This window comes from Phaseolus vulgaris, unplaced genomic scaffold (assembly GCF_000499845.2).
Source record: "Phaseolus vulgaris cultivar G19833 unplaced genomic scaffold, P. vulgaris v2.0 scaffold_15, whole genome shotgun sequence".
Lineage (NCBI taxonomy): Eukaryota > Viridiplantae > Streptophyta > Magnoliopsida > Fabales > Fabaceae > Phaseolus > Phaseolus vulgaris.
The window spans coordinates 156,938-225,730 of record NW_027174084.1 but is presented as its reverse complement, the minus strand read 5'-3'; the positions used below and the strand labels follow the sequence as shown (position 1 = coordinate 225,730).

Below are 68,793 nucleotides of genomic sequence, written 5' to 3'. Positions count from 1 at the left end.
AAAAAACGAACTTCTTCCTTGTCTCGCGCGGGAAAGATTGCGTCAGAAATCATAAACTTAAAATTCTATTGACGAATTTGGAGAAGTTTCGATGCTACATTTGTGATGAGAAGAATAATAGGTGATCTGTGAAGAAATATGTAATTGGAGTGAAGAAAAATAAGTTGTTTTACTCCTTGTTCACATCTTCATCTAGATCACCACGCGAGACATTAAAAAATGGTCATTCGCCAGATGTTTGAGGTCACATTCACATATTAAGTCATCGGTGAAGAAACTTTTGTTGTCATTCATTCATATTTTTTTTTGTAAAGAAAGAATAAGAAATCAAATGAAAAAAAAGGGATAACAAGTATGATTTTTAAGAGTGGTGAAGATATGGAAAAATAAAAACTTCTCTGGTACAAAACATTTAATAAACTCCTCCACATTTAAAATTTAAAATTGATTTGTACATTTAATAAACTCCTCCACATTTAAAATTTAAAATTGGTAACTGTTTTTTATAAAATGATAGAATACTAGTTTTAAAAATAAAAAATAAAAGCAATTTCCAATTAATTATAAGAATAAAATAACTAAAATATCCAAGATAAAATAATAAAATAAATATTAATATAAAAATAAAATTAATAAACACCAAAACAGTTAAAAAGAGTAAAATTCTCTGTATATATATTGGTATAGATTACTTAAACATGAAATAATTTTTTAATTTATTTACTGAAAATTCAGTAACTTGCATAATTTATATTTTTTATCGAAAGAATTTTCATTTTATTTAACTTTATTACTATTCATATTGGTATCCCATAATGTAAAACACTATATTAGATTATTTTTTTTCAAACAATTCCTCCTCTTGTTTCTTTTTACTCCACCAATTGAGTCAAAGTCATGATAATGATCCAATTTTTGGAAGCAAATTAAGAAAACTTTATTTTCAGGTAGAACAATCATTAGAGAGAACATATATGAAACTCTTGTATCACTGGCTGTAGGAATATTATCTTTTTATCCATTCTATTGTAATTTTATTAGTTCACATATATTATCATTTATTTATTTATGATTATTTTACTTACTATTTTCTTTTTCTAGTAGGATTTTATTTTTTTGTTGAGTGTTATTAAATATTTATATTCTGGAGAAAAGAGCACTAAATCAAATAAAGATATATAATTTGGGATTCTCATGATGTCAAGGTACGTCTCTATTATTTTTATTTACACTTCACAATGTGATAATGTATGTATTATTACAACTTTCACAATGATAATGCTTTAAGCTTGTAACTTATTTTAATGTGTTTAAAATATTATGAATTAGTTGTGAAAAAATTAGAAATTCATCGAACATCTTTGTAATGATTTTACAATGACTTGATTTGACTTATGTAGTGACTATAATTTTTTATAGAACATGATGATATAGGCATTGAAAAGGGAGAATATATCTCATTGCTATCATTTGCAATACAAAAATTCAAAGTTATTTCTTTTCCTTTGTTATTTCTTAGTTGTATTTACTCATATGTTTTATTAATAAAATTATTTTACAATAGTAGTTATAGCAATAAAAAAAATACCTAAACTTATTATTTTAATAGAATTTTGTATTTTTTTTCCATTTTTATCAAATCTTTCTAACTTTTTTTATTCACCCTTCATGATATATGGTTTTTTTTTTTATAGTAATATTGAGAAAATCAGAAATAATTCTCCCTTTGTTATAATTATAAAATGAACACTTGAAAAAGTAATAAACAAATAATAGAAAATAGAGCAAAATAATGATATCGAGAATTTTTAACGTTAGAATTTAGGATTTAGGGTGTAGTCTATGAGTAGGATTTCTAATCTTCGAGAATAACACTCAATCTCACCCAACAAAGATGTTATAGAATGTCTCTCTAGTCTAAGATTTCTAATCTTACACTATGACGAATATTTATTCTCTCTATGTGTATTTTTTCTCCTCACAAGTTCCTTTTATATAAAGAGTTAGAGAAAAAAATTCTTCATAAATAGATAGTGAATAATTAATGTTTCTCACATTTTCAAAATATCTTGAAAATACAATCTTCAACTTTCAAGGTTAAACTTCATAATCTTCAAAGTTAAACTTCATAGTCTTTAAGAAAGATATAATTCTAAGACTTTGGAATAATCATCATTAAATATATTCAATGGATCAATTATCAAAATTCATTAGTCATGTTACCATCAAGACTAATTAACCTTACATTCTAATTAAAAATTATTATTATGGATATGGTTTATATATAACGTAATTGTTTATAATTTTTGGTTTGAGGTTTGAGAATTAGAAACTCAAACCAATCCATAATTCTCCATTTTCAACAGGTATATTCTACATTTTACATTAAGTGAAAGATGATAAAAAATTAAGGCACTCTTTTTCCATGCTGGCACAGTTTCTTCCTCTATAGGAAGAAGAGATGTTTAAATTATTTCTGGATAGATAATATTTTTAATTGTATAATTTGAAAATGTATTTTAAATTATATAATCTAAATATATTATAGATTGTAAATTTTAAAATTAAAAAATATTTTGAATTGTATAATTTATAAACATATTTTAAATTATATAATTTAAAACATTTTTTAATTTGGAAATATATTGTAAATTACAAAATTTATAAACATATTTTTTATTATATAAAACATATTTTAGATTATACAATTTAAAATAGATTATATTTGTGTATTATACAATTATACGTTATTGGTACAGTGAAGGGCAGAAAACTATACACTGCAGGAACACAAGCCAAGAAATGGTGCTGATAATGAGGCCCAATAGCCCATGTCAACTCCCTTTAAAACTTCAATTGCAAAAAAAAAAAAGTCTGTGAAGGTCTTTCCATTCCTAAACCACCATTCTTGGGGTTCATTGACTTTCCCTGACCAAGGAAGATTTGTTTCATAACCATGGATGCCCTCAATGCAATTCTATCTCAGGTTAAGTTTTGCAACTTATTTCATTATATAAAGTTACCGCTTCAATTTATTCCTATAAATTTAGTGCACTATGTTCCACTGGAGTTTGATCATTGTTTGGGGGAAGTGCTGGTTTTCTATTCCAATGGTTTTGCTCCCAATTTGAAATTCCTGATATTGTTTGAATTGCATAAGATATTGACATCATTATTATCTTGCGGGTACAACAGAATGATTTGCCTTACTCTTGATTCTTGAACACCTATAGATAGGAAGAAGTTGTTGGTAGTAGTATTCTCTCTTTGATCACTGTATTTACTCTTTGGAAGATGGTGTACCTGTTGTACATACTGTATTCGGACCAAATAGAAGTGAAACATTTCTGCTTCACATTCACTTTGCATGTGTTGGATTTCCTTAGCATAAGTTGATATAAACAACTATTTTGTGTTTAAATATTTGCTGCTGTCTTGAAATGTTTTTAATTGCTTACTGGTGGTTATTATTATTCAAGTTGTTATTTAGTTACTTCGAAATATTATTTTCGTGATACATATAGAAGACATTTTCTTTTCATATTGATTCTTGTATTTTAAAAAATTAATTTGTTGTACCAGATGAACTTGGCTGCCATCTTTACATAGGAGACCCTGTGGGTTATTCTGACCGAGAAAGATCCATAGACTTGGCAGTATCATGACTGAGGATAAAGCATACAAAAATCCGCTAATTGAATTTCATCCTAAAAGTTTCGTTAAGAGAAACCATGAATATCTCATTTTGCTGCTCCGTGGCTGCTTTGGAAGCAGTGTTGTGGGTCGTACCACATTTTTTTTAGTTAAAGTTGCTGCTTTAGAGATCATAAGGAGGTTCTCCAAGAACAGATGTCCATTTATATGGCGAGGCCTTCAGTCTCTACAAATCCTGTGTTATCCACCTTTTAAATGGATTCAGAGGTGGGCACCCTTCAAGGGTTTGGTTGACAGCATGCAGGTTCGTTATATAAATTTGTGAACTTTTTATCAAAAGTATATCTGAATAACATTTTATTAGAGATAGCACAATATTTGTTAAAAGTCATTTTCAGTTACAGTCAGTTAGGTATCACCATTAAAAGATTTAGGAACGTTAATTTCATATCGATCTAATCTAATATACCAAATTTTCTCCGCTATATCTCAGGATGCATGTACTATACTGACCTGAAAAATGTGTTAGTAGGGAAAATCTTTGTGATGTTTAAGAAATTGGTGAGAGTGAAAAGGGAAAGGCCAATATGTCTCTCCATTTTACCTATTTAATGAAGATGCGAAGGAAGATATTGATGTTTGAATAATATTGATGAAAATACTACTATACTTCCCCTGCTTCCTTTTATCATCTTGGTTGAGGATTAAATTGATTGAAATTTTCTCCCGTTGATGTTTTTTCTATGTCCTGTATATTTTCTAAATGTACCAAGTTTAGCTATATTCATGAAAGCAGATAGCTAATAAATCTCTCTTCTGTCAGGTCCTATCAAGACCTTTGCTAGCCCTTTCAATTGCAACATTGTTTTCTGATAAGTCAATTGCAATGTTGACTTCTGATAAATCAAAATGTAGTGATAGAAAGTCAGATTGTAGTTCAGAAGATGCAGCTGTATACTCTGAATTATCTCCTTTACAGGTTGATTTGAATATAAGGTATATGAACACCATCTACTGAATATAGTGCTACTGGATTTTCCTTCAGGAGAAACTTAAGATTAATTGTGGGGTTTTTACTATCTTGATCATTTTGCTCTACGTGCAAGCTTCTTCACTTTCTTGCATTTTGCAGCCAGTGTTTGACAAATCCTAAAATTTTAGAATCTGAGAAGTGGCTGACTCAACTCAATCAGGAGCTTGAAAATCAAGGACTTAGTTTACCAGAAAGGTATTTTATGGTTCCCGTGCATTCACGATATAGAATCCTAAACATGATGTGATTGTGCCATTCTAGAAGAATATCATGATGTGATGATACTAAATTTTCTGTTTCAAACTAGGCTACTAGGTGATGATTCTGTGATTTAAGATGATGGTGTAGACTTACCATTTTTTCTGTTAGCAGAAATGAGAAACGCTGACATTAATAATTTATTCACAATTGCCTTTGTCTCATCATGGAGTTGGATTAGCTGAAATTTTGAGTAAAATTTGAATTTATCACACCACCTACTCAATTTTGAACTCATTTTCATATTAAAAATATTTTTGAAACGCTAAGCAGGTACAAAATTCAGGGTCAGGTACTTCCTTCTCAGATAACAATAGCATATTCACTACCACATTTGTTTGTTCTGCTGTTGCAGCAGACCATGATTTAGTGGGTGTTTATGCAGAATCAATGATGACGAGCTTAGGAGATTTTATGCAGCTTCTAATAATGATTTTTCATGCTTCCTTGCCTCAATAAAGAAGACCATACGATGGCGAGAGACTTACAGAATTCTCTCTGAGGAAGAACAGAAAAGGTGGACAAAAGTGGTTTTTTGGCATGGGTGTGACGTGGAGCACAGACCTTGCCTAATAGTAAGGCTCGGATCAGCCTGCAATACTTTGTCACCGGAAGATAGACCTCGATTTGCTCAGGCAGTCAGTAAGTTATTCTTGCTTAAAAGTAGTATTTATTTTTCTTGTCGATTTCCCCACATGTTGTTTGCTTTTTAAGACTCGAGACAGTTATTTTTTCGCTCTCCATTTCTTACTACCTCTCTCTACGGAGCATCAGTCAGTCATTTTTCTTGACGTATTACTTTTTGTGTTCTGTAGTTTTATGGCATTTGATAATAGTTATTTCAGTATCACAGGTGGAATATGGAGTCTTGCACTTGGTTGATGCAGACAACCCTCATATTACAGTGTTGGTGGACTGTGATGGGTTATCTCCAGTGAGAATTCCCATGCAAATAATGAGATCTTGTTCTTCCCTTCTGCTAGACCACTTTCCCAATCGTCTTGGTTGCATGTTTGTCATACAACTTTCAGCCAGTGTTCATGCTATTGCCCGGTCTTTTATTCAGGTAAAGTTCTCCTTTCGGTTTATTCAGCCTAAAATGATTAAGAAAGTGGCAACAAAAGGTGAATCGAATTGGTGATCATGAAACATGTCGGGGTATCAAACAAATTGTTGGATTAAACACAATTTCATTTATCAGTGGAACACACCACCCTAGATAATAGTGAGTAATAACCAAAGCAGTAGATCGATCTATAACATAAAATGCAATTTTCTGAACAAACTAATCCATGCATCTGAGTCAGGATCTGAAGCCTGCTACTAGAAACAAGTTGAAAATAGAAGGCGAAATGTATCAGAAAGTTCTTTCTGACTCTCTATCGACACTGCCTTCATATCTTGGAGGCTGCTGCACTTGCATGAAATGCTCCACCATTGGCCAACAGGATATGCAACCTTATGCAACTGGGACCAGCAGGAGAGACAGGGTGGAGGACACCAGTGACAATGACAGTGAGGAGCCTCCAATGTTGCATCCTTCCAATGAATTAGAAGGCCGCTTTTATGGTCAATATGACCATTTGTTGAGAGCTGCTATCGTAGGTATGCTTATATTTTGGGCTTTTGTGGCCCTTGGTTCTGTAGTATTTGATTCCAGTGATCTTCACCTGCCCTGATAATTAAAGGCATGCAAAATTTAGTTTGTATCCCTTGAAGAATAAATCTTTCTATAGGGCGGCATAATAATCCAATTCCAAACAGGAACAGCATACTCTTGCACATTCAGCAGACACAAAAAATCTACTTATCGCTTGCACTATAGTTTATCTTTTTTGATTCTATTAATTGTCGTGTAACAAACAAAATCACGCCATTCCACTTTACTCCCGAAAATTGCTTTTGATTATTATAATGCTTAACGCTCTAAAATACTGTTTAGAAATCTTGGTTGAAGTGTTAATGTAATTAATATTTGGGCTTATAAAAATGGCCTTTATAAATATGTTTTTGCTTTTGTAGTAAGCTTTATGGAAGAACTAAGCAAAACAATTTTTTTAAGCATAGTATTAAGGCATAGGCAAATTCTTATTTGAACCTGCACACCTTATCTCCTTTCAAAATCTTCAAAATTATCCTCCATTTTGGATTTTGAAAATCTAGAATTTAAAACATACCATTCAAAAATTAAATTCTTATTATGAAAAGGTAAATTTGGAATGCAGAAAATACAATGAGAAAAAAAAATCCAGAACACAATCACAAATGTATTTTGGAAAAGTATTTGTTTTTGGAAAAGTATTTCTAGAATTCAGAAATGTATTTTGAAAATTCAAATCGAAAAATATATTATGGAAAAGGACTTGAGTTATTTTTTTATTCGTAATTTAAGATTACTTTTATCAATTCGTACAATCTTTTGCATTTTTGTTATTTCAATTGGGTGCAAATTCAAATTAATATGGTGTATGGAAAATTTTCCAAAGGCTTAATAGTTAAATTTCTAAACAAGTTGTTATTTACTAAGAGTTTCTTACTAAGAATTTAATTAAGTTATATACAGATAGCCTAAATGTTTCCGTTTAATTTCGTGGAGTTGTTCTTGTGAATTCATTTTTTTTGGCTGGATAAATTTTAGGGCAGGGGATGGTGCACCCTTACCATTCATTCAATAGTGGTTATTTTTATTATATTCTTTCTATTCTCTAGTATAGGATACTTTTAACTTAATCATATAAAAAAAACAATTAATCTGGTTGATTTTTTAAAAATATTACTAATATATCAAATTAATTTTCATTCTTAATAATTTTCTAAGTTTCCTTTTCATTATTTATTAATACAAAACATAAATATTCGTTATATTCAATAAGGTAGATTACGAAAATAAATATAAAATTATAAATCGCCGGTGTACCTACATTTTCTTTTTTATTCAATTTTCAAATTTCAAAGTGTAAGTTATTTTATTTTATATGTGAGATTTGGAGTAGAAATATATGAGAATATGCTCTCTTTGTTGTTTTAAAATAAGAAACTAAAAGCATTGAAGAGTCATATAAAAACTGTATATTAATATTAATTTAAAATTTTTTAAAAAAAATTAAGTAATTTTTTTGAAATAAAAAAATACTCTATTATATTAATAAAATGAGATACATTAAATAAGGGTAGAATCCAAAAAAAATTATTCTAAAAAACGATTATAAAGAGATAGTTAATAAAAAAAAACCTACTAATTATTACTATAGTAGTATTAGAAAGACATATATGTAGCAAATAAGGTTATCAGATGACAGTATGAATGATATCTCTGATAAAGAATCTGGAAAACACTTGTAAAATTTTACAAATGATGAGCATAGATTTTATCCACCACTTGTGTTGACTGGAACAATGGGCTTCATATACCACTAGGCTTTATTCAAGTGTTTTTCAGCTCCATCTCAGATATCAAATCTAAACTCAATTCAGTATACAAGAAAGAAAAGTGGAAGTGTGAAAAGCTCTTGATATTGTTTTCACAAAGACCCAGATGAAATAATTAAATATAAAGTTTAGTCCCATTTTGTTGCTTAATCTCAGTGTTTATCTGATTTCAGATTCTCAGGAACCACACCAGCAGCTGCAGCAGAAAGCCTGAAGACCAGGAACTAATTAAAAAGGCAATACATTGTAAATTAAATTAGGAATGAAGACTCTGAAAAGTACTACGTACGCCAGTACTGAAGTTGGAGAGAAACTCTTGTATGTATTTTATAACGTATATTATACAAGGGTGCACTACTTTCTTACACAAGATTCCACTAACACATTCTCGGCATATCCTAGTTTTCAAGAAATTAAACCTTTATTGACCAAACAAATTTTAGCAGCGTCATCCACCCCAACAAAGTATGGTGCGTGGGTCCTCCACACTTTTTCTTCAGCTGCACTGTTTAGACTTTAGTAGAAACAAGAAATGATACAGAGATTGATATTCATGTCTCTTTCTCTCTCGAGCTGAAGGGTGTGCAAAATATGTGAATAATCTCTTTTTGTTATATTGTATCATGCATGTTTTGGTTGCATTTGCAAGTACATAGACAGAAATGTGTTAGTATTTTATTTCCCTTTGCTTTGTGGTTACATATCAGAGTAGTGTGGCATGCACTGAAAATGTGGATGATGTGAATATATCTATTAAGCATATCAATCTTCATGGAATGCATGATACTCTTTACTACATATATGTCTGCACTTAGTGTGGTCCATTAGATACCTTTTTTCTCAAATTAATTCTTCATTTTGTAACCCATCTCTTTACTATCCAGATATAAAAGTAATGCATATCAATTCACATGTAGTAAGGTAGAATCACCATTTTTGTAACGTAGAATAAAAGGTAGGATCATCAATTGTGGTTATATCAGTAAAACTGTTTTTTATGTATATTATGGAATCTAGTATTTTTTTTGGATGATTTAATAATTTCATAGTATTTGAAGAGTTGAGAGATTGAGATGGTATTCTGAGATACATTTGCACCAAACTGTAATAAAATTCACCTTATAATAATACATATAAGTTATAACTAATATTTCAATCACTAAATTTACAGTGTACAAAATTATGCAGAACAGAATTATGCAGCAAGCCTTGCATAATATTGGCTTTGCTGTATGAGGTTATTCCAAAGAAAAGCTTACTTAAAAACCAGCTTCAAAAAACCTCTTAGAGGAATAACATTCAGATTGATACAGCAAATAAAGCAAATTTGACAGACTTGCTCCTTCTGGGCATTTACGTGATTGAAATTTTGGTCACTATTACTTTTAAAATGTTAATTTTAATCAAGCGTTTGAATTCTGCTGCTTTGATTAAAAAGAAACATTATTCTTATTTCATAATCACTGGGTTGAAGGATGAAAAACGTGCATTCTCTTTCCATTTACTTTATTTTAAGGGATAATATATACTTATTTGATCATGTCTGCGTTGGCTGCAGCATGGATATGTTTCACTCATGAATTTTATTTTAATCAAAACTCACGACTACATTTCATTGTCATGTACATTTCATTGTCATGCACTATGTCGGAAATATGTGGATGATGTTTATCTATATATTTGGCTCTCAAGTAAGTGACGTTAAGTGAGAAAGTTAAACATTATTATATATTAAAAAATGATATTTTGAGTTGGAGATAATGTGATTATATGAGTAGTTGATTAATTATATGAACAGTTGATGGTTCATTAATGTTAAATTTTTCTAGTATATTGTGGGATCAATGTTACAACTTTTCTATTAAAATGATAACACCTATACATACTGTACATTAGTGACATTGTATAATCACATACATTTTAAGTGTGCTATACAAAATATACAATTCTTCAACATCAACATTACTATTCTCAAATATAATATTATTCTTATGATTTGAAATCATTCAGACTATAATTATTCACATCCCTCTCCTTATTTTGTTTGGTATTTAGTTCAAATAAATGAAATTGTTGAAAATGTTACATTAAATCAATGTTACGGTTTCATCTTCAGATCGACAAAACACACATATAATATTAATACAATCTTGTACGAATTAGTTGTACCTTAATAGATATTCTCATCTTCGTTAACCGTCAAACAATATGTTGAGTAACAGGAGACACTTAAACATTCCATAAAATAGAAAAACAAAACCCACTAAATAAATCACTATCATCATGCTAACAATTATAAGCTGAATTTACATTATACTTCCCATTTTCTATGTTTCCTACTTCCACAAGTCTTCTTCTTCTTTTAAATTTTTACCCCCTAAATTTGCATAAGATATATCCAAATATATATTTAACCATAATATATATATATATATATATATATATATCCAAATGCAAGTGGGAAGTGTTCCATGGTGTGTAAGTGAAGCAGAAAATGTAACTCCAGCTAACAAAAGCGGATTTGGTTCTGACTTTATATTGTTAGAGAAATGAGTTAATATATAGCAATTAAGGGGCAGCATGTCTGGTTTGAGGAAGTTGTTGGAGTATTTATTTGATGATTTGATAATCAAGTGCCCTATCGTTCCACACTTGACCCTTCCTTGCCCTAAAGGGAAACCTTTCATAATGAACAGTAAGTGGAGATCTACCAAAATCCAACTTTTACTTGCATAGTGCATGCACGGTTTATTCCTTTGCTCCTTTGCTGCGCACAACATGTTTATGCTTCTCAGTTTCGCTAGCGTTAAACCCGATCCCACTAATAACCACACAACTTCTTTTTATTTATAGGGGCCATCAATATGACTAATTACAATGTTTCTTCAGCCTCATTCATTTTTTTTCGAATGTTCTATTCTATAATATTCATTATTATCAATGCAAAATTAACCCAATGTCCGAAAGAAATGTTTTTTTTATTAGAAAAAATGAATAAATAAATAAGAGATATTTTAGGAATACAAACGTTAATACAAAAGACTTACCTAAAGCTCTTAACCTCTAACCTAAATGTAGCCACCTATTACTCATGATATATATCTCCTAGAAAAATTGACAGACATTATGCAAATTAATAGCTCGAGACACCAATTTGAATACGAAAAACTTACGTCACGCACTTTAGACATTACCCATTACCAAGTCTTCATCTGTGGCAGAGTAAAGATTTCAATGTGATCTATCATGTCACCTCTAAAAGTCCTCTTGTTTCTATGTTTCACAATTCTCCTACAAATGTTATCCACACACATTTCCAGATTTGATTAACGCTTTCCTTGACATTGTTCATCATGATGCTTACAAAATGTTTTTTGGCTCCCTATGATCCGCCGATGTCAACTCCATCCACTCATAGCACTTAGACCACACGAGCCAGATGACTCCGCACGTACAAAAAAGATGAGACGTAGTTTTCTCTTCCTCCTCACACAAACAACACATATTGATAGTCATACATATCCCCTTCTAATCAAGTTTGCTTTAAACGTTATTTTATCTTATAGAATCTTCTATGAGATGTGAAGATGGTTGTGCCTTTAACCTCCAAAAATCTCCAAACAAATTAGTCCCAAAGCAATGTGATTTGCAGAGATTATAGTGCGAATTTAATTTGTCAATAATTTTAGTGCCAAAAAGTTTACAATACAATTTGAAAGTGTATATTAATTAATTAACATAAAAATATTGAATGAACAAGAAATATTAGTTACATAGTTTCTATGAACTATGCATACTATATTTTTCGTATAAATATATTACTTTTTATGAAAATATATAGACTTCGTATTTGTAAAGTATTTGTTGGCAAAACAAAAACAACAATCAAATTGTCATTTATTATCAAGTTTATATGATTAAACTTATTAATAATCGATAAAGTTAAACTCTCATAATAAACACGTGTTTAAGATATTAAAATGTTATTTTTAATACAAAATATATGTATAAAGCGTGGAGAACTTTAACTTATTTGCAATGAAAAATTGCAACTTTGTGGATTACCTCAACTTTAAAGAAGAGAAAGGAAAATGGTCGTTCGGGTACACCCGAGAAATAATAAAATTTCTAAGGATAAAGTTTATGTATTATTTAAATAGGTGTTGTATTTGTATTATTTTAAATTTCCCCATCTTTTGTGAATCCATATACAGTTAAGTTAATGACTCTATAAATCATATAAAAATCCGATCACTTCACATGTTTCACTTTGCACAAAGTGGTCACAGTGTGCTTATTTCCCTTCTTTAGCTAACAAAGAATAATAGCATACAAACTCATTTTATAAGCTAAAATATGCTGCCAAATTTTTTTTATACGGGTTGTGATATCTCTTAATTATTCTATTTCAATTTATTTTTTATTTATTTTTTATAAAAAAATCTTGGAAAACTAAAAAAAAAAAGAGAACTAATAATATATGTGATAACAAGAAGAAAGAAATAGAATTTCTAAAAATGAGTATTTATACTATTGGGGCATCTACATATATGAGTAATGTAATCTAAAAAATGGAAAAGGGAAAGAACTTATCCTTAGTTGAACACACGTAGAAGGTACTTGTTTTTATATAATTTAAGGTACATGAAGATTTTAGTTAACAAATTTATCTATTGAATGTGAAGATGAGGATAATTGGAATTTGTGCTTATCTAGGAAAAATGACCCCATCAAGATCTGTAATGTAATATACATGGAGAAATCTACCATCAATACATGCATCATACTTGTTCCTTAGTTCAACCACCAATTTTTTCACTTCTCAGTTAAAGGATAAGAATTTTAATGATTCAAATATATGTGTCAGAATAATTTTAGTGACATATATTATAAATATACACAAATACGTACACATTCAAATTTCATGTTGATTGACATGATCCTTCGTAATAAATTTGAATGTTTATAGAAAGGTGTGACTCTTGTTAAAGAGAAATTATTATATGGTTCTGAAATTGCATGTTTTATGATCCGATTAACTTTTAAATAAAGAATATGTAAATTTAAAATAAGTTTTTATTCCCTCTCCCAACAAAGTGATTTATTGTGGTTTTGATTATCTATAATAACTTCGGATAAAATTATTACCAACAAAAAAATTAAATTAAAATAAAGTACAAAAATACTTAAATCCATTAAAAAAATATAAATATTCTATAATTACAAAAAAAATTGATTGTTAAAGACATCTCACATCAACTATATAGAAATATTTTATAATACATTAATAAATATAAACCTTATCTAATAAATTAAATTTGTAAGAATTAATTAAAGTTAAGTGGGGTCAAAGTATATTATTCTTTAAAATTATCAAATAAAATTTTCTTTAAAATCACCAAATAAAATTTCCATGTTAGGCTTGATTAATGGTCCATTAAGAGGTGAAATCATGGAGAAGGGAATAATTTTGCAGCCCTCTTGAATAATATGCCCAAACCCCCCTAATCCTATGATTTTTCACATTACTTTTTTTTTATACTTTCTTTGTACCTATTAAAAAATTTATTTTCTCTTTTTGTCAAATTATTTTATTTTTGGGGTTCTTTCCACTTTATATTTTTTTACCCGTTTCGGCTGATACTAATATATAGTGCTTTTTTTGCTTTATATATTTATTTGTATCTAGTTATAAGCCTTTTGTTCTTTTGTCTGTATGTGAAAAAAAAAATACTTTAGCCGAAAAAGGGAATATGAAAACTAAGTATACTGCAATATGGTCCATACACATACATCTGGGTAATTACTTTATCAAGATCATTATTAGAATAATTACTACAATATGGTCCATGGCTAAATCTTACTTTCTTAGATAGTTATTTAAAGTGAAACCTTTCTTCGTTTTGAATAAGAAAACCACCACAATATGATCATGCGTATGGAACTGCATGCTCAGTTGTCGGAATTAATTTTCTTAACTCTTTTTTATGTTTTTATCCAACTCCTCTCATTAAACAATTACACAGGCATTTAAAACAACTTTTTCTGAATAATTTTTTTTCTAATGAAGAGATGAGATGGAACCAGACAATTCTGTTGTATTTGCATACTCCTCCATTCTTGTCTAGGTCATCGGAAATAAAATATGTGTAACTTGCACCAAACTTTTGCCTAGTTTTTTCCGTGAATAATTTTCAAAACCGATTTAGAACAAGTATAAAAAAATTTCAAAACCAGTTTACAATCATCAATGAGAGTGTAATCATACATGTATTAGAGATAAAGATATTTAAAAATTAAAAATCTTAAAAATTACTAAGATTTACTGAATCCGTAGATAAATTTAACATTATTTAAAAATATTACTCACAAATCTGAATCGGTATATAAATTTAACATTATCTATAAATATTATTCACGTATCTGAATCCTAAGATAAATTCAATTTTACTTATTATTTATAGATCTCTATCAGTATATTAACTTTACATTATCTATAAATTTTACCCATAAATTTATATTTAAATATAAATTTAATATTATTATTAATATAAATATTTTTATTAAAAATATAAATAATCTTAATAATTTAAAAAAATTTAATAATATAAATTATAATAACTATATACGTAATATTAAAAATATTATTATAATGTAAATAATTATAAAATTATAACTAATATTCATAAATAATAATATAACTAAGTAGGCATACTATTAACATTATAAAATTAATAATATTAATATTATAAAATTAATAATATTAATAATTAATAAATATTTAATAACATTTAATAATATTAATAATTATTATAATATTGCATATAGTAACTGTCAATAATAAATGTCAATAATAAAGATTGGTAATTATAAAAAAGATTTTAAAAAATGATAATAAAATATGTTAAATTATTTAGGAAATTTATTTATGAACTGAGAGTTGGTAAGTAACACGAACACATTTTATAGCGAATGATTATAAGGTTGAATTATAGTTAAAGTATATTTATTAATATGTTTGTAGTATTTGTTGTGGTTATAAAAGCGAAGCATGTTCATCGATGATGAAGTGAGAAGAAGGAGAAATGAAGAAAGTGTTGGCAGTGAAAAGAATGAGAGGGTTGTGGCGAGAGGGGCTCTCTTCGGCGTTCCGCACAGCCCTAGCGTGCGCCATTGTGGGGTGTCTCAGCCTCTACACTCCACCCTCCGTCTCCGCCGTCATCTCCTTCCCGGCATTCTCATACGTCGCAGCCATTCTCATCATCGCCAACCACGCCACTCTCGGAGACGCCTTGCGCGGATGCTGCCTCGCGCTTTACGCCACCGTTCAAACCATGGGCCCCGCCATCTTCAGCCTGTGGCTTATCGGACCAGGGCGGCTCTCCAGGTTGGGAACCGCCGGGGCGGTGGCGGTGGCCGCATTTGTGGTGGTCCTGCCCTGGCCTTACTCCGGCGATTTGATGGTTAAACGGTTAGCGTTGGGTCAGATAGTGTTGGTGTACGTGGTGGCGTATGATAATGGCGTTCACACTGATCCTGTGATGCACCCTTTACGGTTGGGAGCTAGCACTGCCTTGGGTGTTCTTGCTTGCGTTCTGGCCTTGCTTCTTCCATACCCGCGTCTTGCATGCTCCCAGGTAACCAAATCCTTCATCGTATGCATTAGTTCAACATTTTTTTTAAGTTTCCATATATCACAATATTTGTTATTAATAATAGTTCACTACAATTATTAAATAATAATTAAATATAAACTAATTTTAGAAAGAAAAAAATAATTAATTTTCATAATAACTAAATTATATACTATTTTAGAGACTAAAAAGATTATTAATTTTTAAATTAGTTGATAAATAATTTTTAAATTGGTATCTAATTAATTATTAAGGTTTAACTACCAATTTTAGATTTAGTAGCAAAAACATTGGTAGCTAATTAGATATAACTATTTATCAATAATAGAAACTGGTTTAGAAATTCAATAAATTTTTTTAGTTTCTAAAATATAGTATATAATTTAGTTACTATAACAATTAATTATTTTTTGTCTTTAAAATTAGTTTTTATTTAATAATTTTTTTATTGTAGTAGTTAATTATCGTAAAAATGATAGTTACGTGTAATTATGATACATTTACAATATTATGTTTATGATACATGTTTTCAATGTAGTCTTATTATGAAGACATGTTTAAGGTTTAAAGGTTGAATTTGCGAAATTTGGATGTAATTAGTTTCAATGAAACATCATTATTTTTAATATTTTAATATAATATATGAAATAGTATTATTAGAAAAATAAGATGATACACTTAAATTTAGAAAAATAAAATTTAAGCTTAAAAAGTGTCATAAGTTATTAAATATAACAAAAAATAAATTATATATAAATGCAAACAAAATAATACATCATATTTAAGTTTAACACTGACATAATTAGTAATTTCTTTTAATTTAAAAAGTAGGACATTTTGGAGGGAAATAATTGTTTAAAAAGATGGACGGAAAAGTTACCCATCACACTATTTTTTTTTTCATGAAACAACACCAAAAATTCGTATAGAAATGGAATCTATTGAATATAAAAAAACCTTAAAAACTCCTTACGATCGAAACCTTTATTTGGCATTTAAGTGAAATGTTCATTAAAATAGAAAAATCTGTCAGAATTCTTTCCCACAAAGCATTTGCCATTTAAGTGGAATCTTCTCTTCACATCAGTGCTGTTTCTTTTCTATTACTTTTATCCCATACCACCTCCATTTTAGCAATAAATATAGTAAGTTGAAGAGTGACAATTAATTTGAGATCTATAATAAATTATAAACCAAGCAATAAACATAGTAAGTGGAGATAATTCTACAATCTAAATTTTGTTTGGTAATTACTACAGATGAAGGAAAGCTACAAGCTATTAACAAAGAACATGTTGACGAGATTGAAGATTTTCAAAAAATTAATAAGCGAGGAGGACAAAGCTAATGCAATTAGATTAATCTCTGAAGTGAAGTTTTTGAGAACGAAGCGAACCAAACTCTTTTCTCTCATCGCACTCTATCAAGTAAGTTCAAAAACTCATTTTCGATAAAATATTTTATAGTATATACAAGTGGGTACAAATCTCACCTTATGAACAAAAACTTTATTATAACTTTATTACAGGAAGGCATGAAGTGGGAGATAGTTCCATTTAAAAATTTGAAATCCCATTGGTTGAGCCTAATAGAGAGAGTTGAAGAGGTGGATACCAATTTGAGAGGAATGGAGTTGGCTTTAACATGCACCAATTCATTCACAAACAACATTATCAACCAAGACCTTAAACATGGTCTTAATTGCCTTGAGGAACATGTTAGCCTAACTATAAAACAACCTAAACAGGGCTTACGTGGCGCTTCACTAACTGTTCCCGAATCCAATGCAAAAGACATAACACTTTTTCTCCAATCCTTTCAAACCATTCCAACTACTCACAAAGAATTACCCATTTTCTTCTTCTTATTTTGTGCCCAACTCCTCCATAAAAAACCCTTCACCCAAGCTCCAACTTCTTCTCACCACAGTAACAGGAATGAAAATTCTCACAAAGGTAAACAAAAGTGGGCTAATTTGATAGCAACATTGAGAAATACAAATTTTATTCCACCAATTAAAAGCTCTCTCTCTCTGGGCCTCGCGGTATTCTTGGGCTTAGTATACAGCAAAGAAAACGGGCTCTGGGCTGGGCTCCCAGTGGCCGTGAGCTATGTTTCGGGCAGGGAAGCCACATTTAGGGCAGCGAATCTGAAAGCCCAAGGGACCGTGTTGGGCACTGTGTACGGCGTTTTGGGCTGCTTCCTATTTGAGAGATTCTTGCCCGTAAGACTCTTGTCTCTTCTTCCTTGGTTCATTTTCACAAGCTTCCTTCAACGAAGCAAAACGTATGGGCCTGCCGGAGCCATTTCCGCAGTTATTGGGGCCGTTCTAATTCTTGGTAGGGAAAACTTCGGCCCACCGAGTGAGTTTGCTATCGCCAGAATCGTTGAAACCTTTATTGGGCTTTCATGTTCTATTTTCGTGGATCTTATTTTTGGGCCCAAAAGAGCCTCCACTTGTGCCAAAAGGAAACTCTCTCAATGCCTGGGCCCACTCGGTGAGTCCATTGGGTCGTTGAGTCTACTTGCTGGTGAAACCGATTTGGGAGAAAACCTAAAGAGGTTGAAAACGCAAGTTAACGAGCTTAAGAAACTTGTTGTGGAAGCAGAAGTTGAACCTAATTTTTGGTTTCTACCCTTTAATAGTGTTTCTTATAATAAGCTTTTGGGGTCATTGTCGAGAGTGGTGGAGCTCTTGTGGTTTGGAGAACATGCTTTGAAGTTTCTCCAACAAGAATTCAAACGATGTGGGGCTTATGAGAAGGAGGATGTGAACATGCTAAATGGTAAACTTGAACATGCTAAGGAGTTGATTTGCTCATCAATGAAAAATCTTGAGGAGATTTCTAGAATGAAATTTGTGGAGAAGAAGAACAACCCTTGTGATCTTGAAGCAGGAAAATCAAGTGAATGTAACACGTGCATGGTTTCATCAGGTTTAGGAGAAGATGGAATAGAAGAAACAATTGGATGTTTTCTCCAAGTATGTAGAATTGTTGTTGATAACTTGCATGGTGATGAAAGTGAGAAGGAAGTGAAGAGCCAAGTTGTTCTGAGTTTGAGTGCTTTAGGGTTCTGCTTGTTTTCATGCATAAGGGAGACAATAGAAATTGAAGAAGCAATTACTGAAATTGTTCAATGGGAGAATCCCTCTAGTTGAGAGAGAGAGAGATAAATATGTAAGTATTAGTAGTGTTTAGAGTGAAAATGTGTGCACATATCATCACTCTCAATTTAGTATGACATATGATATGATGTAAGAAAATCACTTTTAACAAATGTAATTGGAAGCTGAATTTATATTAATTGGAAACTGAATTTAGAAAGTATAAAGTTTGAACTAAAAATAAAAATTAATTTTAATTATATTACATGAATAAAAAAATATTTAACCCAACAATAAAACTACTATGCAAACCAAATAAAGCAAAGCATAAACTATAAAATCATACATGAAAAGTTGTGGATTCAAATATTTACTTGATGAAACATGCTTTTGAGTACGATGGCTGATTTGAGAGGAATAAAGAAGAAAAAAAAAAAGTAATAGAGAGAAATCTATGATAAAGGAAATGAAGAGAAAAATAAAAGAAAAAGTGAATTGCAAGAAAAGGTAGAAGTACTATGAATAAAATAATAATGAAGACAATCATATATCTTCCTTCAGAAGCATTGCAGTGTCAATGCTGAATTTTGTTTGATTCCGTTTTACAAGTGAGTAATTTTCAATATTAGAATACAAATTAATTTTGTTACTTTTGAATTAATCTGTTTTAATATTTTTAATAAAAATAAATATAAAGAAAAACATTACCATAGAGAAATAAAATTTATAAATAAATTCTTCAAGTTAAGAATAAAAAATTATATTTCCTTGTACATTATATTTCAAGTAGGGAAGGAATTTTATCAATACACTATTTATATATTTCGGGATAAAAACGAGAAAATAAATAAATTTTATGAATAATTGAATAAAGAAAAAGGAGAAAGGTGGGGAAATATAATGTGGTCATATAAAGATAGTTTCATAAAATACTTTATTTTTTTCCTTATTAGGTTGTGAAATGTTTATTGGTTTTGATGATAATGTTTTCCTATTGATTACTTTTTAATAAAATAGTATCTTTATTATATATTTGTCATCTACAAATTTTTAACTCAATATTTTATTTAGAAGATTTGAATCAAATCCATTAATGTTATATTAATAAGATTGAATCGTTTTGATGTATTCATGTTCATTTTTTGATGAAACAATTTTTTTATTAGACTTTATTTACCTCATAATCTAAATCGGAATGTTGAGACGTTGATGGAACATATCTATTTAAAAATAATATTATTATTTTTATTTCAACAATTTAATTAATTGACTAAAAGGTTAAAGGTTAACTTTGAATTGAACTATATTAATTAATAGTTAAAAGGAAATTAAGATCATTTATTGAAACCAAAGTATTTGACAAATTCTCAAAGTAACTATCTATAAATACAAAATTACACAGTAATTACGCGCTTATATTTTTTTTAGAAAATACATAATTGATTAATTGTATTTTATGTTTTAACAAATGTTGTTGTTTTTTTAAATCATAGATCTATACTTTAGGGTTGTTAATTCCTTTAGATTAATATGATATAACCAAAATAATTAAATTAGCTGGAACTTTTATAGGTGTATTCTTATTTTTACTATATTAAATCTGTTATAAAAATATATATAATTTTTCAAAAAAATACATTAAAAAAATATATAATTTAATAGTTGTAAATAAAATTTTCATTGTTTATTATTTAAACAATAGATTATCGTATCTGAGAGACCCTCAAGTTGGACGAAACGTGGAAGCTAACCTAGTACCAAATCTCAGTAGCAGCTGACGTGGCACTGCGCATTTTCGTAAGTAACCTTAAACCTAGAATTGCTGACAGAGTATTCCATTCCCATGCACTTCACCAAATTCAATTTCGTTTGGCAGAAAGAGATATATGATATGATGATATTCCTCAAAATGAATTGAATTGCACTTAAATTTCAAAGTATTATTATTTCTATCATTCGATCCATCTTCAGTTAGGTAGTGAATTATAGTCATAGACGCAAAATTCAATGTGGGGTTGGGTTTGGTTTTTCTTTTCTGAATCTTTACTGCAGAATAATAGTTTGGTGTGATTTCCATTATTACTATTGTCGTTGTCCCGGAGCTTTCACTATGTCCTTCAACTTTCCGTGACTTTCAAGCTTTCCATATTGAATTATGTTTCTCTGGGGGTACTTTTATCTATCATGTGCTTTTAAAGTTTTCATTTTTTTATCAAACTTCCAAATTGAATTTAGAAGTTTGGTGGAATAATTTTTCATATCTTGGTCGTGATTTATTTATATAAATGGGTCTATGATCTTGGAGTAGTAGTAACTTGGTAAGACGAGAGTGGTTAGGGTTGTGTGTGGATTGGTGTTTTTCTGAAGCTTGAGATCAGGTGCTTGACTTGCTCTGTTGCTTTCTTGTTCTGATTACCAGAAAACCCTATTTGTTGCTCCAATTGACCCTTTTTAAATAGATACGAGTTCACATTATTTGGTTTGGGAAATTTATATCCTGTTTAGTTTATCTGTTCTGTGCTAGACATTGATCGACCCAAAATTTTTGTAGGAATTATTTTCTGAGGTCCAAACAATGGCAACGGATTCTTCTAATGGTAATGGACATCACGAGACGACAACAACAAAGAAACCTCCTTCACCATCTCCCCTGCGCTTTTCCAAATTTTTTCAGGTGAGCATTGATCCTTTTAGCTTGATTACCATTTTACATGCAAGATAATTTACATTGCTTGCTTGATCCAACTTCATGTTTTTTTAGTAAAAGTACACGAATGATCATGGCGAATGAGTACACGAATGATCTTGGCGAATGAGTAGATTTAGAAAATGGTGACTTTGAGGATGGGCATTTTGTCTGCATTATTTATTTTACACAATGGAAAAGCTAAACATCTTGGTTTTAAGATTTGAATGTCTGTGTTAAACGTGATCAAAAGAATATTGTGAAGATCTTTTTGTTGATTACAAATTTCTTCTTAAATTGCATTGCACAACTCAGTACGCTTTACTGCTGCCTGGAACACAAACACCAGAAGAAACTTTGAAGAATTGAAAATGATGACAAATGTGGAGTGATTTGTGTACTTTGTCATATATTATAATTTAACCACATGCACTTATCAAAATGTTTGACCACAAACCCAATGTTGTATGCTGTGAATCTTCTAATATGATACAAGTGGAGAGATGATCAACATAAGGTTGAAATTTATTGTTTAAAATTTAGCTGTGTACTCATTATACTGATCTTTTGAACTGTGAAAGGTTTTTTCAGTTTTCCTATTCTTTTGCATAGTGCTAGCTTTGGGTTCTGAATTATGAGAAAGAGAACCACCATGTATGTTCTTAGATCCACTGGTCAAAGTTTGTTAGGTGTTTGTAAATATGGCTTTTGTCAGAATCACCGATTTTGCATAAACCTCTTTTTTCTTGTCTTGATGCCATGTTTACATGAATTTCTTTCATTCTTGATGATAGTCCAACATGAGAATCTTGGTTACTGGAGGAGCTGGATTCATTGGGTCTCACTTAGTTGACAGATTGATGGAAAATGAAAAAAATGAGGTCAGCTGGTTAATGTTTTGCTCATAATGGTATACTTGTGATGTTCATTCATGATGTAACTGATTTTGTACAAATGTCATATATCGTCCTATATTTGATAAATACAGCACCTATAACTGAGTTTGATTTGATAAAGTTCTTTCCCAATATATTTGTGTGTAATCAGGTCATCGTTGCTGACAACTACTTCACTGGATCCAAAGATAACCTCCAAAAATGGATTGGCCATCCAAGATTTGAGCTTATCCGTCATGGTACAGTATCATCTTTGTTTACTATCAACTATCAATGCCAATGATATTGTCACATGAAAGAGAAAGTGAAGATTTTTATTGATTTATCTTTTGCTCAGTAAGCTGATATATTTGAGCTTTTAGATCTAGTTTGTGAACTGTTTTCTGTTAACTTAAGGCGTCTGCATTCAGCTTCACAGTTGTTAGATTAACCATCTCATGCTGTTGTAAGGGAACAATAATGAACTAATAATGCATTACTATGTTCAGCATTACTAAATCCTTTTTGTAAACCAATGATGTTGATGCTAATTACTAATTTGATACCTTGGTAGATGTCACGGAGCCTTTGTTGATTGAGGTTGATCAGATCTACCATCTTGCATGCCCTGCCTCTCCTATTTTCTACAAATACAATCCAGTGAAGGTATAGTTTTGAGAGTCTACTTGCCTTTCTAACCACTTGCCTTGTACTTCACATGCATACTAAATTTAAGGGAGTGATTACTTTACAGACTATAAAGACAAATGTGATAGGCACCATGAATATGCTTGGGCTTGCAAAGCGAGTAGGAGCAAGGTTGGGATTTTTTTTAAATGATAATCTCAAACCGCCGCCATTAGTTGGTCTTAATTAGTTTGAATTTTACTGACAGGATTTTGCTTACATCAACTTCAGAGGTATATGGAGATCCTCTTGTGCATCCCCAACCTGAAAGCTATTGGGGCAATGTTAACCCTATTGGTAGGTTCCTTTATTTCATTCTCAACTTGCCCAGAAGAGCTTCTTAAATGAAACTATTTCTGTTGATGAATATGAACACTAAATAAGTGGAGATATATGTATCCTTTTATACATATTCATAAGGCTGTAGTCTGAGGACTTTAATATATGATAATATCAGGAGTCCGTAGTTGTTATGATGAGGGGAAACGGGTGGCTGAGACTTTGATGTTTGATTACCATAGGCAGCATGGACTTGGTAATATTCCTCTCTCCTTTTCCTCATAATTGCTTCTCATTTTGTTAGTACTTTTTCCTTTGTTTTTTGACTCCTCGAGGTGTTTTTTTATCTTTTCAACATAGAAATACGCATTGCAAGAATCTTTAACACATATGGACCACGCATGAATATTGATGATGGCCGTGTTGTTAGCAACTTCATTGCTCAAGCACTTCGGTAACTACTTGACTGTTTTCTGGTTTAAATTCATGCTATAATGTTGCTACTCTAGATCATGTTTGGTTGCAACTCCAGATCAATCATTGATTTACTTGTTTTAAATTTTACTACTTTAATTTGGTGACTATCTATAATTTCTATTTCTTTCTTAACACTATTTCGATTTTGATTCAATTCTGACATAATTAATGTTTCATTATAGGGGGGAACCCTTGACAGTCCAATGTCCAGGAACACAAACTCGAAGTTTCTGTTATGTCACTGACCTGGTATATATCCTGTAATCTTTGTATCTTTGAATTACTACCTGAATGTGATTATGATTCTTACGAGATGTCCCAGGTTGATGGCCTTATCCGCCTCATGGAAGGGACGAACACTGGGCCAATCAACCTCGGAAACCCAGGTTAGTTTCTACTGCAAGACCTGTATTTGAGTGCTGTTACTTCCTTTGCTGGGAAAGTATATTTACTTTCTCTACACTCAGTTACTTATCTGAGTATATTTACATTCCAGGTGAATTTACAATGACTGAACTTGCTGAGACTGTGAAAGAGGTCAGTTTTAAGCCTCTTTTTCTTTATCAGTAGCATTTACTTATTTTTTTAATTTACACGCTTACTTTCATCGAGCTCAAACTGTGAGTGGTAAAATGTCACTTGGAATTCTTGGTAGAACAGCATGTCCATCGTACCAAATCAATACATCATCATCTATATTTAGGTGCAGTGTTTGAATGAAAATATTTGCTAGAAGTTTTCATCTAATGCTTTGTGGGTGGTTTGCAGCTTATCAATCCAGATGTTGAGATCAAGATGGTGGAGAACACTCCTGATGATCCGAGACAAAGAAAACCAGACATAACAAAAGCAAAAGAATTGTTGGGGTGGGAGCCAAAGGTGAAGTTGAGGGATGGTCTTCCTCTTATGGAAGAGAATTTCCGTCTGAGGCTTGGAGTTGGCAAAAAGAATTAACTCAATTTCGCTCTTTTGGTGGCATATCAAAAGTAGAAATAATAAGTGAGCTGAGTCTGGATGTTTTTAAAACTTTCATCATTATAGGTATTATGATACCGAGAATGTTGGGGTGCCTAAAATTTGGAGTCTATAGCTATCACACTGCTATATTTTGTTTTTATTTAGAAAATTACTACAGCATGTCACTTCAAATTTTGCGGATTAAAAGAGAAGTGAATTGAGCTTTTTTTTTCCTGCATTCTGGTTATATTTTCAACTTTAGGGTGTTATTTGCATTGTGTAGAGTCATGCCATTTACTCTGATGCAAGGTCTACACACAAGTGTATGATGTTAAAGTGAAACTGATTCACAATTTCTCAGTCGAAGTTCATTTTATATTGCATAATTCAGAACAATTATTTTGTAATAAAGTTGTAATAGAACTTCATCATATCATCTTGTCTGGTGTTGGAAGGAACTAATCTGAGTTAGTTTTAGATAATATCATGTAGCTGCTGCAGTCATATTCTTCTCCATAACTTGTCAAAAACCAATTTATAAGCAGATTAATATTGTTCAATTAAATAAAATATACTGATACTATAAATATGTTCTATATTATTATTCAATTATATTTTTACGTTTTTACACAATTTTTTTATTTTATTATCAAGTCACATATTGTTATGTATTTTAAAATTATTTAATTTTATAATAATTACTTTTAAAATCATATATAAGAAGATTTTGTATTAATAAATGGTATAAGAAATTGTGTAGTATATGATAATTAAACTTATGCAAAACTGAGATGCATTTTTACAAGTTTTGTAGTTCTCCAATCAGAAAGACAGTCCTATTATTGGATAATTTTGTATTGACTTTTATTAAAAAAATAGTTGCATAGACTACTCAAGTTAACTCAAAAAATTCATTGAAAAAATAGTAAAAAGTGAAAACATATATGTTCTTGTAAGGGTGATAGAGAGTAACTCCTTTTGGTCATAATAACTCCTCTTCCAATTCAGAATTTATACATTCGATCTTTGGTTCTTGATTTTCAGGTAATAGAGAGTAACTCCTTTTTTATATTTAAATAAATATTTAATATACATGTAATAAATGTTGTAATAATGATGTATTTATATTTTTTTTTCATACATATTTATAAAGTCTTGTGGAATTTTTTATTCTTGAATTGAGATTAAAATATATGTCATTATAAATATACACAAGTAGGACCACTTCACCCTTAGGTAGAATATACAAAACTATATCTAAACAGAATTTTATCTATTTAACTCTTCGTACATAACTAAAAGGACAATTACCAAAAAAAGAACTAATTAATTTATTACTCTAACATTTTCTTACCTAAATCTGGAAAACAAGCCCCTCATTGGGTGCAGTTGTATCAAAATCCACACCATGGATTTTATATTTTATCATTGAAAAATAATAAATCAGTCGCAGTGATCTTACATGTTCTTTTTAAAAACAATTTTCTTGCCATTTACAGAATATCCTGGTCTCTGCTAGAATTTACTTGTGTTTCTTTTTGGTTTCATGAGCATAACGTGATAAGCACATTGAAGCAGAGATGGAAGAAGATTAGATGAAGTTACACGAAATCATAGCCTCAGAAAACAAAAAAGTTAACCACAGTAACCACCTCAACTGCAGTGTTTTCGCGATTGCACGTGTGCTTCTTCGATCACCACCACCTGCAACTTGCAACCATAATAACCATCACGCTACAAAACAATACTTCCTAATCTCATCATACATACATAGATTCCTGTCTTCGATTTGGCATACCCCATGATAATAATATTACCAAAACCTTAACTTTAACCTTAACCAACAACCATCGTTTCGTTTGTGGCTCCTATGATGGGTGTGTCGGGCGCCGATGACGACGTCGTTCAAATCCAGCATCCCAACAACCCCGGCGACCCTTTCATCCTCACCATCAATTGCCCCGACAAGACCGGCCTCGCTTGCGATATCTGCAGTATCATTCTCGATTTCGGTCTCTGCATTTTCAAAGGAGGTTTCAATCTCAAGCACTTTCTTTTCTTAATCCCATTCAGTTCTTCAGTCTATTTCTAATGCCTTTAATACACCCTTTTGAATGTTTCCTTTAGATGTTTCAACCGATGGCGTGTGGTGTTACATTGTGTTATGGGTTATTCCACACTCCCTGTTGCTTCCCATGAATTCATCTTATCTGATCCTCAAAGAACGACTTCAGGGGATTTGTCCGCCTTGTTTGGCCTCCTTTTATATCTTCCAGCAGCCTTCCAGATCTTCACCTGTCTATCTGTTGAAGTTCTGTTGCCTTGATCGAAAGGGATTGTTGCACGGTAATGGAAATACTGTCTCTTGAAATCATGTTTCGTGTGGTGTGTATGTTTGTGATCATTGTCTTTCTTTGTTGTTGGTTATGTATGGTCGTAGATGTAACAAAAGTGCTCTCGGAGCTTGAACTTACCATTCAAAAGGTGAAAGTGACCACAACCCCGGATGGTAGAGTGTTGGACCTCTTTTTCGTGACAGATAACAAGTGAGTGAGTGATGAATTGGATTAGTAAAATCAAGAATATGAAGTTTTTGTAATGTCTTGGTGGAATATGTTGATAATCCTATTTGAATCTCTAGTTCTTTTGATATCAGTTTTGCTGTTCTTCAAGACTGTTATGCTTATCAGATATTATCTAAGAATTTGTTTGGGTGAACATCTCTGGTATTTCAAGTAAAAGAAAATTAAATTACATAGATGAAACAAGCTTTTTTATATAAGTTCAAATTCTAATTTTGCAAAAGTTCATACAAGGAAGTTTATTTCATTTTTTCTAAAAATACTTATAAAGAAGTTTATATAAGACTAAACTCTAAAAAATTGTACTCCATTAAGGTTTTTCTTAAATGGCTGATCAAGTTATTACCAATATTTTGGTTATAACATCTTAATGCTGCTTATCAACTGCTAATTATATTTCAAGTGTCTTTTAGGGAACTGTTACACACGAGAAAGCGACAAGATGAGACATGTGAAAGACTGAATGATATTCTTCGAGGCTCGTGTATCAGCTGTGAGCTTCAATTGGCGGGTCCAGAGTATGAACATAATCAGGGTATCTCTTCTCTGTCTCCTGCGTTAGCTGAGGAGTTATTTCGATGTGAGTTATCAGAAAATGAAGTTCGTTCTCAAGCTCTTAGCCCTGATATGGCAAAGTTGAAGAAAAGCAACGTAACACTAGACAATTCCTTAAGCCCAGCTCACACGCTAGTTCAAATACGATGTGCTGATCACAAGGGTCTTCTTTATGACATTATGAGAACATTGAAGGACATGAATATAAAGGTATAGTTTTCTCAACCGAGATTATTCATGGCAAGGCACCTAGTTTCATCCAAGTACCGTGCTCTTGTCTTTGAAGGACATAATGTCTCCATTTGTTGTAGTTTTGATAGGTTGCACCTGTCAGCATGAGTCATTTATGTTGGTAATTTTATTGGAGTAGAACACTTGCATGCTGCTTATTCAATCAACCAATCAATATCATTTTCGTTCTTTGCGAAATACCCACAAAAAAGAAAGACATAATGATGGCTTCTGGAAGAAAAAAGTGACTGACTCAACAAAACTGACAGATTTTATCACAAGGGCTCTCCATTCTCAATTTTGTTTGTCAGTCAGCTCTAAAGCTAGAAGAACCACAATCATGCATCTGATTTTGAAAATCTGTGGGTTGATTTCCATACTTTTTTGTGTTTTGTGAACGTACTAGTTACTTTTAGGAGACACCATTTTGATTGAGGTAATTAGATGGTGCAAACTTCTGAAGTAACTTTCATATATCACTAATCATTCATCTGATCGTGGATAAAAATTCTTTGTATGAAAATTGAAAATGTCTTGAATTTCTGATTTTGCTGTCAACTAAAGCATTTTAGCAGTTTGCTGACACTCGTAAATTTTTCTTCTTAGATTTCATACGGCCGATTTTCACCCAATTCCATGGGATATCGTGAGTTAGATATATTTATTCAGCAGAAAGAAGGAAAAAAGATTTTGGATGTGGAGAAGCAGAGTGCACTATGCTCTCGTTTGAAACTGGAAATGCTTCATCCATTGCGAGTAATCATTGCCAACCGAGGACCGGATACTGAACTGTTGGTCGCTAATCCTGTTGAGCTATCTGGAAAAGGAAGACCTCGAGTTTTCTATGATGTCACGTTTGCTCTCAAAACACTTGGAATTTGTGTTTTCTCGGTAAGAAAATTCAGAAATCTGATACCAAATCTGTAATATCTTTGTTGCTATAAAATATAACTGCATTTCAAAATAAGCATTGATATATACTGTTGCATTTAGTTCTGTGTTTGTAGCTTAGCTCCTTTTGTGTATATACTATCTGTTTGTTTTGACATTGAGAGAACAATTCTCACACTTTAGAAAAAATGCAAACTTCACTGTAAATCTTTAACTGAGATTAATTTGGATACACATCCCAGTTTAGTGACTTACATCCACAGTTTATAATAAACTCTATCAAAATCAATTCTATCCAAATTTAAAACAAATGGGTCCATAGTTCCTTCCCCTTATTAAAAAAAAGTGAGGGTCATTTGGCAGTTCCAATGTAAGCATACTTTGACTTTGAGTAAATAACTCATTCACTGTCAATGTAAAAGGCTTTTATATAATCATCCAATAAAAAATCATCATATATGATATGTTGTTTTCTTCACAATAACCATATTAGCAATTATAGCTACTATGACATTTTATTGGTTAACAGTGAAATAAATTTATATAAAAAAAGACTTTAAGTCTAATTTAACTTTAGAAGTTTTCCTTCACTTATATATTATATATACCATGAAATGTATAATGTATGTTTTTATCTAGTCAATGTAATCTCTAACACATCTCCAACTGTGCAAACCTCACCCATATTCAATTGTTTTGCATGCTTGGGTCTTGGAGAACTATCAGTAATCTTATCTGCTTTTAGTAAAATATTAAGCTTATGAAAAATAAAAATCTAATCACTTGGTCCCGTTTTGTGATAGGCTGAAGTGGGAAGGCATTCAACATTAGAGCGTGAATGGGAGGTATACAGATTTCTCTTGGATGAGAATTGTGAGTTTCAATTAACAGGTGTTGCTGCAAGAAATAAGATTGTAAATAAGGTTAGAAGAACCTTAATGGGTTGGTAAGTAGTATTTTCATCACAATACATATACGAATTATATGGGTGTTGCAATGTGCGCCATGTACCATAGACTGTTCTCTGATTATTAGTTATATGTTCATCATTGCTTGTTCGCTTTGTAGTTCCACTCTCCCATATTTGATATTCTTAGCTTAAGGGTTTAAAGGAAATAAGATGCACGAGATGTTTCAGATTCTGTTGCTTCGTGTCTACTATGATGCACGATAGAGTTCACAGCCAAATTTATCGCAATAAAAATAAAAACCAATCTCGCAAAAATATGCGAAACCCATTAGACACAATTTACACACAATGCATCTGTTTGAAACAGATTCCAAAGCATATATGAATCATTGGTCCTTCAGAGCAATACAGTTATTTGAAATAGTTAAAAACTTAAACCGACAATGACTCGAGTCAAATCAAAAACAGAGCCAACAAGAATCAGATTAACCCATTAAATGCGCAATGGAAATTGGCACACACCATTGTGCAACCTTCAGTTATTTACCAACTTAGAATCCTAGGAATTTTTTTCTCTGTATCCAAAAGGTAAAGCATACCAACAATAAATAGAGATACCATAGAGAGAAAATTGGGTGAAAACAAGAGGTTTCGATAAATGAACAAACTTCTTCAAACAACACAATTAGATGAAAATACAGTGTTTCAAAACATCAAACCCCCTTCCTGTTACAGCCAAAGCACCCTAAACACTGATATACAGAACTAAATTAAAATATACTCTAAGCCTTCTTGGGAGATTTGGTAGCTTTAGATGGAGATTTGGGCTCCTTGACAGCCTTATCGGTCTTCTTGGGCAACAGAATAGGGTTAATGTTGGGAAGAACACCACCGTGGGCAATGGTCACACCAGAAAGCAATTTCCCCAATTCCTCATCGTTCCTCACAGCCAAAAGCACATGTCTAGGAATAATCCTGTTCTTCTTGTTGTCACGAGCAGCATTCCCAGCCAATTCAAGCACCTACACAATCCAATCCAACACCAAGACACAATCAATCACCACAACACAAAACTAACAGCACTCAACAATCACTGATTAGTGCAATTAATGCAAGGTTACCTCAGCAGCTAGGTATTCAAGAACAGCAGCCAAGTAAACGGGAGCGCCGGTTCCCACACGCTTCGCGTACCTTCCTTTCTTCAAGTAACGCCCTACTCTTCCGACAGGAAATTGGAGTCCCGCCCTAACGGACCTCGTGACCGGCTTCTTCTTTGGCCCGCCGCCCTTTCTTCCTCCGGCGCCCTTCTTAATCTTTCCACCGGTTTCCATGTCGGAACCCTAGAAATTAGCTAAGCTTGAAAAATAACAAAAGTGAGGAACGAGAAAGGTTAAGGGATGTTGAGCAGAATTGCGTGTGATGAAGGAAGAAGGTGAGTCGACACCGTGTTATAGATATAGTTTTCCACGCTCAAGTTCTCATTACAAGGATACGGTTTTCACTCACGTATCCGCCGTTGGATTCGATTTGATCTACGCTTCCTGTTTCTCTATTTGGCAATCCGTGTGCTTCTGAATGACCAATCAGGTGCCGTCATTTTTCAACGTTGTGGATTAGTTATTTTTTAAATGAATTCTGAAAACAAAATCTCCAGAAAATACTTCAAATATATAAACACTGCGTGTAGTAAACTAAGATTTACATGAAAATTAAAAACAAAATCTCTTCAAAGCAAATCATAACTTACTCTCTACCTTAATAAAACAAAATCAAACACTTGTTACACTTGTAATCTCTAGGACAATTAGAAGTAAATATTAAAAACTTCAGAATTGTAGAATGATGAAAAAAAATATTCTGCTTATGATAAACTAATATGATCAATTATCTTCTTACCAGAAATAATATATAAAATAAAAATAAATAAAAAATTACTTCTATCAGCAGACTTTCTTATTTTATATTCAAGAATATGGACACGATATAAATTTAAATATATTAGCATAACTCGTTAATGGTTTGATCTGCTTTAAACTTCTTTTAACATTTTTTATGTATTATAAATGCTGAACTTCAATTAAGAATGTGACCAAATACTTTGACATTTTTTTTTTGTCCAAAGGACATGATATGTTCAATTCTTTTATTTTATTATACCATTTAAAATGAGGGGTACATGGAATTGTTAGCTACCTTTGAATACATTTTCACTTCATGATGATATGTATAAAGCCACTTTATGGTTAAACCAATCTCTTTCTCAACTTTACCATTATAATTTTTGAAATTTAAATTCAAATTTTTCAAAAAAAAAATATGTTCATATTGTTGAAATTAAGTAATTAATAAGTTGATAATGTACATTTTGTTACTATTGGATGTTAGACCAATTTGTCCGTAAACAATATGCGTCACATAATTGAACTTAAAAATAATATTTTATTAAGGTTTAGAGTTTAAGATTTAGAAAATATTTATATTATTTATCAATCCAACAGTCATGTTTAGCATCTTAAACTCCTCCTCCAGTAGCATTGTGTTTGTTACACTTGTGTTGTTCTTTATATCTTTAGTTGTATTTTTGTTAAAAATGCCTCTAAAATTCACCTACCAATGCTTTGAAAGATATAGTTTTTCAACTTCGCATCTTTCAAAATCGCATTATCAATAGCTTTATTTTATGTTCACTAAATTAATTTCTCTCTGATTTTCTAAGAACTCCCATGTTTAATAACACTCCAATATTCTTTTAATATGGTTGTATAAACGGTAACGTTCACGTACACCTCCTTGAGAGGAGCGGTGAATATAAATGGCCTTGGTCTACCCAACTCTCTTCTTCAATAGGGGCCTGCGTCCAAACGCTTTTTCCTACAAGAGTTAGCTTTTTTAGCTTTTGAATGTACAAAATCTATTATATTAAAAAACCATTATTAGAAACCTTATATTTTGAAAAAATAATTAAAACACAAAAAACATATTTTTCCAACTACAAATTTTTGAAAAACTAAAGTTTTTCATCGGTTAAACGTTCCCCAAATGTTTTAATAAAACATTGTATTTAATTATTTGTGTATTTTTCGATGAAATTAAATAGGCTAAAATTGCATTTTTCTATTCGTGAAAAATAAACCAACAATAACTTCATTTAATTTCCCAATTGGTATCTATCACTAGTAAGATAAAAAATCATTTCTTCTGTAATATTACTTTTAGTTTGTTTGGGCATTTTCGAGCTAGAAATGGAAACTGTACTCTTACTATGGATACTGCAGAAACAACTATTTTTTAATCTTAAGAACGAAAAAGAATGAGTTTTTTAATGAAATGCGATAACCAAATATTGCCTATTTATAAGTTGAATCATACTCAAACTATTCCTTTCCTGGGACGGATATTAGGTTTCAACGACGAATATATTAAATTTAAGATTTTTTAAGCAAAATTTTAAGTACCTTAGACGTTATCATGTTCTTTAAATTTAAAAAAAAAATGTTTGCCCTTTTTGACAATTTACACATAAGGAAGTTACAATGTTTTATTTGTTTTGAAATTCTCAAATTTAAACACATCCATCATTTAAGCTCAAAAGTATCTTAAAAGAACTTTATAAACTTAAGTCAATCAAAGGTCATCGTTTTAACGATTCCGTAAAAGAATTGGCAACCAAATGTAGACCATTTGAGGAAAATATTTAGAGATATATCTATTATAATGTAATGAAAATAGAGGCAAACACTATTGAAATGTTATACGTACAAAAGACATAAACATGGACATGTGTGACTAGCCGTAACAGAGATTATAGAATGCATCGAAACTAACAGGTATTACAGAAAAATAAACGAGATCCATAAACTACGACTCCACGACTTCTAAATTCAGCATCAGGGGCACCAGTTTCACCATCCAAGTAATGAAACTAACATTTCCCACAGGAAGTTTTGCTGTCACATCACCTTAGCAACCACCATTTATACTGATGTATGTTATTTGCGTGAACTTCAATAATTGAATATACTCTTTTGCCGTTTCAAAAACCTCCAGTACAGAGGAGAAACAGGCTCTATAAAGCATACTTTACCATCCCCTACCATTCCCAGGGTAAGGTGGTATATATGCAACAGGCTCTATAATGACAATTAAGTTCGACTGTAACTGCAAAAACTATTCAGATTAGCACCACCAATAAAGTAAGCACTTCGACTTCCTCTTCCCTAGTTCCCCACTCAGTTCCATTCGGAGAACATGTGGAATGTAAGAAAGACTAACACTTTGACTTCAACCAGTTCCGAAAATTGAAGATCACAGAATAGGCCAAAACCAAAACATTCGAAACAAGGACAACTTAATCTGAATGCAACCAGAGTGAGCATACCAAAAATACTAACTCCTTCAGCATCCTTATCCCAGAGGCTCTTCATCTGTTGAAATGTTCTTAGCTTGACCAGTGCACTCAACCAGTGAAGAACAGATGATAGATTCCATCTCACTAGCTAATATGCCAAAATTACCAAAATAGTTGAGAGAAAAATTACTCCCCTAAAACAACAGATAAGAAAATCTTAAGATTGCATTAAATTAAGATTCTATTTGGATAAACTTCTCTACATGAACTTGAAGTATAAAATAAATAAATAAACTCCTAAAAGTTAAAATTATCTAATTCATAAGCTAATTTACAAAAAAAATCACACTCAAGCAATTCCAAAAATTAGTTTATAACTTGTACGTAAATCACTGTAAAAAAGTTATGCATAAGTTACTGAAAAAAAATTACTTACGCAAAAAATTACTTTTAGCTCATAGAAGAAACTTACTTCATTTCCTTTCTCTATTTTTCTCCTATAAGTACTTGTAAAGAAGTTAAATCAAACAAGACCAGAATCAAATGACACAAGTATAGCACAAGACAAACAACACTGCAAAAGATATTAAATTATCACTTTTTCTTTCAGGGAGGAGGGCTGAAGGAGGGAATTAGGGCAGGGAATCTACCTTATTTGAAGATTCCATTGCAATAGTTTTAACCAAAGCACAAAGCAATCAAATGGGTGAATTCTGCAGCCTCCTACATTGCAGCCAATGCTTTCTTTGTGCTGTGTGCATGCATAGATGAGATCAGGGTTCCACTTCCATACCCACTTGTTGAATAAAGAAATGATTAAATCCAATGAAAGGAGCCAGAGTGAATAATACAAGCTGAGTTCTGTTTCTTCAGCCACATTGCATAGTCATACCCAACGAAAATAAATATTTGATAACAGAATCCCAAACTACATATATCAACTGTAAAAGTTTTCACTCTAAGTTATCTTTTTCCTTTCCGTAAAAGCATGACTTTGATAAAGATACATATTTGGGCGGTGTTCCATTGACATGCCCTTGACAACCGCAAATGTAATATCAATAAAACAGAATATCAGTGATTCCTTCAGTTCAATTGCATAGCCTCAGCATGATACTTCTCCAACTCAGCATCAAGATCTTCAGCAGATACCTTTTCATCACGATCTCTACCACGTCCTCCTCGACCCCTCCGACTGCTACCTCGCCCTCTAGGTGCACCACGTGGCCTTCCTAGTAGCCCACTTCTCCCTTGTCCACTGTTTGAAAGTCAAAATCCATGATACAAACAATCAACTTAAAATACAAGATATTGGTTTGTTTTTGAATTTTGAAATAGCAATTTCAAAGTAGATTAATGTACAAAATGAAATTCCCTTAAACTAATTCCAAATATAATTAATTGTTTACAACAAAGAACACACAACTCAATTATTAAAGCAAACCCTCAAATCATTGGCATTATATGCATACTCAAAAAGTAATATTCCAACATAAAAAATTGTAGATCAGGAAGAATAAAATAAAATATACAAATACTTCAGCATTTAGACCACAAAAAATCAGATCCAGGCAGGTATGCACAAACATATGGGTGAGGTCAATACCTTCTGGGAGGTCCTCCAGAATTTCCAAAAGTTCCATTAACAGGAGGTACTGCAGCATGTGTAGCAATATTTGTCCCCACGATCTCTACCTTCATTGGTTTCCCATCTAGCTGAACATTGTGATACCTCTTCACTGCAGCTACAGCATCAGCTCTTCGAGAGAAAACTACTTCCGCTGTACCCTATATGAAAAAACAATTTTTATATACAGCAGGACACACTCAATTCATCATAAGGAGCCATTTGTGTCGTTTAGATAAGATACCTTCGATCTTCCACTCCTGTCGTAGTGAACAGTGTGCCGTTTCAGGTCACCAACTTCAAGAAATAACTCCTACAAATACAAGAAAATACAACATTAACAACACCACACATGGAAATGCCATGTAACAACTCAAAGTTTTACACACACAGCATAACAAAGCATAATGCAAACCCGTAAAAGAAAACACTAAAGAATGTAAAATTAATTGATTTAACATTTCATTATTAAATTGGACATACACATATACGCGCAAGTTGTGTTGGTGCTATTAGTAAAAATTGTTTTAGTCCACAAATAAGCAGATTTAATTGGATTTGGTCCGAGTTGCTATAGCACCAGAAAATATGGTTGCAGTGTTATGGCCAAAGTTAACAAAATTAGAAGACGAAAGGCATAATTACATACAAATACAAGGCCAAAATTAATAATTAAACCTTGACAACTAAACCCGCATAGATGTGTGTAGCATGACAATCGATATACAAGCTCCACGCAATTTCAGATTTTTAGATGGAAAAAAAATTAAAACAAAAATATTGGAGGAATCTTGGCCCTTATTTCGGTATAAGACACTCTGGAGGCTGATTTGCAAACATGCAATACTGCCACGACGTCTCCATTTAAACAGGGGCCTAGCATGCCTGAAGATAGCGTGGTAGCACAACATGTATGCAGATCAGTCAGAGTATGAGGCCACTTTTGGAGTCGAGGTTATAGAGACCCTCCCACCGAAATCGATTTTCTAAGATGGTTAAATATACAAACAATACAGAGACAAATTAAATTGCGCGAAATATGAACCAAGAAAGTAGCCAAGTACCGACAGAGTACAGATCTTACCTTAATATCGTCATTGGAAACCCCATAATCCAGATTAGATATATAAAGCTTCGTCCCTGTTTCGATGGAAGAGGCCCGACCACCTTGACCTGCGAAAGCCGTGGCGACGCCCTGATCGGCGTACATATCGTGCTGCCACGCAGACTCCGGCGCCTACACAAGCCGATCCGTAACAGAGACGGATTAGGTCACATCGCGAATCTTCGAAACAGAAAACCTAATCGGATGAAAACGAATACCTTAGCTGCTGCGTACGGCGCAGGACGATTTCCGGCACGGTTGGGAAGACGACGAGCAGGTCCGGGTCCCGAAGCTCGGCCTCGGCCCCTGGTGTTGGCGGAGGCTGACTTCTTGTTGTTTTTTATAATATCGTCGAGCGTCATATCCAGAGCAGCAGACATGTTTGGTTGTGAGAAACAGGCGAGGAACGGAATCAGATGTTAGATCTGAGAGAAGATGAAGCGATTTGGGATTTATGAAGGTTGTTGAAGAAAAGAGGGCAAAGTGAGAGGATTAGGGTTTCGTCCAAGAAGAGGAAGAGGAAGAGAAAGAGAGACGAGGGTGATAAAAGACACTGCTGGGCCTGCGGTCACGCGCTATTGGGCAAATAATAACCAACTTGTCTTGCAAAAAAGAGTGTATGAAAAATAAATACAATCTTATATTTATTATTTTAACAAAATCAACAATAATCTTATATATCTATATAAGAAATATGTTTTCTTTAAAATCATTATCTTTACATAGAATAATATTTTAACTTTATATCAATATTTTATTTTGATTATTTTATTATCTTTGTAATTATTAAAGTAATTGTCGGAGAAATTTTCTAGATTTAAATATTTATTTAGTTATTCCATAACTTTGTTATCATCATAGCAGTTGTTAGAGATTTTTTTTAATTTAAAGATTTTAATAAAATAAGTTGTAGAGCAGTTGTCACAATAGTTTCCTTGATTTAAATAAAATATATTATTTGAGTATTGGAACGATTTTCTATATTTAAACAAGATATTTTTTTTGTTTTCTTATAGGGTGTATTCTGAAAGAGTTCTCCAATATTCACAAATTCATACCCACATTCCTTCTATTCTGTCTATAACACCTTTTATTTCTCGATCACCTTTAAAAAAAAACATAACTCTCCTTTTCACCCAAAACGAGTTATTCATGCAATTACGTTTATTTGGTATTTCTTAAACAGCTGAAGATGGTATAAGTACTTTTGGAAATCACGAGGAAAAGATCAATTTTGCAAAAACACCAAGAGAAGGAAAATGGAAATTAATTGGGAGACACTAAAGAGACTTTGTATACAACCCTCAGAGTATTTATGTTGGAAACCTTCCTTCGAATGTGACTTAAGAGAGAGTATCTTTTGTTAAGAAGGTAGGTTTTTTAGTGTGAAAGTCATGTATGAAAGTATTCCAAAACGGAATATAAAAAAGATAATCTCTTATTATTATGAAAGGGAAAAGAAAAGTTTATATACTGAGGAAAATAATGGAAGTGGAGAGGAAACTGAAAACAGTTTTAAACCATTAACCGTAAATAACTAATGGTCTAATATCCCTACCTTTAAACATATGTGGATAGAACACCAACCATGAGTTTACGTCTAAAATCTAAAAAATAAGGGTCACAAATGGGCTTAGTAAGAATATCAGCTACTTGGAACCTAGCAGGAAGGTGAAGTAACAGCAGTTTGTGTTGTTGAACATAGTCTCGAACAAAATGAAGGTCTAATTCGAAATGTTTGGTACGAAAGTGTAGTATAAGATTCACGCTGAGTGATATGGCTCCCAAATTATCTGAAAATAATTGTGGTAGCTTGGACGGGATATAAAGCTCAGTAGGAGAGATTGTAACCAGATGACTTCAATTAAAGCAGCGACGATGCTTCGATATTCAGCTTCAGTACTACTACGCGAAACAACACGTTGTTTGTGTGATGACCAAGCAATGAGATTGAGACCATAGTAAACACAATAACCAATAGTGGATTTTCGATCATCAACATCACTGCCCCAGTCAGCATCACTAAAGGCACGAACATTTGTGGTAGGACTGGGTTGAATAATCAAGCCATGAGAACTGGTGCCAAAAAGATAACGAAGGATGCGTTTAACTGCCCTCCAGTGGTGTTCTTGAGGGTTGTGCATAAATTGGCATACTTTGTTCACTGCAAAAGACAATTTTGGACGAGTGATAAGGATATACTGGAGTGCACCCACAACAGAGCGAAACTGTGAGGGATCATGGAGAGCAGAAGAAGCATCTTTTTGTAAGCGAAGATTGGTTTGCATGGGTGTGAGCAGCGGTTTGGCAGCGTGCATGTTGGTGCGGTGAAGCATGTCAGTGATATATTTTTGCTGAGATAAGTGCACGAGGAAGATGCTTGACTTGAACGCTAAGAAAGTAATGGAGGGGACCGAGGTCCTTGATAGCAAAGCACGAACCGAGGTTGGAGAAGAGTTTTTGAATTTCCTTCAAGGAGGAACCTGTGATAATAATGTCATCAACATAAATTAAGATTAAGATAGTATACGCAGAAGTAAATTGAACAAACAGAGAGTTATCGCTTTTTGTAGAATGAAAACCAAAGTTTTGAAGAGTTGTGCTTAGCTTTTGGAACCATGATCTGGGTGTATGCTTTAAGTCATACAAAGCGTTATGAAGTTTACAAACTAGGTGTGTTGAAGAAGACACGAAGCCTGGTGGTTGAGTCATATAGACGTCCTCTTTAAGATCGCCATTCAAAAACATGTTATTGACGTCAATTTGGTGGATGGGCCAAGCGGCAGTGATAGCATGCGATAACACAAAGAGAATGATGGAGGGCTTTACAACAGGGCTATAAGTCTCATTATAATCACATCCTGTTGTTTGAGTGAATCCTTTGGCTACAAGGCGTGCTTTGTGTCTTTTAAAAGAACCATCCTCATGAAACTTGTTTTTGAATATCCAATTGCACACAATAGGAAGATGTGTGAGAGACCATGTGTGACTGACGAGAAGAGTCGTGTATTCATCCTTCATTGCTTGAAACCAAGAAGGAAAAGATGGTGCCTTGTGAACAGAAGTAGGGACTTTAGGGTGAAAACCAAATATAGTATTAATATTTGCTAGTTTGAAATTACTGGTCTTTAATCGTGTGGTCATGGGATGATGATTGACAAAACCATTATTAGTGGGCAAAGGTGGCTCCAACAGAGGAGGAGTATTAATGTGGGTAGATGCAGAAGGGTCAAAGGAAAGAGAAATAAGAGGTACAAAATTATCAACAGGAGGAGCAAGCACAATAAGAGGAGGATTGAAACAGTTCAAAGCAGGAACATCATTAATAGAAGACTGAAAATTATACTCAGGTAGATTGTATGGAAATAAATCTTCATGAAAAATAACGTGTCGAAATATATAGCCACTAGGTGAGAGGCAAATGTAACCCTTGTTATGAGAGTTATAGCCAAGGAAAAGACAGCATGCATATTTGAAATCAAGTTTATGTTGATTATAAGGCCTGAGTTCTTGAAACAGTGTAATATTTAAAGGGGGTGTAGTGGATGTAGTGAAAGTTTTTGCTTTGGTTCAATTAAAGGCTTGGACGTGGAACACATTTAAGTCACATTCTGCGCTTTTTTCTTTTTCTGATTGGTGTTTTGACCCTTTGGTTTGTATGAGAATGGTCTCGTGATGTACTTTTTTTAGATGTAGGCTTGAGCACCTTAAGTGTTTCTCTCTAGGTTCAACTAGGTTTTATGTTAGCCTTTTCGGGGGTTTGCCTAGCAAGTAATGTTAAAGATTGTGTTTATGTACAAGGGTTGGACCACCCCTTAAGTGGTTCATATTTATTCATTGTTTATTGTTGATAAAATTAAAAAAAAAATAAAAAACAAGGCCTAAGTAATGGATAGCATGCACAACAAAAGGTCTTTAACGTGGTATAATCCGGTTTCTTTTTAAACATCAATGCATGTGGAGATTTATTTGAAAGCACAAGGGTGGGCAATAGATTTATGATATGCATGGCAATGGTGAGAGGAGAGTTAAATGCATAAGCAAGGAGAGTTAACCCTATATCAGTAATGTGCATATGCTTACGTTCAATAAGGCCATTTTACCCATGTGTGTGAGGGCAAGTAAAGCGATGGAGAATTCAAATTTTTTAGTGAAAGATTTAAAACAAATGAATTCCTTAGCATTATAAGTTTGAATGACACAAAGCTTAAAGCCAATTTGATTTTCAGCAAACTATTTGAAACGAATAAGCGTATCCAAAGCTTGAGAATTATGATGCAGCAAAAACAACCACGTGTATCTAGTAGTAACATCTAAAAAAGATATATAATATTTAGCAGCATTGGATGCACACACAGGAGCAGGGTCTCAAATGTCAATGAATACAAGTTGTAAAGGTTGTGTGTAATGCGTATTAGAAATATGAAAGAGAAGCTGATGATGCTTGCCGCGAATACAAGGATCATGTAAATAATTGAGGCTTATAAGGAATGTTACAAGCATTCAATATGCATTTAACAGTATAAACATTACAATGACCAAGTCTATTGTGTCATAATTGTAGTTGTGAAATAGAGGTTTGTAAGAAGCATAATTAATAGTGCATACTTGAGAATTAATGGATGGTGGAAAGCATCATGGACTTGAGAAGGTCGAGCCGACAAAAAGGAGTCCTGCTCATAAGGCCTGAGAGTCACACTCACCCCTCAGCAACTCGGAGGTCATGGCTGAAAAAATCAAGGTCGTTTGAACTTGACCCGCCGACACCTCAGCGTCTTTTCCAGGACTTGCTCGAAGATGAGCATTCCCTGTGACGTCGAGAAGAACGACCTTAACCCTTCCCGTGATCATCCTTTGTTCTCTTATTCGGGTTGGCAGAAGGACGAGAGGTATATGGTCCCGACACCACAGTTATTGGAATGGTCGCCTTTGCGGCAGGCGTGGAGCTCCCGACACCTGCTTCAGCAACTTGAGCCCTTTGTTGCCGCTTCAAGCGCAACTCTTTGAAGTATTCCTTGTTCCCATCTGCCAGTGTCAGGCTTGCCATGATATATGTGAATAACCAGACTTAAGTCAAATGTCAAAGTAAAAAAGAGTCGAGACGAGTAAAAGGCACATATCATCAACATCAACAATTTTATTAAAAGACAAGTAGGCACGGACGAGAGCCCAAGTTGGGATCTGGCGGGGAAGCCCATCCAGGACAGATAGTACTTCCAAGTCGTCTTCGGTCATCAGGCTTCTCGGCCACATATAGAAACGTGTTGAATCCTTTGTCAATAGAAAGGGAACCTGGGAGTCTCACCATCAAAGAAAAATGGTCGACCTTCCTCCTCAATCACAACCTTGAAGAAACCTTCTTTAAATCTCTTATAGGAAGTGGTAAAAGGATGAAGGAAATTAGTCTTTGATTGGCCGACTAAGATACCCAACATATCTGGTCTCCCGGTCTTGTACCGAAAAAATGTAAAAAAGGCCTAGGAGTAGGTTTAAGACCAAGCACCTCACAGAGCAACCGAAAAGCCTGAAGCGCAACCCAACTATTCGGATGCAACTGCGTGGGAGCTACGTTTAAGACACGCAAAACCTCCATGGTAAACTCATCAAAAGTAAAGCGGACATGAATGTTTGAAATCAAACAAGAATAAAAATAGAAAAAATCTTTGGCTTCTTCCCCTCTACCCAGACAAATGGTTTCAAATTCGCGACACCTACGTAATGCAAATGCACCATTCAGCATACCCTCTAGAACAATATCAAAACTCTCTACAAAATCATGAAGTATTGAAACATCAGTATACTTAGAAAAAACCTCACGAACTCTATTGTCCACCCACATATATTCGACCTCTCGAGTTTCCTCTCCGTGATAGGCACTCAGGGAGGATGACATAGCAGGTTCAGGGTTATCTCGGCTTGAAGGGCCGAGTGCTTGAGAAGAAACCTCAGTACTCTCGGCATCACTAGGCACAACATCTATAACCAGTGGCCTTTCCCTACTCGAACTCCCAAAATCCGAAGAAAATAAAGTGGTTACATAGAAGACATGGTTACCTCGGAGAAACTCTTCAAACAAGTACACACAAACAATGAAGGAGTATTCGGATTCTCAGAGCTAATTCACGGTTAACTCGTGAAAAATGGAACCCACCACCACTATTTATAGGGGAAGGAAAAGGCAAGTATGAGCCGTCACACACGATCTCCACCGTTGGATCAACCCAATATCAACGAACCAGATCACGCGAGCTCACGCCACCTGACAACACGTCACATCCACATGCCTCGAGTAGACACAAATTTTCCATTCGGCCTCCAGGACATAAACAGATTATACAAACAACGGATTATGAACAACACATTCAAAACTAACTTACGAGCTCTCGGTGTCTCGGCTTCTCGACAATCTAAGACTCTACGTTGCATTTCCACAATTTCACTCGAGCCTGGGGGGCAAATGTACTACCGGAAGACCGAATAGTCGATAAGACTGAACGAACGTGGAAACAGATGATAAATCGTGATTAACCATAATTAAGTCAGTTTAATCATGAACCATTATTAAAGCACAAATGGACCTTCGCCTGAGTCCAAAAGAAGACCCATAACAACTGAAGTCCAACACAAGGCTATAAATACCAGAAGGGACCCTTTGCCAGAGGTAATCTTCTAATCCCCAGCATACCTATATATTATACCCGGACTCACTTGAGAGTCGGAGTACCTTCGTAGGTACCCCACCCCGCCGTTCTTGAAGGACTTGCCAGACGAAGACGCCGAATATAGGAACGGTAAGGACGAAAAGACGGAAACTACAAGAGTCATTTTGAGAGGTACCCGACCTTGTAAAAACACTTAGCAAATGAAACTTATTTGATTATTAACCGTATTATTGGATATTAAAAGTGTACATGTGAAAATTTCTTTTCAATGTTTAAATGAATGTTCGATAGTAACAATTTATTTTCAACTAATGCTAATGGAATATGCATATGGTGGTAGCATATCTATAGGTGTTATATTTTTTCATATTATAAACTTGAAGTATTTTTTTATGTGTAATTATGTCGAATTAATTATTAAAAATGAGTTTAAATTTATTTTTTTCCTTGTAAAATCAATTTTTTAAGTGAGAGATTCCAAGCTAATCAATGACAAAGAGATATATACAATTATATAGAATAAATTACACAACATTTGCTTAATCAAAATTAGCATAATTAAAGTATTATTATCTCCAATTATTGTAAGCAAACCCCTTTTTTGTTATATGGATAAGTTTTTTTTGCAACCACCACGATTCTATTTTCTACATACCTATCACCTCTTTCGCACAAACCAACCACCCTAAGTTGGATAAACTAAAAATAAAAAAATTCATCTTGAATATTCACACTTTTACACTGCCCAGGTGTACATGAATTTAACCAAATAACCATATTAACTCCTTTTTAATGGAGATTAAATTGACAAAAAATCGAGTAATCACATTCTGATGAATATTAAGACCATAAAATCAATTAAATAAAAAATAAAACGAAGAAAAACACTCTCAACTCTTCTCTAACAGAATTATGTATTAGAATTAACCTCGCCGGCGAATTTAAAAGAAGACGTAATATCTAAGAAATAAAAGCAGATTAAGTTCTGAGTAGAAATTTTGCAGAAGTGAAACTGAACTTGACGGAAAAAATAGCATTTAATTTGTTTCTTAATTAGTGGTACAAAAGTGAATGAAGTGGGTGATATATAGTAACTGCATATTAACAACCCCAATTGATGAGTTACAGCATGCAAATGAAATCATGCCACAGAACGAAGGAGGCAAGTTGAAGCACCAACAACCAAAGCAGCGAACAACGTTGGCAAGAAGAAATCAAGGTTTGTTCTGCTCATAACCGCATGTTGCGGCAAACACGCAATCGCTGTGGGAAAATCCAAAGGAATTCTCACAAACTCACCGACACCGTTGCAAGGTTTGGATGAGAACGATGAAGGTGGAGATATCGCCAGCAGAAAAGTCACCCCCGGAGCCACCGATGCTACCGTCACGGTAACGATTAATAGCAGTGCCCATGTAACGGCGTTGAGTAACCGCGTGGACACCGCTTGCCGGAAAAAGGTATGGAAGCAAAGGAGGGACATGATCGTGGAGAAGTGACAACAGAACTCAGGAACAAGTCTTCGCTGAAAATAGGTTTGGATTTTAGAGAATAATAGGTTTTTTGTTTTTTGTTTTTGTTAGTTACTTAGTGCCACTAACTAACGTTTGACTTTGACTAAAAATAGAAGGTGGTGTGGGCGCACGTTTGCATAAGCTTTTGCCTAATGACGAAAATGCCTTTATGCTGTGTTTTAAACCTTATACTGAGGCAATTGTTAGCGTATAAAATGATCTCAAAGGTTGGTGATTGGTTTTGATTATACTGAAAATCTTATAACTAATTTCCAAACAGAAAAGTGTTCCGTTACACAAGCCACACTGATGAATATACACTAAATTTTAATATCAATATTATGATCAAATATTTCATATCGATGTTAGAAAAAATATTTTATTTCTTATATAATATTACGGATAACTTCTAAGCTCACGAAACTTGTATATCAATCCACCTTTAAGATACTTGAATTGTGGAATATTTTTCTATGTCAGTGAATTTGAAAGAAACTTCATAATCCAATAACTTGAACATTGGATTTAGAATAAAAAATCGATAGTGAAGTAGTTAAATAACGACCATTTTTTTTTTAGTTTCATCTATGAAGGGTCAAAACCTATAAAATACATACTTAAGAGAAAAGGAGTATCGTTATTTTTTCATTTATTATTATAAAGTTCTTATATATACTTAACATGCATATAATTGTTGATATTATAGTCGTGTGTACTTTAATATTATTTTTTGTAATATATCAATTTTAATACTCTACTGTATATAAAATTGAAATTACACAATAACAAAAAATGCAAGAATGAAATTCCAACATAATATTGTTTGGAAGATTCCCTGAAAGAGCAATAGTATTGAAGGACACGGATTGCCACATAAGCAATCGTGGACCGTAGATAAAGTAGAATCCAACGGTGAATATTATTTGAATGCCGGATCCTGAGGCAGTGGGTTCAAAAGTTTTATAATATAAAAACGGTGACAACCTATCTTCCATGTGCATCTTGTTCTCTTGCAATTATTCCTTTTTCATCACTACTCAGAAATTTCACCAAAATCCTAGGGTTCTGATATGGAAACCACCGGCAAGATCAAGAAGGGTGCCGGAGGAAGGAAGGGTGGCGGACCGAAGAAGAAACCAGTGTCAAGGTCGGTCAAAGCCGGTCTTCAGTTCCCTGTCGGAAGAATTGGACGGTACTTGAAGAAAGGAAGGTACGCGCAGCGTGTTGGAAGCGGTGCTCCCATTTACCTTGCTGCAGTTCTTGAATATCTTGCTGCTGAGGTAAGTAAACGTTAATTGCATCTGTGATTGGTTGTTAATTGTTGTCAATTCAGTGTTTCGGTGATTGATTTTGGTTTTGTGGTTGGATTGGATAGGTTCTTGAGTTGGCTGGGAATGCTGCTAGGGATAACAAGAAGAACAGGATTATCCCAAGACATGTTCTTTTGGCTGTGAGGAATGATGAAGAGTTGGGGAAATTGCTTGCTGGTGTAACCATTGCCCATGGTGGTGTGCTTCCCAACATTAACCCTGTCTTGTTGCCCAAGAAGACAGAGAAGGCTTCCAAGGAGCCTAAATCTCCATCCAAGGCTACCAAGTCTCCGAGAAAGTCCTAGATGACTTAGTTTGCGATGATAATTTACTGTGCACAATGTACATCTGTGTTTAGGCTTTTTCTTGTATCATCATTGTGATGACTTTGATACATCATGTAGTTTTGATTTTACCTCTTCTTTATGATGTTGCACTTAATCAGAGTAAACAAGGCTCAGTAATGAATAGATTTGTCTTTCTGATTCTCATCTGTCTCTGATACATTATACATTATATTGCCCTATTCCATTGCTTTCTGCACTTTGCCAGATCTACTTTTAGGTTGTGTTTGGATCAGGTTATTGTTCAGGGAAATAATGATTTTGGGTAGGATTTGTTTTTAGTGTTGCGTGCAGTGATGAAGGAGCTGTGCGTGGAATAGTGTATTACCTAGATTTACGTTTTTTAAATTTCCTTGTTTCCATTCCAAGCATTGGGATTGGACAGTCTTTAATGATAATGTTATTATTACTTTTAACTGGGAAGTGCAAGGTATTTTTTAGGCGTGATGTTTGTTTTGTCTGATGGAGGACACACGACACTGAAAGAATGAAAATAAAATGTGAAAACAATATAATTTGTAGTTTTATGTCTGTAATCTTTTGTTTCTCTCCACTGAATTTGACTTTTATTTTTTCTTGGACGTAATTAGGTTAATTAGGTTGAATTAAGGCAACTAAAAATCAACCTGACAATTAAAAATCAATTAAGATTAAATTATGGTTTCTAGAAACACTTAGTTTAACATTCGTCGGTCCTTTAGATCTAATTTGAGCACATGATACATACCATGTGAGCTCAAAATAGACGCCTAATTCAAACCATTTTTCCATTTGAATTTTCCATCAAGTTTGTACACCAATGGCCGAACCCTAACACTATATAAAGGGGTGTTTGACCCATGTTTTTGTAAGATTAATGAATAAGTAAAATTACTGCCAAAGTTGTTAGCCTTTTTCACACTCCCTTGTCTTGCCTCTCTAGGATAGACACTTTAATCTTCTTCTTCACCTAGCTCAAGTGATATGACCCAACCAATCACTCTCCATACCTATCATTCATCTTCAAGGAAACCATAGCGCTATATGAGTCATCCTTGTTCATCTCTTCCATTGAAGCTTCCGCCAATCCTCTCCAAAATTTAAGAAAAGAATTCGGTCATGAAGGCACATTTTTCTATCATTTTGATGATTTTGGTCCTATGGAATGGTTTTGATGATTTTGATCCTTTTTCCATCTATAAATAGGAATACCTAATTGTTTCAGAAACACAATGAATTTCAATTTTCTCTCTTTTCTCTTTTATACTCTATGTAGCACTGACACTAGTACAAAAGAAACACTTTGACACATATAATCTCGAAAATGTAAGATATAGGGACACAAATCTATATACTATATAATTATGAATTATATAAATCGATAATAAAGATTGATGTGCATAAATATTTTTGAGTTTTATTGGCAGAAAGATGTTTCTCATGACTTTAAATGATTTATTTCGTATTTTTTATAATCATAATTAAAACTTATATAATAGCTTTGAGTTTTTAGAAAATTAATGTATTTGTTTTTTTTTTTTAAATTGTCTTTGAACCATGGTAGAATTATTAGAGATACAAAAACTATTTTTTGAATTTGACATTTCACCGATGCGTGTCGATGTCCGATACGTATATCCAACACGACAAAATATTTAAGAGGCGTGTTCGAGCCTCATAGTTTCTACTCCTCTAAAAAATATAATTTATTTTTACTCTTAACTTTTCTTCTATTTCTGTTATTCTGATTTTGTTGTTTGCTAGTTAATATCTTTGGTATTATCAGAGAAGATTTTGTTGTATTTTAGGGACTTGCGCAATACATCGCAGATAAGTTTTTATGGATAGTGATCACCCACGTCTCGAGAAATTAAGCTTATTTGGGTTTTGAAATCTTATTTACTATAATAAATATATAAGTGATTGTAAAAAAACTTATCTTATAAACTAATTTTTTTTATAAGATTGAGTTGAACTTAAAGTATATTTTTAATATTAATATTATATAAAAAGTTATGTAGAGTTTATGTTAATATTAACTTGGTTCTTTTTAATCAATGGTTGATTAAGGAGATACTTAAAAACTATGCTTTCCAAAATGCATTTAATAAATTTGATATTGCTGCAACTTTTCCATATATATCAATATTCAGCATAAGGGAATACATCCCTGAATCAAAAGCTTCTCAGACTCCATAGAATGATATATAGCAGCGCCTGATATAACAATAATTTCATATTGTTGGGGTGATTCAGTAAGACTTCAATTTCATTTGCACAGTTTATAAATAATATTTTCAAATGAGTTTCAATAGTATCGTTATAAAGGATAAACATTGGTGTATTCATTCATTATATTTACAAAGAATGGTAATATTGATAAAATTTGTGAAAATTCTACTGTCATGATAGTGCCTTGTCTTTTTACATAATTATGTAACCGATCTTATAATCTTAACTATATCTATATAATCAAGATTTGTGATTAAATTATGGTAACTTCAATTTAAAATCATATTAACATAAGTTAAGTGAGAAAATTTTATTCACACAAAGGGAAATTTTTTATTTTGAGAGCTTGTATTATTTTTTGCACACTCCTTTGTTTTATGTAGGGTATTTGATACGACATATTTTAAGGTCTCAATTCATTTTTATTTTAAAAGGAGATTTCACTTTGAGATCTTAAGTAATTTGTTTTAGGTTTTGTAATAAAATACTTTTATATAATGATGTTGTACCGATCATAATCATACGAGACTTAAAAATCTCGGTATCCAGTTTTGGCTGATCGACATGTTCAAAATGGATTACAACTAGAAGGAGATTAACAAGCCTAAACCGTAGAGAAAATTAAGTAATATGCTTTTACTTACAGTCCAAATGCTAATTCGACCAAATAATAACGAGCCCATAAGAAGCATATAAATAATCACAACTTTTGAGAATAATGTGCGTTATTATTGCGCATTAATTGAACCGAATATCGAGTACTTGAGTATTGAAACACCTTTTGCAGGTGTCCTCTCGACTAAGAGTCTGTGAGAAATGAGATTTTGACTGAAGTGAAAGAGTGAGAGCATAGGAAGGAAGAATAAGCTAAATTAGTTTGAGAAGTGTAAGGAGGAGTGCACACCGATCGAGAAAGAGTTCAGTAATTAGAAGTTCTCTGAGTCCCTTTTGTACGAGAACATATGTTAATAGATTTTGTAGAACTCATTTTCATATTTAATTTAAATAAGAAACTCAATGTTAATGGTATGTTATTTCCACAAGAATAATGTTAGAATCATGTTATCCATATAAATCAATAAAACGATGAATGAAAGACTAGTATCGTTCTTGACTAACAACCAATAACTTTTAAACTTACATTATTATCTTAGATTTTGTACACTTATTATCTTAGATTTACCTAACTTGTACAGTAATCCATTTGTTGTTGTTTTGTAATCCTATACAATTTGCATATATGCTTCCTCAAATAACTCACAACAAAAATATAATGAAACCCTTATAAAGTTAAATTTAGTCATTGGTGAGAAATTAATTTCAACCTTTTTTTATGTGTAACCTCTTGTGATCAACATAACATGTATTTCTTGATTCAATATTATAATTCAATTTGAAAATTTATTTGGACCTTATGTAGTGTTTTTCTTGAGGAACTAAAAACAAGTGTAACTATTTTCTATAGTTTTAATCTATTAAGTCATAACATATCTCTATTTAGGGGTAGGAAATTGTTCTATGCTAGAATTTAGACACCTAAGAGTGTAAGTTATTAGAATACTCATAATCATATAAATATAAAATTTCTTACACATTTATTTTATGATGTGTGAATGGTTGTAAATTCAGATCTAATTAATGAACAACAAAAGAGTTATCTTAAGACAAATGTTTAGAAGAAATCACTCTCTTAGAGAGTACATACCTTAAAATAAAATATTTCTTAATTTATAGTATCACTTTAAATACTAAAAAGTTAAAAGAATTCATTAGAAAGAAATAGAAGGGTACTGTGAAAATTGTAATATATTACGTTGTATAAGATAACATAATAAAATACTAATAATAATAAAATCAAATAGTGGTTCATCAACAATAAAATACTAATTTTTTTTAGTGAAACTTTAGTGGTTCATCAACAATAAAAAAATCTATATAAAAGTGCGGAGTATATAATTTTTCCTTTATCTTTTATATTACATGTTGTTATTCAATTGAACTAACAAAAATAAAATAAAAAATTAAAATTATTCTTATGATTTTTTTTTCAATCTTTTAGGCAGTTCAATCTTCTCTTGTATTATTTTCTGATTTTCACATATTATATTAATGTGAATACACAGGTTGTTATCCAGATCTCAACTTCATTTTAAAATTGGAAGTAAAAAAGGTGGGTGCCGTATAGTGGAATCTCATTGGCTGGTTCAGGAGGACACGGATCGCCAAGAAAATTATTTCGAGCCGTGGATGAGATATAATCCAACCGTCCACATCTCTCCGTGCTTGATCCTCGTGAACATGTCCAAAGCTTTATAAAGCAGAGCATACGAAACTTTTCTTCATCATCTTCTTACCGATACTCTCACACAACACTGTCATCTTCTCCTAAAATATAGGGTTTGGCCATGGATACCACCGGAAAAATCAAGAAGGGCGCCGGAGGAAGGAAGGGCGGCGGACCAAAAAAGAAGGCAGTGTCGAGGTCTGTTAAGGCTGGTCTTCAATTCCCCGTCGGAAGAATCGGACGGTTTTTGAAAAAGGGAAGGTACGCTCAGCGTGTGGGTGCCGGCGCTCCCGTTTATTTGGCTGCAGTTCTTGAATACCTAGCAGCTGAGGTAACCTAACATTGACTGCATTTCTTGAGTGATTGTGAATTGTGCTTAATTTGGTGTTTTGCTGACAGGTTTTGTTCATGTTTTGATTCGATTGTGTAGGTTCTTGAGCTGGCTGGAAATGCTGCCCGTGACAACAAGAAGAACAGGATTATTCCAAGACATGTTCTTCTGGCTGTGAGGAACGATGAGGAATTGGGGAAATTGCTTTCTGGCGTGACCATTGCCCATGGTGGTGTGCTTCCCAACATCAACCCTGTTCTGTTGCCCAAGAAGTCCGAGAAGGCTGCCAAGGAACCCAAATCTCCATCTAAAGCTACCAAATCTCCCAAAAAGGCTTAGAATAGAAATTTAATTTAGTTATGTATATCTCTGTTAGGATGCCATTGGTGTAATAGATATGAGATTTGACGGTTGAAACTTGTATTCTTGCTTTACTGTAATGCGTGTAGAAGTTTGCTTCATTAATGGAAACCTATCGTTTTCATCCATTTGTTCTATCTACGACAACTGTTTGTTGATCTTATATGGGAAGAGACTTCTTTAAGGTTTGAATAGGGCAAATAAAAGTGACTCTGCATTGTTATTCTGATGCTTATTTAAGGTTATTTCAAGATATGGTTCGTTGTTGTATAAAAATTTGTACTGTTATGTTTCTGGAAATTGTCTGTTTGATCAAGAGACTAGTTTCTTACCTTAGTACTGGGAATGAAATCAATAGTGTTTTTTTTTTTTTTTAATCTTTAACTCTTTTTTGCAGATGTGCCTCTACTACTGAGTAACTGATGGAGTACAAAATGCAGTTTCTCAATTTTTTACTGCGTATATGACTTGATGAATTTTGAGGGTGTGATTGTTTTAACTGAGGAGAAGAGATGAAGATAATCATTTTGTTTTGGAGGCATATTTTAGTGATGATTTACTTTTGAAAACCATTTATGCACTGCATTAAAAATGAATTAAATTAGTTGTTTGTTTGGTCTAAATCATCTAATAGTAGGCGAGAATAGAGAAAATGAATTTTATTTCCATCTCTTTTTAAATGTTGAGTAACAAAAAATTAAAATAACTCTTCCTTTTTGTTCCAACTAGACATTGAATCATTTTAGGTAACGCCTAGCGATCTAAAGTAATAAAAATGTGATATAAACTTTAGGAAACAATTTTTGTTAATAACACTGACCTAAACTATAAAAAAATGTTATTTAAACTTTAGAAAACAATTTGGCCATAAAAATTGTGATTTAAACTCTAGAAAACAATTTGGTCTTGGTTTTGCAGTCCTGGTGGATGTTGTTCAAAAATAATATTTTTTTTCTTTCTATAACCATACATGTTTTTAATTAAAATCGTTGTTTATGACTTACAAGATATTACAAGATATGTATAACATTCTACTTTTAAATAATTATATTCATTATTATTTTTATTTTAAATTAATAATTAGAAAATCTTATGTTTAATTCCTGTGATTAAATTTATATTTAAATACATATATATATATATATATTTTATTTTATTTTTCGTTTTTTATATGTATAAAGTTTGAACATTAAAATAGTTTTTAATAAATATTTTGCCTAAATAAAGTAAACATAAAAAAAAATCAGAAAAAATAAATTATTTAATTAAAGAATTAACTAGTTACGAAAAATTTAATTGAAAAGGTAGCATGTACCAGATAACATATAACAAGTAGGTTACAAGCAGCAGGTAGCATGTAATAGGTAGCAGGTAGCATGTAATAGGTAGCGTAAGAGGTAGAAGGTTACACATAACAAGTAGTAGTTTACAGGTAGCAAGTAAAATGTAGCAAGTAATAGGTAGCAGATTACAGGTAGCAGGTTACAATTTACAGATAACAGGTAGCAGATAATAGGTTACATGTAACAAGTAGACGGTAACAAGTAACATGTAGCAGGTAATAGGTAAATGATAGCAAATAACAAGTAGCATGTAGCAGGTTACAAGTAACATGTAACAAATACCAGGTAGCAGGTAACAAATACCAGGTAGCAGGTAGCAGGTAACAAATACCAGGTAGCAAGTAACATGTCACAGGTACTAGGTTACAGGTAACAAGTACCAGGTTACAGGTAATAGGTACCAGGTTACAGGTGTACCAGGTTACAGGTAACAGGGTTACAAGTAGCATGTAGTAGGCAAATAGCAAGTAGCAGGTAACAGGTAACACGTAACAGGTTACAGGTAGCAGGTTACAGGTAACATGTAGCAAGTTTCAAGTAGCAGGTAACACGTACCAGGTTACAGGTATCAGGTAACAAGTAGCAGGTAACATGTAACAGGTAACAAGTAGTATGTAGCAAGTAACAGATAACAGGTAGTCGGTAGCATGTTACAAGTAGCAGGTAGTAGGTTCCAGGTAGCAGGTAACATGTGGCAGGTAGCAGGTAACAAGTAGCAGATAACAAGTAGCAGGTAACAAATAACAAGTAGCAGGTAACAGATAACAGGTAGCAGATAACAAGTAGCAGGTAACAGATAACAAGTAGCAGGTAACAAATAACAGGTAGCAGGTAACAGATAACCGTAAGAGATAATAGGTAACAAGTTACAGGTAGCATGTAGCAGGTAGCAGGTAACATGTAACAGGTAACAAGTAGCAGGTAGTAGGTAGCAGGTAACAAGTAACAAGTACCAGGTTACACGTAGCAAGTACTAGGTTACAAGTAGCAGGTAACAAGTTACAGGTTACAGGTAGCAGGTTACAGGTAGCAGGAAACAGGTAGCAGGTAACAGGTAGCAGGTAACATGTAGCAGGTAACAGGTTACAAGTAGCAAGTAGCATGTAGCAGGTTATAGGTAGCAGATACCAGGTAGCAGGTAACCGGTAGCAGGTTATAGGTAACAAGTAACAGGTAACAGGTAGCAGGTTCCAAGTAACAGGTAACAAGTAGCAGGTAACATGTAGCAGGTAACAAGTAGTATGTAGCAAGTAACATGTAACCGGTAGCATGTTACATGTAACATGTAACCGGTAGCATGTTACATGTAACATGTTGCAAGTAGCAAGTTCTAGGTAGCAGGTAGTAGGTTCCAGGTAGCATGTAGCATGTATTAGGTACCAAATAGCAGGTAGCAGGTAACAAGTAGCAGGTAACAGTTAACAGGTAGCAGGTAACAAATAACAGGTAGCAGGTAACAGGTAACAAGTTACAGGTAGCATGTTACAGGTAGCATGTTACAGGTAGCAGGTAACATGTAACAAGTAACAGGTAGTAAGTAGCAGGTTACAAGTAACAGGTAGCATGTAGCAGGTAACATGTAGCAGGTAACATGTTACAGGTAGCATGTAGCAGGTAACATGTTACAGGTAGCATGTAGCAGGTAACATGTTACAGGTAGCATGTAGCAGGTAACATGTTACAGGTAACAGGTATCCAGTAGCAGGTTATAGATAACAAGTAACAGGTAGCAGGTAGCAGGTTATAGGTAACAAGTAACAGGTAGCAAGTAACAATTACCAGGTTACAAGTAACAGGTAACAAGTTACAGGTCGCAGGTAACATGTAACATGTTACAGGTAGCAGGTAGCAGGTAGTAGGTTACAGGTAGCAAGTAACAGGTAGGTAACAGGTAACATGTAGCAGGTAACAAGTTAACATGTAATAGGTAGCAAGTAGCAGGTAACAAGTAGCATGTAACAGGTAGCTGGTAACAGGTAACATGTAATAGGTAACATGTAGCAAATAACATGTAACATGTAGCAGGTAACAGGTAATAGGTAACAATTAGCATGTAACATGTAGTAGGTAGCAGATTACAGGTAACAAGTTGCAGGTAGCAGGTAAGAAGTAACAGGTAGTAGGTAACAGGTAATAGGTAATAGGTAGCAAATAGTAGATAGCAGGTTGCAGGTAATAGGTAGCATGTATCAGGTACCAGATAACATGTAACAAGTAACAATTAATAGGTAACAAATAACAGGTAGCAGGTAATAAATTACATGTAGTATGTTCATACATTTCTCATTTTTCGAGTTTTTAAAATTTAAAGAACCCTTAATTTTAATTTCAAATTTTTGTATGACTAATTTTATAACTTTGATGGAATTTATTTATTAAAAATTAATCATTTTTTTTGTAAAGAGATTTCATATTTGAATGCTCACGAAAACCAACCTGATATTATTCTTTAACTAGTTCTATTTTTTTTGTTTCATTACATTTGAATACAAGTTGCCCAGAAGATTTATCAAATGGTTTTTTAAGACAAAAAGCTGACTGTATTGTTAATATAACGAAAATCTATGTATAGTAGCGTGTGTTACACTTACACACTTCACAAAATTTTCCAAGTGACAAGTATTATGTTATTTTCAACCTTAATAATTACACATGAATAAGGGTCTTGGTCCTTTCTAGTTTTTTCCGTTATATAATATATTCAATATATAAACAAATATATTTAAATGTTATTTTTATTTTAATGAATATTTCAGTATTACTTATTTTTTATAATGTTAAAAACATGCAAATAATGAATATTTTAAAGTTTTGATATCATAGTCGTGTGTACTTTAATATTATTTTCGTAATATATCAACGTTAATATTCTACTGTATATAAAATTGAAATTCCAATAAAAAAAGATTACTATAATTTAAAGTCGTAGTAGCAATATGGTGTCGAAGATTCCCTGAAAGACCAATAGAATTGAAGGACACGGATTGCCACGCGAGCCATCGTGAACCGTAGATAAAAGTAGAATCCAACGGTGAATATTATTTCAATGCCCGATCCTGAGGCATTGAGTTCAAAAACCTTTATAATATAAAAACGGTGACAACAAATCTTCAATGTGCATCTTGTTCTCTTGCAATTACTCCTTTTTCATCACCACTCTGATTTTTCGCCTAAAATATAGGGTTTGGCCATGGATACCACCGGAAAAATCAAGAAGGGTGCCGGAGGAAGGAAGGGTGGCGGACCAAAAAAGAAGGCAGTGTCGAGGTCTGTTAAGGCCGGTCTTCAGTTCCCTGTCGGAAGAATTGGACGTTTTTTGAAAAAAGGAAGGTACGCGCAGCGTGTAGGATCCGGTGCTCCCGTTTATTTGGCTGCAGTTCTTGAATACCTAGCTGCTGAGGTAACCTAACATTGACTGCATTTCTGAGTGATTGTGAATTGCTTAATTTGGTGTTTTGCTGATAGATTTTGTTGATGTTTTGATTGGGTTGTGTAGGTTCTTGAGCTGGCTGGTAATGCTGCCCGTGACAACAAGAAGAACAGGATTATTCCAAGACATGTTCTTTTGGCTGTGAGGAACGATGAGGAATTGGGGAAATTGCTTTCTGGTGTGACCATTGCTCATGGTGGTGTGCTTCCCAACATTAACCCTGTTTTGTTGCCCAAGAAGTCCGATAAGGCTTCCAAGGAGCCCAAATCTCCATCTAAAGCTACCAAATCTCCCAGAAAGGCTTAGAATATAAATTTAATTTAGTTATGTATATCGGTCTTAGGATGCCTTTGGTGATAGAGATGGGATTTGATGGTTGAAACTTGTATTCTTGCTTTATTGTATTGCGTGTAGAAGTTTGCTTCATTAATGGAAACCTCTTGTTTTCGTCCAACTTTTCTCTCCACGTCAACTGTTTATAACACCAAAGGCATGTGTACCAAAGGTTTTGTATTGTGCAAATTAAAGGTTATGGAATGCTGTGTACCAAAAACGCAAGTGACTTTGGCTGTGGTATTCTGATGCTTATTTAATGTTATTCCATGTTATGTTTCGTGGTTGTAGTGGGGAGGAGGAGTTGGGGAAGTTGCTTATAGTTGCTATCAGTGGTGCTATTTCCAACTTGACTGTCTTGTTGCTGAAAGAAGACTGATAAGGCCTCCAAGTAGCCCAAATGTGTATCCAAGGACCAAACCTCCCCTGAAGGGATTGATGATCTAGTTTTTAAAAATAAATAAATTAATTTGATGTTTTCAATTTAGTTGTGTTTTAGGTGTTTCTGGTATCTTAAAGTTGATGCTTTTGATTGATGTAGTTCTGATATTACTGGTTGTTACTGTGCTTTAAATCGGTCTGCAGAAACGTCAAGATCTGGGTAATATTAATGTTTATTTTCGGTATTTATCTCTCTGATGATTCACATAACATTATGTTCCTATTTGCGGTCGCATGTTTTATTGAATTTGTTTGTTTTTTATATATAAAATAAGTCCATCTTAGCTTTTAATTTTGTCCTAATTTTTTTATTTTGTTTGTTTTATGTGATATCAAAGAATGAGTTGATCTTGGAAGAGTGTTTCTTGTTGAATTTTGTACTTGCTTTGTTTTGATTTGGTGTTGAGTCTTATTTTTTCCCCTCACTTGTTTGATTTTTATGCTTGAATAGCACACTATGTTGTACTGTTCTGTTTCTGGAAAGTAGTCTAATTGAGCAAATCAGAGACGAGTTTCTTACCGTAGTACTGAGAATGAAATCAATAGGTGTTGTAACTCATTTATCTTTTGCAGATGTGCCTCTACTACTAGTAACTGATGGAGTGTGGAATGCAGTTTCTCAATTTTTTACTGCATATATGACTTTGATAATTTTTTAGGGTGTGATTTTTTTTATTATCAGCAATTTATTTTAGGGTGTGAATGTTTTGACTGAGGAGAAAAAATGAAGAAAGATAGTCATTTTTTTAGTCGTAGCATTTTCCTCCATTAAGAGTAGGTTTGAATTAGTAACTACATTTGATAGAGTGAAGAAAAAGGAAAAGAAATGAAGAGAAAGAGAGGAAAAAGTGAATTTTATTTGAATTGAGGGAAAAATAATAGAAAATGTAGAGAAATAAATATAATTTTTATAAAGGTTTGGGAATAATTTGATTAATATGTGGAAAATGATATGTTGACGAGTTGTAACTTGATGTGATAGGTTTAGAAATAAATATATATAATAAAAAATAAATTTGTAATTAAATGATATAAAAAAATATTAAAATAATAGTATTGAAAGTTGTAATGTGGTTGTATAAAATATTGGGATTGTCGATATATCATTGTCCTTAATATATTAATATATCTAGAACAAAATTTAATGTAAAAAGTAAAATTTGAAAATATAAATTGAAGTTAAAATAAAATTTAAATTAAAAGAGAAAATTATTATAAAATTGTAATGAATTTTTTTTATCATAATTAAAATATATTTAAATAAATTATCAAAATTTAAATAAATAAATTTTATGTTATTTATTATTTTATCATTTTAATATTAGTTATTTTAATCAATTGTGGTTTGCGTGATACAATTATGGCTGAATTTCAAGGCTTTCTTCGCATGTTAGCACAGAAAGTTTTCAAACAAAATTTGGATTGTTTTACTGTGCTTTTATGATTTTTTTATTTTCTTTATATTTCTGCGCATCCTAAGTTTATGTGGTTGGGAAAAAAAACTGGACCTAAATTAAAAAATAAAGATTGATTTGTGACTGACGCATTAATAGGAATGATAAATATTAATATATTAAATAATCAAAAGGAATAATATGTGGTAAAAGGGGCTAGTACTAAAGGACTACACACAAAATTTAGCAGAAGAATGAGATATAATTGATCATGTTTATATATGAATTCGGATATCCTAAATATATTTTACAATTTATTTTTCTTGTTGAAAGAGTTGATTATGTTATAACTTGTTTTTATTTCAGAGAAACATGATTTTTTTTAGCACTTCTATTAAGATTTCAACCTCCAACATTCATGCGTAGCTTACGAAAAAGTAATCTTGTCCATTACATAATTTATATTTAGGTTTATGTTTTCCAACAATATAATAATAATGCTCTTTTTAACCTTTAAAATAATTTAAATTAGTTGTTGTTTACTCTAAATCCTCTGATATTAAGCAAAGTTTAGATGAAAATGAATTTTATTTCCATCTCTTTTAAAATGTTGAATCAACAAACAAAAAGTTTAAATTATTGTTCCATTTTCATCCAACTAGATATTAATTAAAATAATTGATTGATTTGTGTATGGGCAGAATGAAACGCATTAAATGTTTTTGTGGTTGTTTATACATTTACACTACTAATCTATTTTCTTATTTAGGAAAGAGATTTGAATAAGGAAATTATATTTGTTTTAAAAGAGAGGAAACAATAACTTCTTCCTATGGAATAAAATATGTTAGATTTTTGGCCCATAAAAATGCAGTAAATTTTGCCAAACACTCAATAGAACTTTTGTATCAATATAATTAATTTTGAATCAAAATTATACTATATCATATTTAAGAACATGGTGAAAAGGAGAGACTACAGATCTATGGTTTTCAATGTGCACTAAATAGCTTTTATGTGAGCTTAAAAAATATTAGTACTAAAGTCAACATAGCTACTCCTAAATCCAAAGCTTTTGCGTTGCAGAGCATAAATTATACCAAACCTCATAAATAATATCCATATTCTAGATTGCGATTGCTTCATTTCTGGTGCATTTAAGATGTAGAAAATGTTTGAGTATTATTAAGTTGAATAAAAAAGCTATGTTAGTTTTTATGTGGACGTATTTTGCTTATTTGTAAATGAAATCTTTGGCTTGTGAGTTAGTAATTGACATTGTGTAGTTTAAATTAAAGTGTTTGAAAAAAATGAGCACCTATGTATTGAAAGGCACATAATGTTGGTATAGCTGGTGTTTCTCACAATTGTTCATCGTTTGAAGGCCAAAGAATAAGAAACCGAGGAGCCTTGAGTTCCTACTTCTGATTATTGATCAAGTTTTACTCAAAAGATTGTATTTACAAAAGATTAGATCATGGACGAATGTGATCACTGTATATAAGGCACGGTCTTCCCAGCTCATTTCTCGTTCGCAGGTTCAACAAAAATCAGCCTTCCATCAACAATCTGCACCACGCAGGAAACGAGAATAACATATCGAAGTAAACAAAAAAAAAAGATTCGATAATGCAGCATGAATTTATTGTCAGATCCATTTGTATGACAGATTCTTTTTGTTAGTGGGTACAGTGATGACATCTAGAAAGCGAGATAACTAAAAAGATATCAAAGATATAACAAAACGGCTAATGCTTAACAATATCCTTGAAATTTTCACCTATCACCAAGGCTGGATAACAAAAAATGATACAATCTTGATGTGTATATGTGCAAACATGACAATTAATTATCAAATTACAGTAAGTCATGGATGTATGCACGAGCATTTGGATTTATAATAGGAATTTCACATGCCCAGGACATTTCCAACAAGGAGACACAGCATAGTTTTCCATGCATATTAGTAGAGTGTGTAACTATAAACACTAAGAGTATCATATAAGGAGTCAATAAAGAGATTGGAAAATCAAACTCATTGAGCTCAATGTGATATTACTATGTGTGTGTTCATATATATAAATGAATATACTCTAGTGCATTTATATTAGAATTTTCTGCATGGATACGCTTGCCAAACCCCAATAAATTTAACATGAGTTTGAATACATTATATTTATTCTCAGAAAAGAAAACATAATTCCTTCCATTTCCCCTTCTTCGTGGTTTCATGATTATTAAGTCGAAAACAATATTAGTTGCTTTTCTCATGTATCAAAAAACAGTCAAAGCAGGAATTGGAATTAATAATTTTTCAATCAATCAAGGGTGTTCAATGGAAGTCCTAAAATGGATGGGAGTACTTAGCGAAACAAACCAAGTAGCTGCCTTGGTTTTTCTTTTACATAAAAAACCCATCGAGCCTACCTAACATAAATGTAGTCAAAAGGCATTCAATACAACTTTATGTGGTAGTACGGTAATGTTTCCATTGAAAAACAAAAGCCAACAAGGACACTGGGACAGCTAGACAACTTGTTCATGGGAAACATTATCTTTACAATTTCCAATATCAGCAATCAGTCAGGCATTTTAATAAACACCTTCAGTGCGTAGTCACTTGCACCAGAAATATAGTCAATCCAAATATACAAATGTGGTGCCTGGTATGATGTTGTAAAAGAAAACAACCTATTAAAGTGGATACAGATAAGGAAAAATTACCCTGCCATTCATGGCTCTCATAGCCTTTTCCGCTTCAATTTGAGACTCGTAGGAGACAAACGCAAACCCTTTGGGCCTTTTAGTTCTAGGATCGACCACGAGATTAACTGAATAACACATAATAGAACAAGGGGGTGAGCAAAAGGAGGAAAGGAACAAAATTGGAAACAGAGAAAAGGCAGAACACAAACACAAACAAAAACAGAACACACCACTGGTAACTAGTCCGAATGGAGCGAACAACTTCTTCAGCTGGTCCTGTGTAGTGTAAAAGGACAATCCTGAAAAACGAAATGAAGCAATGGTGAGGATTTGGGCCTGAATTAGGGTAAAGAGAGGGATGAAAGAAGAACCCTAACTCGAGACAAAGAGATTTCGCCCCATTCTCTGACATCTATTCTTTCTTATTGATTTGAATGTTCATGGAAGGTTTGTATTCTACACATCTCGATTTTATATTTACTAGTTCGTTACTTTTAAAAGAGTAAATAATTGTTTGCTGATTGGTTTCTAAATCATTTTTTTATGAAAAAAACAGTTATTAAATTTTTTCTCCTCGTACATCTTAGTATTTACTTTTTAAGTATACATATATATATAAATGAATTCTCCGATAGTTAATTAATTGTTTTGTATAAACTCATGCTATTTTTAAAATTATTTTAAAGAAAACTACTCAGATAAAATTCAGTTATAATTACTCTTTTAGGTGTGTTTGGATTGAGGAAGGAAATTGTGAGGATGAGAGAGAATGAATTTGTGAAGATTATAGAAGATGTGTGAGAATGTTTCAGATTGTTTGTATTCAGAGATAATAAAGTGAATTTGTGATGATGATTAATTGAAATTTGTGAATAATGAGATTGTTGAAAAAGATTTTATAATTTTTTTTAAAGGTCTAAAATATAAGTTTACAAATTTATCAATATTTATATAATGAGTTATGATATATATATATATATATATATATATATATAAATTTTAAAATTAAAAAAACCAACAAAAAAATTACAGTAAGAGAATCGATCTCTAGGCAGTTCAAATGCAAGGAGAATCAATTCTCAATGGCAACAAAGAAAGCAAAATCAATTGTGGATGTTTTACAAAGACATGAGAATTGATACTCTCATGAGTACAAAGTCTCCAAAATTTTCATGACTAAAAACTAAACAAGAATTCATTCTTCTTTCCATACAAAATCTCCAAAATCGATTATCTTGTATGACAAAATCGATTTTCATTCTCTACACATTGCATGCAAAATCGATTTTACCTTTTTCATAATGCTTTGATTTTTCACAGAGTGCCCAATCTGAAAAAATGTGATGCATACACATGTTAAGAGGGTGTCATCGTAAAAACGTATTATACTTATACGTGTAATCCTTTCAAATCCGCAGTGAAGATGAGAATTTACTATTTACGGGCTTCCTCACATACACCTTCAATAGTCACCCGCAGTCACCCGCTCTGCCAATTTTCGCTACAAACATGACATTAATTAACCCTTTATTCTGAATCATTGAGTGTCATAAATTATGACGAAAAAATTAATCATCATTGAGCATAATAAGAGAAGATAATTTCGTGCACTGACAACACCCACTAACGAACACACAAATATTTTAGGGAGCTATTTAAGTATTTGCTAAGTATTTCATCTCACGCATGCACTCTGATTTAACCATTTTTTCACTTCACTCATTTAAATATCAAACATAATTTAAGTATCTAAAACCTTTCAAATTTATTTAATCTCAAATTATAATAACATTAATCATGCTCAAAACATGTTAAATAGATATGTACCTAAAACATTGAAATAAAGAGATATTATCAAATGTTTAGAGTTCTTTAAAACATTTAATGTTGGCAAGCTGTGTTTTTTGCTTTTAAGATTTTAATATTTTTTCTGCAGAAGACTTAGGTATACAATAATTTAGTTAATAATAGGATCATTTATAAGTGTTCCAGAAGATATTTTGAAATCTTAATGTCTGAAAAATCTGACCCAGTTAAACGCTGTTTCCTTAAAATGCAAGAAACAAGAATTGGTACGAAACTTGACAAGGTCATTGTTTTGACAACAATATTTTAAATGTCTGTGAGTCATTATTGATATGGTCAGAGTGAACCAATTCAAGACTCTTTAAATTACTCTTAAATTTCGTTTTCATTGTAGGAAATATCATTTTGTGTGGACGTATTTAGATCCACTTGTTTGAAATATTATAATTTTTTCTAAAAAAACGTTTTTTAAGAAAATATTTATGAGTTTTTTATTAGTAAAAACTAAATTATGCATGAATTAATTTTTTTAAAGAGTATGCATACCTTTAATAAATTTTCTTGAAAAAACTTATTTTACTTCTCTTTCTCTCCTATGAATATTTATGTAAAAATTTGTTAAAACCAAATTTATTAGTTCTAATTGTTTTGGGTCCTTCAACATAACTGAAAAAAAATAATTATCAATTACATACAACACTACAGCTCCTAATATTTGAGAAATTGATTTTTTTTAATCCAAACTTTAAAACTTTTGAATATTTGTACTAAGGAATTGTTAATATTTTAAAATAAATTAAACATATTTTTTAATAAAAAATAATTGTATTCATAATTTTAACTTTAAATCTCCTGAATACTTATAATAAAAAAATTATATTTAACTATTTAAAATTAATGTATTTAAAATATTATATATTTTGATATTAATTCGAGTCTTACATTTTTTATTTATAAAAAATAAATACTTAAATTTAATGGTATTATTATGACCCATATGTCTGTTTTTTTGCCTTTTTCATGTTGTGTTTGCTATTTTTTTTTATCTTTAAAGTATATTTTTTTGACAGATAGAGAAGTGTATATAAAATAATCTTAACAACTAGGTAATATGAAATTATTTTGATGCATCATAATACATTTTAATTAAGGATAACAAATTAGAGATTTATATGACCTAAGTTTTTTGCAGTGTTCATATTTTGAGCTCTAAAATTCGAATACAAACTAATTTAAAAAATTAACGTTTTGAGATTAATTTAAAAATGTATAAAACATATATGGATTAGTATTTTTTGGCTTTAATAAGAAATTGATATAAAGCTGTTGACAGTTAATTAACGGCTTAAGATGGATATTCTAAAGTAGCTGGCAATGCTAAGGCACATAACAAAATGCCACCTGTACCCAACATCTTTAACATTTTTTATTGGACAAATTTGGAATCTAAATTAAATATTCACACTATATGCTATTTCAAAATTATAAAATAAAAAACTTTGTTGTTGGCTTTTTTTGTCTTTAGAATCTTCTAGCTGTTCTCATCAGACCCTGCTACAATGGTGGGGAAGGCACAGTGGTGTGTTTCTTCTTCTCAAAACAGTTTTTAAACTTTATTTTCAATATAGAATTTGAAAAGGAAATACAGAAAAAAAATATTTATTGGAAAAAAAAATAGATATTTGCGAAACATTAACACCTATTAAGAATGTCTGTACAATATATCAACAAAAATATGTTAAAAAAGGTTTTATAATGTTGTAAAAAAAAGAAATTAAATATTTTTTTTTTATAATATCCTCAGTCTAAATTTTATATCTTTTAAACTATTTAGTAAAAAAATATTAAAATAATTTCTTATCAGTAATTCTTTTGATATAGTAAATAATTTTTTCAGCGTAAATTTTATTATAGTAGTATAACATGTATGACAAAGTGGACTTTAAGCTTAACTCAACCCCATAAAATCGGCTCATAGGGTTGAGGTTTGCAACCACTTATATACAACGAAATACTCTAATATCTAGTTGATACGAGATCTCCAACACACACCCCTCGCGCCGAGATTATCAACTTGTGCGTGAGACTATATATTATGGGTAGTCCGATAGCGGGTGACACGATAGGCTCAACACAAACACTCGTTAGGATAGGTTCGAAATGACTTTGATACCATACGACAAAGTGATGATTTTGTTTAGCACAAATCAATTCTAATATTTTCCTCACAAAAAAGTTTAAAGTTTGGATTAGAAAAAACATCAATTTCACTAGAGGAAAAACATATTTAATCAACATAATAAAATTTTATTTGGATTTTTGAAAAAAAATCCTTTAAAAATATTTTTTTTTATAATTAATTGTTTTATTTGGGAGGGTGGCCAATTTGAAATTAATTAAAGTGTTTGATTTGATCATTGATGGCGTGACTGAAGATGTATATGATAGTTGTGAATTATATATATATAAAAAAGAATTATAATGGATTAATAATATAATAGCAGTGGAAACAATGTTACAAAAAAAAAAGGGTGCCACTATAGTCGGGGAAAGGGTCCGAAGTTGAAGGTTGTAAAAAAGAACTTCAGGTTGTACCCTAATCCTTCTGTTCTGGTCAATAAAAAATTTCCCAAACTTTTTATTATAAAATAAAAGCAACAAAATTAAACATCGCTCTTCTTCTTTCTTTCTCTCTCTAAAAATCTCCGCGGTCCTTCCGTTGAACTTTGGAGATCCCTTCTCCCTCTCATTTTCCTTTCCATTTCGGATCTGGTACTCTCTCTCATGCATTTCATTTTTACTTTTCTGCGTTCTCATAATTTTCTGTTTTTTTGTTTAATTTTATTTTGGGATTGAATGCAGATACTTGGGAATACAAGTTCATATAGTTTTGAAATCGTGAGAGATTCATCGATTGAAGTTGATGGCGGCTCCACCGGCAAGGGCTCGTGCGGATTACGATTATCTCATAAAGCTTCTTTTGATCGGCGATAGTGGTAGGTTGCTCACCTTCTCTCTCCTCTTTTCTCGCGATTTCTCTTTATTTTTCTCGATTTTTTTTCCAGTGTTGATGAGAAAACATAAATAACATTGCAATTCTCTGCGAACGGAGGAGGTGATTATCTGCGTAGCATTTTTTTTTTTTTTATCTGGATTTGTTGAAATGGATTTTCACGCTAGTGTATTTAATTTTAGTGTTTGAATCTTTTCATGATCTAGCTTGTGCGAGTGTTTGAATCATTATTTCTGTTACTGCGATACGGTCACGATGTTGAATTGCAAATTCTGTTTGATCATAGTATGTATATGTTGGACAAATTCTCCTTATTTTGGTATGTAGTTAGGCCTCTCTGTACCTTGACAATTGTTTGTTTCAACGCGTGTTTGGGTAATTCTACGGAATAGCCACCTTTTATTTGCAACTTCTTGAGAGAGTTTTTGTTTTTTGAGTGGTTATTTAGTGGAAAAAAACAGACCCAAAGCGTGGTATCGGAAGTTGCTTTTGAGCTTTGTATTCGTGCACACTTTTAATCTGCTTACTCCACAAGAACGAAGCCCTATGACTTCAGTGGCGTTTCACACGAACTTTACATTATATATGCTATGGACATAGATCCTTCCACCCTCTGTTTTATTTTGTTAGAGGATGAATGAATAGAATAGAAGTACTTGCATAAATAAATGAAAAACACTGTAGCATAGAAATTGCAAGAGAGGTGCAAATTGTACAATTTCCTTAATTTTTTTCACGAATCCTTTTATGTTATTGGTTGCAGGTGTGGGGAAGAGTTGCCTCCTTCTACGATTCTCTGATGGTTCTTTCACAACTAGTTTCATCACAACCATAGGGTGAGTTTTCACAATTTCGGACTAAAATTGCAGAATCTTGTGTGCCAGAAGTTTCCTTAACATCACTAGGTCTACCCTCCCGGTGCAGCATTGACTTTAAGATAAGAACCATTGAGCAGGATGGAAAACGGATCAAGCTCCAAATTTGGGATACTGCAGGTCAGGAGCGGTTCCGAACAATTACAACCGGTAAGATTTATGATCCTTATAGGTTATAGGTACTAGTGTCATTGAAAGGTAAAGAACCCCAACCATTATAAGGAGAGTGCACTTTAGGAGTTAGAATGTAGTTATACTGCTGACTAAAAAGTCAATGGTTGAGATTTTTAACATCTGCTGGGTTTGTTATTATGTTATACATGTGCATGCATTTCATTAGAATTTCAACTGTTGATGTGCTCCTCCTCACTTGTTTAGAACCAAATCCCAAATAGGACGGGACTGACTATAATGGGAAGTTCAGAGTTCAAATTCTAAGATAATTCTTTAACCAACAATTAAGCCCAAACAATTATCCTTTGCCTAGTAACACAAAAGTCTTATTCCACTAGTTGAAGTTAGTTACATAGATCACACAACACCATTCAATATGCTTAAAGGCCATATGTTCAGATATATTGTTACCATAAGATCTCCCTTAACAATTTTCTCTAGCGTTCTTCTTGGTCTCCCTCTCTTCCTTTCCACAAACTGTAAATGTGCAATCTATACACTTTATTAGTGCTGCCATGAATGTTTTCTTCATATGTCTAAATCACCTTAACCAATTTTTTGTCATCTTTTCCTCAATTGGTGCAATCTTTTCATATTATCCTTTATTGACATAGTACACATCCATCTTAGCATTCTCATTTTTGTACTCTTGCATTTTTTCTTGTTCTCCTTTTAAAATTTAACATAAACTACCATAAATTATATGGATTCTATAAAACTTGTATCTTGTTCTCCAATTAGTCATCCTGCTTGTATCTTGTGGGCAGCATCTTCATTAATTTCTTAATCGTGTTAATGTATTGATCCTAGATATTTGAACATAGATACCTCTGGTATGACGTCTCTCTCTTTTACTTCCAAGTCATATTCTTCATAACTTTATAAAATTATAATGCATATATACTCTATCTTGAACCTACTTAAGTAAATACTTTGTG

General features: G+C 32.4%; 12 protein-coding genes across 15 annotated transcripts in view; 8 read left to right on the top strand and 4 right to left on the bottom strand.

Moving 5' to 3' along the window:
- Positions 1-2,745: 2,745 nt before the first annotated feature.
- LOC137816997 (uncharacterized) lies at positions 2,746-6,767 on the top strand. The gene is made up of 7 exons (XM_068620189.1): positions 2,746-2,986; positions 3,583-3,958; positions 4,478-4,650; positions 4,787-4,882; positions 5,331-5,587; positions 5,791-6,011; positions 6,253-6,767. The coding sequence occupies exons 2-7, from the start codon at positions 3,662-3,664 to the stop codon at positions 6,622-6,624; spliced, it is 1,416 nt and encodes a 471-aa protein (XP_068476290.1). The 5' UTR covers positions 2,746-2,986; positions 3,583-3,661; the 3' UTR covers positions 6,625-6,767.
- Positions 6,768-15,367: 8,600 nt separating this feature from the next.
- LOC137817082 (uncharacterized) lies at positions 15,368-19,314 on the top strand. Its single transcript, XM_068620312.1, has 3 exons — positions 15,368-16,011; positions 17,268-17,435; positions 17,537-19,314. The coding sequence occupies exons 1-3, from the start codon at positions 15,460-15,462 to the stop codon at positions 19,166-19,168; spliced, it is 2,352 nt and encodes a 783-aa protein (XP_068476413.1). The 5' UTR covers positions 15,368-15,459; the 3' UTR covers positions 19,169-19,314.
- Positions 19,315-20,793: 1,479 nt separating this feature from the next.
- Positions 20,794-25,313, top strand: LOC137817018 (UDP-glucuronic acid decarboxylase 6). Of its 4 annotated transcripts, none has more exons than XM_068620222.1 (13): positions 20,794-20,911; positions 21,666-21,788; positions 22,595-22,681; positions 22,848-22,935; positions 23,250-23,341; positions 23,430-23,494; positions 23,571-23,659; positions 23,820-23,897; positions 24,002-24,095; positions 24,301-24,367; positions 24,441-24,504; positions 24,615-24,655; positions 24,887-25,313. In XM_068620222.1, the coding sequence occupies exons 2-13, from the start codon at positions 21,690-21,692 to the stop codon at positions 25,070-25,072; spliced, it is 1,050 nt and encodes a 349-aa protein (XP_068476323.1). In that variant the 5' UTR covers positions 20,794-20,911; positions 21,666-21,689; the 3' UTR covers positions 25,073-25,313. The 4 variants fall into 4 exon arrangements, with proteins under 4 accessions (XP_068476323.1, XP_068476322.1, XP_068476321.1 ...); XM_068620221.1 differs by having other exon boundaries at positions 20,899-21,089; XM_068620220.1 differs by lacking the exon at positions 20,794-20,911 and adding an exon at positions 21,084-21,492.
- Positions 25,314-26,480: 1,167 nt separating this feature from the next.
- LOC137816984 (ACT domain-containing protein ACR9-like) lies at positions 26,481-30,401 on the top strand. The gene is made up of 6 exons (XM_068620175.1): positions 26,481-27,108; positions 27,203-27,421; positions 27,516-27,621; positions 28,071-28,422; positions 29,050-29,334; positions 30,138-30,401. The coding sequence occupies exons 1-6, from the start codon at positions 26,946-26,948 to the stop codon at positions 30,282-30,284; spliced, it is 1,272 nt and encodes a 423-aa protein (XP_068476276.1). The 5' UTR covers positions 26,481-26,945; the 3' UTR covers positions 30,285-30,401.
- Positions 30,402-30,875: 474 nt separating this feature from the next.
- On the bottom strand, positions 30,876-31,711 carry LOC137816987 (histone H2A-like). Its single transcript, XM_068620178.1, has 2 exons — positions 31,366-31,711; positions 30,876-31,266 (listed from the first exon to the last, which is right to left on the bottom strand). Exons 1-2 carry the CDS (start codon positions 31,573-31,575, stop codon positions 31,027-31,029), a joined length of 450 nt encoding a protein of 149 aa, XP_068476279.1. The 5' UTR covers positions 31,576-31,711; the 3' UTR covers positions 30,876-31,026.
- A 3,678-nt stretch (positions 31,712-35,389) lies between these two features.
- Positions 35,390-37,943, bottom strand: LOC137816985 (THO complex subunit 4A-like). The gene is made up of 5 exons (XM_068620176.1): positions 37,543-37,943; positions 37,304-37,456; positions 36,464-36,532; positions 36,199-36,380; positions 35,390-35,850 (listed from the first exon to the last, which is right to left on the bottom strand). The coding sequence occupies exons 1-5, from the start codon at positions 37,702-37,704 to the stop codon at positions 35,679-35,681; spliced, it is 738 nt and encodes a 245-aa protein (XP_068476277.1). The 5' UTR covers positions 37,705-37,943; the 3' UTR covers positions 35,390-35,678.
- Positions 37,944-39,087: 1,144 nt separating this feature from the next.
- LOC137817057 (uncharacterized mitochondrial protein AtMg00810-like) lies at positions 39,088-39,660 on the bottom strand. Its single transcript, XM_068620282.1, has one exon. The coding sequence runs from the start codon at positions 39,658-39,660 to the stop codon at positions 39,088-39,090; it is 573 nt and encodes a 190-aa protein (XP_068476383.1).
- Positions 39,661-46,486: 6,826 nt separating this feature from the next.
- Positions 46,487-47,299, top strand: LOC137816983 (histone H2A-like). Its single transcript, XM_068620174.1, has 2 exons — positions 46,487-46,780; positions 46,876-47,299. Exons 1-2 carry the CDS (start codon positions 46,571-46,573, stop codon positions 47,113-47,115), a joined length of 450 nt encoding a protein of 149 aa, XP_068476275.1. The 5' UTR covers positions 46,487-46,570; the 3' UTR covers positions 47,116-47,299.
- A 4,355-nt stretch (positions 47,300-51,654) lies between these two features.
- LOC137816981 (histone H2A) lies at positions 51,655-52,468 on the top strand. Its single transcript, XM_068620173.1, has 2 exons — positions 51,655-51,980; positions 52,080-52,468. Exons 1-2 carry the CDS (start codon positions 51,771-51,773, stop codon positions 52,317-52,319), a joined length of 450 nt encoding a protein of 149 aa, XP_068476274.1. The 5' UTR covers positions 51,655-51,770; the 3' UTR covers positions 52,320-52,468.
- Positions 52,469-56,786: 4,318 nt separating this feature from the next.
- Positions 56,787-57,567, top strand: LOC137817009 (histone H2A-like). The gene is made up of 2 exons (XM_068620208.1): positions 56,787-57,083; positions 57,180-57,567. The coding sequence occupies exons 1-2, from the start codon at positions 56,874-56,876 to the stop codon at positions 57,417-57,419; spliced, it is 450 nt and encodes a 149-aa protein (XP_068476309.1). The 5' UTR covers positions 56,787-56,873; the 3' UTR covers positions 57,420-57,567.
- Positions 57,568-60,581: 3,014 nt separating this feature from the next.
- Positions 60,582-62,491, bottom strand: LOC137817053 (organelle RRM domain-containing protein 6, chloroplastic-like). The gene is made up of 4 exons (XM_068620269.1): positions 62,365-62,491; positions 62,218-62,286; positions 62,006-62,112; positions 60,582-60,850 (listed from the first exon to the last, which is right to left on the bottom strand). Exons 1-4 carry the CDS (start codon positions 62,387-62,389, stop codon positions 60,803-60,805), a joined length of 249 nt encoding a protein of 82 aa, XP_068476370.1. The 5' UTR covers positions 62,390-62,491; the 3' UTR covers positions 60,582-60,802.
- A 3,819-nt stretch (positions 62,492-66,310) lies between these two features.
- LOC137816995 (ras-related protein RABE1c-like) overlaps positions 66,311-68,793 on the top strand; it is a 6,052-nt gene continuing 3,569 nt past the window's right edge. The window contains exons 1-4 of the mRNA XM_068620187.1: positions 66,311-66,565; positions 66,656-66,789; positions 67,570-67,642; positions 67,731-67,831. Of these exons, the coding sequence (XP_068476288.1) occupies positions 66,717-66,789; positions 67,570-67,642; positions 67,731-67,831 (247 nt within the window). The 5' untranslated portion in view covers positions 66,311-66,565; positions 66,656-66,716. The remainder of the gene's footprint in view (positions 66,566-66,655; positions 66,790-67,569; positions 67,643-67,730; positions 67,832-68,793) is intronic.

Excerpts from the sequence above, each read along its gene's own strand:
- LOC137816997 (XM_068620189.1), top strand. The coding sequence starts at position 3,662 with ATGACTGAGGATAAAGCATACAAAAATCCGCTAATTGAATTTCATCCT. Across the intron at positions 4,651-4,786 it reads CAGGTTGATTTGAATATAAG|CCAGTGTTTGACAAATCCTA; the intron begins GTATATGAACAC and ends TGCATTTTGCAG. Across the intron at positions 4,883-5,330 it reads GGACTTAGTTTACCAGAAAG|AATCAATGATGACGAGCTTA; the intron begins GTATTTTATGGT and ends GTGTTTATGCAG.
- LOC137817082 (XM_068620312.1), top strand. The coding sequence starts at position 15,460 with ATGAAGAAAGTGTTGGCAGTGAAAAGAATGAGAGGGTTGTGGCGAGAG. Across the intron at positions 16,012-17,267 it reads CGCGTCTTGCATGCTCCCAG|ATGAAGGAAAGCTACAAGCT; the intron begins GTAACCAAATCC and ends TAATTACTACAG. Across the intron at positions 17,436-17,536 it reads CTCTCATCGCACTCTATCAA|GAAGGCATGAAGTGGGAGAT; the intron begins GTAAGTTCAAAA and ends ACTTTATTACAG.
- LOC137817018 (XM_068620222.1), top strand. The coding sequence starts at position 21,690 with ATGGCAACGGATTCTTCTAATGGTAATGGACATCACGAGACGACAACA. Across the intron at positions 24,096-24,300 it reads TTCATTGCTCAAGCACTTCG|GGGGGAACCCTTGACAGTCC; the intron begins GTAACTACTTGA and ends GTTTCATTATAG. Across the intron at positions 24,656-24,886 it reads TTGCTGAGACTGTGAAAGAG|CTTATCAATCCAGATGTTGA; the intron begins GTCAGTTTTAAG and ends GGTGGTTTGCAG.
- LOC137816984 (XM_068620175.1), top strand. The coding sequence starts at position 26,946 with ATGATGGGTGTGTCGGGCGCCGATGACGACGTCGTTCAAATCCAGCAT. Across the intron at positions 27,109-27,202 it reads TCTCTGCATTTTCAAAGGAG|ATGTTTCAACCGATGGCGTG; the intron begins GTTTCAATCTCA and ends TGTTTCCTTTAG. Across the intron at positions 27,622-28,070 it reads TTTTTCGTGACAGATAACAA|GGAACTGTTACACACGAGAA; the intron begins GTGAGTGAGTGA and ends AGTGTCTTTTAG.
- LOC137816987 (XM_068620178.1), bottom strand. The coding sequence starts at position 31,575 with ATGGAAACCGGTGGAAAGATTAAGAAGGGCGCCGGAGGAAGAAAGGGC. Across the intron at positions 31,267-31,365 it reads TTGAATACCTAGCTGCTGAG|GTGCTTGAATTGGCTGGGAA; the intron begins GTAACCTTGCAT and ends TGGATTGTGTAG.
- LOC137816985 (XM_068620176.1), bottom strand. The coding sequence starts at position 37,704 with ATGTCTGCTGCTCTGGATATGACGCTCGACGATATTATAAAAAACAAC. Across the intron at positions 37,457-37,542 it reads CGCCGTACGCAGCAGCTAAG|GCGCCGGAGTCTGCGTGGCA; the intron begins GTATTCGTTTTC and ends CGGCTTGTGTAG. Across the intron at positions 35,851-36,198 it reads TCTGGAGGACCTCCCAGAAG|TGGACAAGGGAGAAGTGGGC; the intron begins GTATTGACCTCA and ends ACTTTCAAACAG.
- LOC137817057 (XM_068620282.1), bottom strand. The coding sequence starts at position 39,660 with ATGCTTCACCGCACCAACATGCACGCTGCCAAACCGCTGCTCACACCC.
- LOC137816983 (XM_068620174.1), top strand. The coding sequence starts at position 46,571 with ATGGAAACCACCGGCAAGATCAAGAAGGGTGCCGGAGGAAGGAAGGGT. Across the intron at positions 46,781-46,875 it reads TTGAATATCTTGCTGCTGAG|GTTCTTGAGTTGGCTGGGAA; the intron begins GTAAGTAAACGT and ends TGGATTGGATAG.
- LOC137816981 (XM_068620173.1), top strand. The coding sequence starts at position 51,771 with ATGGATACCACCGGAAAAATCAAGAAGGGCGCCGGAGGAAGGAAGGGC. Across the intron at positions 51,981-52,079 it reads TTGAATACCTAGCAGCTGAG|GTTCTTGAGCTGGCTGGAAA; the intron begins GTAACCTAACAT and ends TCGATTGTGTAG.
- LOC137817009 (XM_068620208.1), top strand. The coding sequence starts at position 56,874 with ATGGATACCACCGGAAAAATCAAGAAGGGTGCCGGAGGAAGGAAGGGT. Across the intron at positions 57,084-57,179 it reads TTGAATACCTAGCTGCTGAG|GTTCTTGAGCTGGCTGGTAA; the intron begins GTAACCTAACAT and ends TGGGTTGTGTAG.
- LOC137817053 (XM_068620269.1), bottom strand. The coding sequence starts at position 62,389 with ATGGGGCGAAATCTCTTTGTCTCGA. Across the intron at positions 62,113-62,217 it reads ATTCGGACTAGTTACCAGTG|TTAATCTCGTGGTCGATCCT; the intron begins GTGTGTTCTGTT and ends TGTGTTATTCAG. Across the intron at positions 60,851-62,005 it reads TGAGAGCCATGAATGGCAGG|ATTGTTGATGGAAGGCTGAT; the intron begins GTAATTTTTCCT and ends TGCGTGGTGCAG.